At 32.4% G+C, this 72,089-nt stretch overlaps 2 protein-coding genes and 1 non-coding gene across 3 annotated transcripts; 2 read left to right on the forward strand and 1 right to left on the reverse strand.

Moving 5' to 3' along the window:
• Nucleotides 1-17,607: 17,607 nt before the first annotated feature.
• Nucleotides 17,608-17,714, reverse strand: LOC120170258. The gene has a single exon (XR_005520752.1). It is a non-coding gene; the product is annotated as a small nucleolar RNA R71 (small nucleolar RNA).
• Nucleotides 17,715-51,835: 34,121 nt separating this feature from the next.
• LOC120170224 (tyrosine-protein phosphatase DSP5-like) lies at nucleotides 51,836-54,489 on the forward strand. The gene is made up of 5 exons (XM_039178200.1): nucleotides 51,836-52,047; nucleotides 52,572-52,665; nucleotides 53,307-53,364; nucleotides 53,480-53,523; nucleotides 53,890-54,489. The coding sequence occupies exons 1-5, from the start codon at nucleotides 51,896-51,898 to the stop codon at nucleotides 54,145-54,147; spliced, it is 606 nt and encodes a 201-aa protein (XP_039034131.1). The 5' UTR covers nucleotides 51,836-51,895; the 3' UTR covers nucleotides 54,148-54,489.
• Nucleotides 54,490-58,269: 3,780 nt separating this feature from the next.
• LOC120170202 lies at nucleotides 58,270-59,251 on the forward strand. The gene is made up of 3 exons (XM_039178183.1): nucleotides 58,270-58,425; nucleotides 58,544-58,655; nucleotides 59,013-59,251. Exons 1-3 carry the CDS (start codon nucleotides 58,270-58,272, stop codon nucleotides 59,249-59,251), a joined length of 507 nt encoding a protein of 168 aa, XP_039034114.1.
• Nucleotides 59,252-72,089: the final 12,838 nt, after the last annotated feature.

The raw sequence follows: 72,089 nt of genomic DNA on the forward strand, positions 1-72,089 counted from the left end.
TTTTCAACTTTTTAGAAGTAATTTCAATCAATCGAAGGTAAGTAATTCGAATTGAGAATGTAAGTTTTAATTTAAATTTTAATTTTTGCAATTAAGACAACCGATAAATTAAATGGTACCGAAATGGCAGTTCAAGGGTGCTAATCCTTACTTGACTGTAACCGACTCCCGAATCCGACATATTTCTGGTAAAACGCATATCAGGTAAGATAGTGTCCGATCAACCTAAATATTTTTTAAATGATCAGTGGCGACTCTAACCAACTTATTTAAGTCGAACTAAATTTCGGGCCCACCCGAAAGACGGCCGCGACATATATATTTATAATATATAAATATAATATACTATATTTTCAGAAAAAGTATATATATATATATGTATACTCTATCGGCTGGATTAAGACGAACTTAGATGGGGCTGTTAGAATCAAGGATAACATGGCGGCTGCAGGTGTAGTTTTGCGCAATGCAGCAGGGAACTGGATCTTCGGCTTCACTCGTAGCATTGGTCGATGTTCTATTATTATTGCAGAACTTTGGGCTATGCATGACATTTAATGCATGCTTGGAGTTTAGGATGTCGTTATGTCAAAATTGAAACGGATAATCTTGAGGTTTCTTTGATCTACAACAGCTCCTCGGATGCTTTAGCTGGTACTGCATTGGTTTCTTTAATTCGTGAACTCTGTGATCGAGACTGGGTCACTAAGTTTAGACATATCTACTGGGAGGAGAATACACAGTTGCGGATTGGCTGCAAGCACTAAGTCGAGGTGCTCCAATTGGAACTTCTATCTTTAAGGAACCTCCAAGGGAGTTGTCTCCTATACTGCTGAAGGAGATTAAAAATTCTGCTTAATTTTTAATCTCTGCTCTACCAAAATAATAATAATGGGTCAGAATGTAAAGAGGTAAACACGGCAGGCTAAAAATGAAAACAACAGAAATAATAAATAAATAAAATATAAGAAATAAATGAGTAAATTAAAATAACAATAAATTAAGAGTGGCTTGAAAGTACGTAAAACAAGAAATATAAGGCTAAATACAAACTGCATAAAACTAAATGGCCAAAATTTAAATAATATAAACTAGCGATACTAAAATTAAAATATACCATCTAGCATGACACGAGACTAAAACGAATATTATCATAATAAGGCGCTAGAAATTAACATAAATGAAAGACATAAACAAATAGGGAACAAGGACTAAAATAAAGCTAAACACAAATTCAAGGCCAAAATCAAGAACATTAATATAATCATTGATTACATCACAAGTACAACAAAACAAAAAACCTTTAAAAAGTAATTATTCCATAGTTCAAAATGAACGGATCCTTCTCCGGGTCGGGTCACTGCACAGGTTGGAAGAGAGGAAAACAACATCGTTTCTTAAGTCTTATATAAGTCATATTTTAGGTTTTCTTAACCTTATTTTCATTTTATCAGCCACCTAAATAAAATAAAAAGAGAGAGTTTTTCCCTAGGGTTTCAATTAACTCCTCCCTAGTTTCGTCGTCGCTCTTCATGTTGTTCATCGGTGACCTCCCTCATTCCCTGACAACCACATAAAGAATGAAGTCGAAAACCTCGTTTTGCCTCAAATCTCCTTGAAAACTCGGGTAACTTTTGATACTCCAAAAAAGAAACTAAGTCTAAAATCAAGATCAAACTTTTAGATGAAGCCCTTTTTTTATTTTTTACTTTATGATTTCTCTTTTTTTTTTTTGTGTGTGCTCTCTCTAATCTCCATCTTTATACTGCTTTTTTATTATTATTTTCTCATCTTTCCTTTTTCGTAACCAAAAAGCTCTTTATTTTGTGGGGAGAAGTCTCCTTTTATAGAGGTTGAATTATTCTCTTCTACCATGGTCAAACAGTAGATAAGTTTTGGTGACGACAGTGCAACGCCCACATAGGAGGTACGAACATCATGTACAATGTATTTAATGCCCATATGTTTTAGGGATTTTCCTATGATTTTTCTGATGTTTAGGTTAAATCAACTGAAATAGTGGTGGCTTGATTGCGAATGGCTTCTTGACGATAGCTGATAACCTCAGAGGAGGAGACTACGGTGGCAATGATTGGAGTTGAAAAGTTAGCGATGACTAACCTTAAAATTAAGGTTAGGGTTAGCTATCATGTGACAAGGTTATAAGCTTTAGGGTTTAGTTTGGGCATAGAATTTGGGTTTCTAATGTATTGGGTTAGGGCTTGGATTGGTTTGGACCCAATATTTTGTTAATGGGTCGATTTTGTAACATGGACTGGACATTGAAATATTTATTAGAGTTTTATTTTGGGTTAATTTAAAAATATATTTGGGCCTAAAAAAATGAATGAAAATTGTTAATTACAACTACCCCTCTTCGCTCATTAGTATGAAACAAAAATGAATCAAAAACGAAAAGAAAGACCAATTTCATCTAGTAAGGTTAGATTTGATTTTGGACAAATCCGTTTAGCTTATATTGCATAAAAGCTTGGATCTTAAAATTGGTCTGCTTCACTGCTTTCTTTGAAAGTTAGATCGAGTTTGGTTTGTTATATCGCTTTCCTATGAGGGCAGATAAAGAAAAAGGATTTGCTTCACTATTCTTTAGGAAATCATATCTAAGAATTTTAATTCATTTCGTCGTTCTTTAGTGAAAGAGGAATCAATGTTGATTTGCTTCACTGTTCTTCAAGAAGATCAAATATGAAAAAAAGGATATGTTTCACTACTCTTTAGGAAGATCAGATATGGAAGTTTTGATTCACTCTATAACTTTTAAAGGAAAGTTAAATTGGGGTTGATTAGCTTCGCTGCTCTTTAGGACGATCAAATCTTAAAAAATGATATACTTTATTACTCTTCAAGAAGACTAGATCAAGGAGCTTTGATTTACTCTAAAACTTTCCAGGGAAAGTTGAATCGGGTTCGATTTGCTTCATCACTCCAAAACTCTTCATTATGCTTCAAATATTGTAACAATAAAGTGTAAACATACATAATTGCATATCAAGTAATAGTGGAGACAAATTAATGTGTTGAGTGTCGAATCCCATAAAGATTAGTGATTACTAGTGGATTTGCTATACAACAAAACACAAAAGTGTGTATAGTTGTTGTAGGAAACAATGATTTGACAATGTGATTAAAAATAGAGTAAAATTGATAGGATTGCAGCCATCATAAATGAATCATTAAATTGATGGAACTAAAGATGATCAATACTAAACAATGACATGCAATTTTAACGATGCTACAGCAACTAGATTAGTGCGTCAAGCATTACCCAAGAATGTTGTTCTTTTCTCAAAGTGTTCAACAAAAGCATACATATTAGATCTATATCTCAATATATCAACCTAATTATGCTTAATGGAAATGTTACGACAATCAGGTAGCACAAATCTCTCTATGCTATACAATGCTCTCATAAAAACTAATGTTATTCAAATTGTAAGTCATATCTCAACATGTTACTAATAGTTTTTATCTCTAAAACTGAATCCAAAATTAAGCTCTAGTAACCCCAATCAAGTAACCAAAACAAAGATAAAACAAACATACATTCCATAAAAATATATAACAAAATATCAACCAAGTTTAACATCATCCATAATGATATTCAACTTAGGCAATCAAGTTTTTCCCCATTATCGGATTCAAATTCATAAGCTAAGAAGAAACTTAATCAATCATCGAGCATCGCTCTCACGACAGTACTACTCTAGGTCTGATTGATGCTCTCCCCAACGGAAACTAGGCTACCATGGTTGTCGGTGGTAGAAGCAATGTAAAATGAGGCTTGAAAATTAAAAGGAGAAGAAGAATGCGCGAAAAGTGAAAGATGGCTCATTTTAAAAGCTCTAAGAGTCAAGGCTTCATACAATAGAAAAATTCATATTTTCTGCATTTGTTAGCCTTAATATTATCCAAAATGGACAATCGGTTGTCATAGAAGATTTCTTCTAACTATTAGACGAGTCATCAATTGCTACAATAACTATTCAGCAATCATATTTCACATATGCTTACAGCTTCATATGCAACATCAACGATTTTCAAAACATTAGAGTAGCAATATCACAGTAAAATATCAAAATGAACCCAATACTTATCAACTCGCTCCCAACATGAAAATCATGTAAAATATGCTAAAAATAATCTAAATATGATCCTAAAAATACCAAAGTGCAAGCTTAACTTGAGTAAAAAGGCTCTAAATGATAACTCTTTTGGAAAGTTATCACACCCCCAAGCCTAAGTGTTTGCTTGTCCTCAAGCAACTACAATGCAAAGAATGCAATTATGCTAAACAATTCTGCCAACTTAACTTAGGTTTTTTACTCATTTTTTCAGTTTTCAAAAATTTTAATTACTACTATGAAAGTTATAACATTAACTAATCTTCAATTAAGGAATGTATTTTTAATTTACCAAATTTAGAAATGTGTAAATAAGATGTACCCAATCCATACTTATCTAAATTAGAAAAACTTGATCCTACTCATTTTTTAAAACTTTTAGTGTTGTAGCAACATTTTCCTTACTTTACTCCTTTGTTGGAGCCACTATTAGGCACCTCCAGCATTTTTCCTATATAGTCCTAGAGTTAGTGTTGGGCACCTCTAGCATTCTTTTTCTATTTCACTGCTAGAGTCAGCATTAGACACCTCTAGCAGATTGGAATTTATTCAACATATTTTTTTAACTAGAGACAATTTCAATCACCTCTAGTAATTAAATAGAGTTTATTGTTTACTACAGTTCCTACTAATGCTATAAGATTTATGGGGTTCAAAAGTTTCTAATATTTTTAAGTATTAAAAACATACAACTATGGTGTTAAAGTTTTTTCTATAAATCTTAATTACAGTAAAAATCTAACACATTCTTCTTCTATTTCATTGCTTGAGTTTTGCTCATCATTAGAACTTCATCAAAAAGAGTTTAATTTTTTCATCAACTATGACAACATCCTATCCTAAATGCAATGACAACATATGAAAAAAATAAACTTAACATATGCAATATGAACATAACAAATGCACAAATGCACAACATAACTAGACAACACAATTGAACAACACCACTCAAAGTTGAGGTATGCATTTTCCTTAATGCATGAAAAAACAATAAAAAAACTAAACTAAAAATATGAAGGAATATCAAATACTCCCCTACTGATTTTTTCTTGGGCTAGTAGAAGTTCGGTGGGTCTTCTTTGTTGTGGGTTTCTCCTTTTCTTTCAAATTTCTCTTCTTGCTGGTAGGAAATGTTGTGGGCGTATCGACGATACTGATGGGGGCTATAGTTAGTGGTGTCACTGCATCAGCTAGTTCCTGGAGATTGGCATCGGGTAATTGCTCAATATTGTCTTCTAACACACCTTTAGTGTCTCCTACTGGCATAACAAGGTCGGATTCCTCATGTAACTTTTCCTTGGCTTCCTTAAAATGCTCTCAATTGTTTCCTTGATGATGTTTACGGTAATAACATCCTCATTCTCCTCTATGGAAAATGTAATTGCATCACTAATAGGTGTATCATCATTTAAATCAAAAGATGGACTTGCCACCACCTTGTTGAATAACACAGGGAAAACTTCAAGAACTCATGCATGAAATATACAGATTCTTTATTCAATCAAAGAAGTTTCTTCCCTCATTTTCTCTACATCACCTTATAAAGCAACCTTTACAATGCTTAACTACTTAAAATCATTGTGTTACATTGTTAAGAATAACAAACTTTTAACCATCTAGCTTCTAGATCATTTCTAGAATCATGTCATGCACGAGCATGCATGGAACTATCTCATGCACGAGCATGCATGGAATTATCTCATGCATGAGCATGCAAGGAACTACTGCACGAGTATGCAGTAACTCTCAACATTCTCCTTGCTTCTTCCCTTCTTTACCAATTAAACAAACATTGAGCTTATCACGAAAGCTAGCAAAGGTTGTCTTTGACAAAGGCTTAGTCAAGCCATCTGCAACTTGATGAGCTGCTAGAACATAACTCACACAAAGTTGGTTTACAGTAATTTTTTATCGAACAAACTGCATATCTAAGTTCACATGATTGGACTGCAAATGATACACTATATTAGCACTTAATGTAATTGTACTTGTGTTATCACACCATATCATTGGCTGCTTATACCGTGGCACCTTTAGGTCAGCAAGTAAGGCATCAACCCATGCTACTTCTGCTGCAGCATCTGCAAGACTTCTATACTCAGCTTCCATGGTTGATAATGAGACCACCTTTTGTTTTTTTGAACTCCATGACACAAGACTTTCTCCAATAAAAACATAATGACCATACATTGACATCCTATCATCAGCACAACCACCCTAATCAACATCTGAGAAGGCTGACACTTTCAATTTGCCTGGTACAAACCCAAGACCATAGTTCAATGTCCCTGCTAGATAACGCAGAATTCGTTTAGCAACAAACAGGTGTTTCTCTCTAGGAGCATGCATATATTGGGCCACCTTGTTCACACTAAAGGTAATATCAGACCTTGTGTGACACACATAAAGTATCCCCCCACTAAACTGAAAAATTCTCGAATATCAGCAAGCAAGTGCCCTTCATCCTTGTTCATCTTGGTGGAAGCTACCATAGGAGTAGCAGTGAATGAAGCCTTGACCATTCTTGCCTTCTCAAGTAGTTACAAGATATACTCCTTCTGACTAAAACCAACAGTTGATCACATCGTTTGACTTCATTGCTTAAGAATTAGAGTAGCTCACCTAGGTCTTTTAAGGAAAATGATTCTTCAATAGCATAACCACCTTATCAATTTCACTCGATGGTTGTCCTGTGACTATTATATCATCAACGTAGACCAAAACATAGGTTGACATTCCATCTTCTGTTAAAACAAACAGAGAAACATCAGCTCTAGATTCCTTGAAACCAAGATGAAGCATACTATCTTTCAACTTAGCATACCAATTTTGTGGTGCCTGTCGCAGTCCATAGATAGATTTTTGCAGTTTACAAACCATTCTACCACCTTTAGGAGAGTATTGCTCAAAAGTAGGTGGTTGTTGCATGAAGACATCTTAATTCAAATCACCATAAAGAAATGCATTGTTGACATCCACCTGCCTCAATGAAAACTATAAAGAAACAATAAGAGCAAGTATAATATTTAATATGGAGAACCGAACAACAAGGCTGAAAGTCTCCTTGAAATCTTGCCCAGGTACCTGAGAATATCCCTTAGCCACCAGACGCGCCTTGTACCATTGCACTGACCCATCATAATTACGCTTTATTTTAAAAAGCCACTTACAACCAACAGTGGTTTGCCCCTCAGGCAGCTTCACAAGAGACCATGTGCCATAACTCTGAAGAGCAACAAGCTCAGAATGCACAGTTGCCTTCCATTCCTTGGACTTCATGGCTTCATTAATAAACACAGGAAGAGAATCATCCAAGGAGCTAACAAAAACCTTGAGTTTAAAGATCCCACACTTGTTTCTTGTTAGCAAGGGATGTTGATTTGCAGAGGGTACATTTTGCTCAGGAGTAGACTGCATGTGAACACTAGGAAAGTATTCAAGTACTTCAGTAAGCAAATGTGGAGGCTCAAGATCAATAGACTCGGTTGTATTATCTTACATAGTTGAATTAGCATCACCACCTTGAATACTGGAACTTGCACAACCTTGACTAGCAGAATCTTCATGAGCATGTGAAGACGTGTTAGAATGTATCAAAGAACTAGCCATAACCCTTGTGTTCACACGTTTAGAAACAACCTGTAAGGGTGCTGATCACCACTCATAAGTGTTATATACACATACAGATTATTGTTTTTCTATAAAAGGAAATACATCCTCATCAAATTTAACGTGTCGTAAATTATACACCCAACCATCCTGACCAAGGCATTGAAGCCCTCGATGCTATGAACTATAACCCAAGAACACACAAGACGCAAAATGAAGCATGAATTTATGCTACTGAAAGTGCCTCAAATGAGGAAAACAACGACAAACAAATACTCGTAGTGTCTTGTAGTCTGGTTTGGATCCAAACAACTTTTCAAATGGGGAAATATTACCTAACACCCTTGTAGGTAAATGATTTATTAAATGTGTTGTTGTAGCCACAACATAGGACCAAAATCGAAATGGAAGAGCCACATGAGCTAGTAACATAAGAGCTAGCTCAATCAAATGATGGTGTTTACGTTCTATAAAGCTATTTTGTTCAGAAGTGTGAGGGCATGATTCGATGAGAGATGCCTGCATGATTCAGCTCATAAGGTAACTGCCTATACTCACTTCCCCAATCACTCTGAACTGATTTAGTGGACAAGGAAAACTGAGTTGCAACCATGGTTTGAAATAAATGAAATGCATCAAGAGCATGAGATTTATTCTTTAGCATATATACCCAGGTATGGCGTGTACATGTATCTACAAATGACACACAGTACCGATAACAACAAGAAGGAATATGTGCAGTACCACAAAGATTAATAAACACAAGTTAAAAGGTAACATCATACACAGTAGTAGAGGAATCAAAAGGCATCTTGTGACTCTTTCCCATGTAAAAAGAAACACTAATTGTATTAAGATTGTTTGAAATGTTAACATTGATCGAATTACACATACCCTTCAAGGTATGAAAGGCATGATGTCCCAATATCCTATGCCAAAGATCAAACACACTAGAACCAACAATATTATGAACTTAAACATTATTACATGGAAAAACTATACGCTCCATAGCAAACGTATAAAGGCCTTCACGTTACTGTCCTTGAAGCACCACTGCACCAGTCATTTCATCTCAAACAAAGCACTCATCAGCATGAAACTCTAAGACTACTTTATTGTCCCTAGCAAGCTTGGACACCGAAAGTAAATGCTTTGTTATTTTTGGTACATGCAAGAGATAACTCAATATTAACGTTTGAGAATAAACATGTAAAATAGATTTACCAATCAAGTTTACCCCTAGTAACACACCATTACCCACTAGAAGATTACCTGGTCCGGTAAACTCAGTAGAATGTATCATCTTGGAGGCATAATCAACAACCCAATGCTCACCTGAAGCCATATATGCTTGAGGTTGACTAGAAACAGACAAACCAGTCTTTGCATTACAGCAAGAACAGTCTGATGAGTCAAGTATGGCACAATTAGTAGTACCAGATTCATCCCTGGACCATGATGAACCATAAGACACATTGACACCATGAAAATCACAATCAAACCTATACCAACACCGATCAATAGAATGTTCATTATTACCATAGAGCTGACACTAGAGATGAGCACGACCTCGACCATGTCCTCCAGACCGACCCCCTCGAATTGACTCAGTCGAGCCAGCCACTGATCTCCCTTGAACGACATCTTTTTCCAGTAATAGCTTGATTTTGGGGGTCATCTTCAAGCAACATCATCCTTCGAATAGTAATAGGTGTACCCCTATTTTCATATACTTGCTAAGAAACATTTGACAACCACTTATGCTTTGCGGCATAGTGGAGTGATTGGAGATGGGAAAATCAAATAGCCAATAAATTTTTTGCGAACAAGAATAGTTTTCATCATGAATAATTTTACAAACATTATATGTCTACCAAACAAATAGAATGTAACAACAATATGCTATCATCAGTAACATTGCTAGCATGCATTTTGGGCATCAATATAGTACGCAAAAAATGAAACCAAACCCATGTTGGCAGTTTGAGTTGTTTGTGCAAGATAGTGAAGGCTCCTGTTGAGGATTTATTCCACCATATTCCTAGAAAGCACAAGTCCACGAGGATAGTTTGCATCGTGGTTGGAGTGATTCTGGCGTACATAAACCAATGAACATAAACTCCTCAATGTTGATATGGGCATTAATATATTGTGGTAGTCAATGTACTATTTTCTCGCGTACATAAACCAAGGGTTGATTTTCTTCACTCAAATGACTATAAAATTCTCATACCAGCTCTGGAACAAATTCACTAGGGTGTGTGTAAAAATCTTTCCATTTATGTGTATCCATTGTTGTGGTGATGAACTCAAACTCTTTTGGTTTGGCAACAATAAGATAGAACCCTACTCATAGGAAAATTCACGGATGTTAAAATTGTTGTTATAGTGATCCTCGTCATCATCTTCAAAAAAATTAATAGGGTTATCTCATTATGTCACCGGAGAAGAAATCGTCTCTACTATCGGTGGAGTAGGGTTATAGTGTGGGTGCTTGATAACAGTTATCTTCTTAAGACCCATGCAGGAGATTACTAAAAAGAAATATGGTAAAAAAGAGCATAAGAAAAGAAGAAAATAGAAACTTTGGTAAAGCTTTGGGGAGGATGAATGACCACTTTGGAGGAGAATAAGATGAAATAGAAAAAAATGGTAGGCGAGGAAATAAAAATAGGGTTTACATAAGTAAAGGATAAAAATTTTACCTTAGGATGAACAGTTAAGATTGCTACCGTAGTGGGTGGATGACAGTTAGTAATTACCTTGTTATCATTTAATGTAGTAGCTTTACGAAGAGCATCGTAGACAACATCAGTTGTAGAAAACTATGACAAATGTTGTCAGTAATGGATAATTAATCATTATATGGATGTTGTGCAAGAATTAATAACTAAATATATCGGTGATGCAAGGATCGATATGGAGACATTACCTGTAAAATTCTTAAAATAAAATGAAATAATTGAAGAAAATACAAAAGAAGAAAAATAATGAACTAAGATAATGTCAAAAGTGACTTGTTAAAAGGAATTAGAAGACTAGTTGAGGGGGATTTCTCTTAACGAAATAAAGGTAATGTTGCGAGGTTTTTCACCATAATAATGTTTCAAATATTGTCCATTAACCTTGAATATGCTTACATCTATTAAATTTTTTTTCTTTATTGCTCTGTGAGGGAATACTTCAACAACTTCGAATGGTCCAGACTATCAAGATTTCAACTTCCCTGGGAATAACTTTGAGAAAGGATTGAACAACAATACTTGTTGTCCAGCATGGAATTGTCATGTCATTATGTGCTTGTCATGTTATCTCTTGCTTTTGTCCATGTAAATCTTTGCACTCTCATAAGTATTGTTATGAAGCTCTTCTAACTAATTCAAGTCAAGTAATCTATTTTCTCCCTCCGCATCAAGGTCAAAGTTTAGTATCTTAAGTGCCTATATGCCTTGTGCTCTAATTCAACTAGTAAATGACATGCTTTCACATAGACTAATCGGAATGGTGACATATCCAATGGGGTTTTATAGGTTGTGTGATATTCTAATAAAGCTTCATCTAAATGCAAATACCAATATTTCTTTAAAGGATTCATAACCTTTTCCAAAATGTGCTTGATTTCATGGTTAGATACCTCATCTTGTCCATTAGATTGAGGATGATATGTTGTAGTAATGCAATATTTCACCCCATACCAGAGCAAAGCATTTTTAACTTGCTTATACTTGAAGTGGGAACCCTTATCACTAATAAAAGCTCTCGGTGTTCAAAAGCAAATGAAAATGTTTTTGTGAAGAAACTTCAAAACCTATTTAGCATCACTCGAAGGTAATGCTAGAGTTTCAACCCACTTGGAAATGTAGTCTACAGTAACAAGAATATAGAGATTCTCAAATGATGGCAGATAAGGTCCCATAAAAACTAATCCCCAAACATCAAACAATTTTATATCCAATATTATTTGCATTGACATTTCATTGCAGTAAGAAATACTAGTAGTTCGTTGATAATTGTCAAAATTCTTGACAAATTCATTATCGTCCTTAAAAAAACTTATCCAATAGCAATCGCATTGAAGGACGTTTGCAGCAGTGTGTATTAATCAAAAGTTACCATCGTAGGACGCATCATGATAGTGATGTGGTATGATTTGTGTCTCACATTCTGGAATGCATCATCTTAAAATTTGATCATTACATTGCTTGAACAAGTATGGTTCATCCCAATAATAGAACGTCACCTTCCTAAAAAAATTCTTCATTTCTCAGTAGCTAAGGTCTGGTGGTAGTAATCCATTCACCAAATAATTCACAATATCAACAAACCTAGGTAATTCTTCGACAGAGAAAAAGTCTGTCATCTGGGAAATGGTCATAAATCACAACTTTGCTTCAATCTTCACTTCCTGATTCTATTCGAGATGAAAGATCGTAAACTTGGTTCTCTGTTCCTTTCTTGTTTTTTATCTCCACGTAGAACTCTTGTAGTAGTAACACCCACTGCATCAGTCTTGGTTTTGTATCCTTCATAAACAAGTGATTTAATGTTAAATGATCTGTATACGCAATCAACTTTGTTCCCACAAGATAGGATCAAAATTTATCAAATACATAGACAACAACAAGCAACTCCCTCTCGGTTATTATGTAATTAATATGTGCATCATTCAAAGTTCTACTCACATAGTGGATAGCATGGAAGATCTTATCCTTCCATTATCCCAGCATTGCACCAATAGCCTGATCACTTGCGCCACACATTAAATCAAAAGGGAAATTCCAATTAGGTGCGATAACAATGAGAGCATTGACCAATTCCAGCTTAATAGTTTCAAAGGCAAAAAATGCTTCATCATCAAAGACAAGTTTCTTGTTTTGCTCTAGCAATGAGCAAAGAGGTCTGGCAATCTTCAAAAGTCTTTAATGAATCATAGATAAAAGCTGGTGTATCGTAAGAAACTTCTTATAGCTTGGACATTAATTGGAGGTAGTAATTTCTTTATGACTTCCACTTTGTCTTTATCCACCTCAATGCATCGATATGATATGTGATGTCTCAGCATTATTCTTTTAGTCACCATAAAATTGAATTCTTCTCAATTTAGCACAAGATTGATGTCTTTGCATCAATTCAACATTGTAGCTAGATTGTCGAGACTTTGGTCGAAGCATTGAGAAAAGACTAAAACTTCATACATGAATATTTCAAGGAAGTATTCGACCATGTCAGAAATATGGCCATCATGCAACTTTAAAACGATGTTGGAGCATTGCAGAGACCAAAAGGCTTCATTCAAAATGAAAATGTACCATAAGGAAAAGTGAATGTAGTCTTATCTTGGTCTTCAATTACAATTACTATCTGGATGTATCCACTATATCCATCGAGGAAACAATATAATGTTTTCCGAGCACGTCTATCTAGCATATGATCAATAAATGTCAATGGAAAATGATCTTTCCTTTTTGTTTTGCTTATATTTCTATACTCTATTAAAATGTGCCTTCCAGTCATGGTGTGAATAGGAATTAACTTATCCTTTTCGTTGCAGGCAAAAATGATTCCACCCTTATTTGGTATGCACTACACAAGACTCACCCAATTGCTATCAAATATAGAATAAATGATTCCAACATCTAACCACTTGATGACTTGTTTACTAAAAACCTCCTTTATAATAGGGTTCAATATCCTCTGTTGCTCAAGTTTGGATCTTCCAACAATATTTTGTTCGTACAAAATGCAAGCCTAATTCCCTTTATGTCAGCAATGCTCCAGCCAATTACCCTTTTGTGATGCTTTATAACATTGAGAATTTTTTTCTTCTTTTAATGCGTTGAGCTTTGTTGCAACAATAACTGGAAATGTCTTGTTGTCCACAAGAAAGACATTCTTAAAATGCTCAGGTAGGGACTTTAGCTCAAGATTGGGGTTTCTTCGATTGAAGGAAGAAGAACCTTGATTGGCCTATAGGAAATTTTTAATGATTCAAAGTGTTGCACATACTTCCATTAGACTTGAGTAGTCTCACCCTCTTCTATTCCGCAACATAATGAACAACATTTTCAATGCTATGAAATTCATCCATATAATCTTGCATAATTGCATCAATGATTTCAATAGAATGGAATTTAGCATTGTCATTATATGTACTGAGATTTCAAACATTAAATGTAATATGCTCATCATTAAAACACATAGTAAGTTCTTCCTTTTTAACATTTATTAATTCTCTACCTATATCAAGGAATGGTCAACCAAGTATAATTGGCACATCTTGGTCAGCTTCGTAGTCCAAAATGATGAAATATATGGGGAAAATGAATTTATCCACTTGGATTAGAATATTGCCAACAATGCCATCAGGATATACTATAGAGCATTCGACAAGTTAAAGTGTCAGAGTGGTAGGCCTTGCTTCCCCACTTCTAAATTTCCTGAAAATGTAAAAAGGTATTAGGTTAATGTTGACACCTAAATCACATAATGCTTTACCTACAAATTGGTGATCAATGATGTAAGGGATAGTAAAACTCCCTATATCCTTTAATTTTGGTGGTAATATACTTGTATCCATGGCACTACACCCTGCAGTGAGTGTGATCGTTTCAAATCCTCCAATTCTTTGTTCAAAAATATCAACTTCATGAACTTGACATAATTCAAATTTGGTTCCAATTCTTCGATCAAAAGAATATTGAATGTTAATTGCTTTAGAAAATCAATGAATTTCTTGAGTAGGTGGTCCTTCTTGGTATTTTTAAATCGTTGAAGGAATGATGGATTTTGTTGCAAAGGCAATTAGGACAATATTGCTTGTGGCAATGTTTTTGACATTGTTGATGTAATATTTTGAAATTATTGCTCTCTCTAGCATTCAAGAACTTATGAACAAACACCAACACTCAGAAGTACTTTAATTTAATCCCTAAAATTTTAGATTTGATAACTATCCCCTTAAGAAATTTCGGCCTTGAAATTTTACAAGAAGGAAAAAGATGTGGGAACTGCTTTTCCGTGGACTATTGATTCTCTCATATGGTCTCTGTAAGATTACGGTTACTCCAAAGTACCTTAACCATAGGTATACATCCACTTCTCAAAACTCGATCCTCAGAGGCAAGAATCTGAATGGTCTCTTCCACATAACTCAGATCAGATCTTATCTCGATATCCTCAACAAAAATAATATGATATGAATAAGATCAGTAATGACTCAACATAGAGACATGAAAAAACATCATGAATACGCTCAAGTATTGGCGGTAACTCAAGATGATAAGCAACTAGACCAACTCAAAGGAGAATCTAGTAAGGTCTAATAAATCTTGGGCCCAACTTGCCTTTACGTCCAAATAAAAGTACCTTCTTCCAAGGAGATAACTTCATAAAGACTCAGTCACCCACGTTAAACTCAATATCCCATCTCTTTAGATATCCATAAGATTTTTGTCTATCCAACACAGTCTTAAGCCTGTCTCGAATAAACCTACTTGTATCCTCAATCTCCTGAATAAGATCAGCTCCCACAATCCTCCACTCAAATAATCAGTCCAATTTAACAGAGTTCAACACCTATACCATACAAGGCTTCGTACGGTGCCATATGAATATTAGACTGATAAATGCTATTGATGGTAAACTCAACCAACGGTAAATGATCCTCTCAATTGCCTTTGAAATCTATAATGCACCCTCTGAGTCCTCCAGAATTTGAACAACCTGTTTTGACTAACCATTTGGTTGTTGATAACTCTCCAAAAGAGTTATTATTTAGTTACTTTTCACTTAAGTTGAGCTTGAACTTTAGTATCATTAGAATAATTTTAGGTTTATTTTATCATATTTTGCATCATTTGTGCATTGGGAGTGAAATTATATATTTTGGGCTATTTTATGATATTTTGTTGTGAGTTGGTACGATGATGGCGTGACATTATTGATGTTGTAGACGTTGTTGTGAGATGATGTTGTGTTGGATTGTTGAGTTGAATCTGCAGCAACTGGTAACTCAACATGCAGGCATAGAATTTTTTGGAATCAAACAATTTTCCATTCCAGTTGTAAAATGGCTGGAAAATAAAGGAAAAATCATATTTTTCCTATTGGAAAATGCTTTGACCTTTTGGGCTTATAAAGTGGCTAGCCTTTATAATTTTCACATCTTCTCTTCTTCTCCATTAATTTCTCTAGCCTCCTTCTATATCTTATCCTCTATGGCAGCATCCATGGTAGCTTAAAATCACATTTGGGGAGTGTAGCAGCAGTCGTGGAGCATCCATATAGCAACGGTGATCGATTGGGTTTCAAGCTTTATTTTGGTTTCTTTGTTCAAAATAGGGAATATACTTTACTTATTTGGATAATTTATTTTTATTATGTTATTTGGATTTGGATAATTTAGAAATGACCATCCAACTCAGTTGGTAGAGCACAAGGTTCTTAACCTTGAGGTCGTGGGATCGTATCCCACTGAGGGCATTTCATAATTCGGAGGTCTCTTACGGAAGTTGCTCTCAACCTGGTGTTGGGGGTAGCCTACTATCTTACCTCCCCCTTACCCCATACATATGGGAAAAGGGACAGCCATTTTTTATTTGGATTTGGACATAAAGTATTTGATGAAATGCTTCTATATGGTTTTTACTTAAACACTACTTTTATGTGCTATATCTTTATTGGGTGTTTTTAGAAATATAAATTATTGAGATTGCAGGCTACTTTATTTATAGCATCGGTGTTTGTGAAAGTGAACTTAAACATATGGAGATGCATATTGCCGATTTTTTTTGTTATGTTAATTGCTTGATCAATGGTTTTGGTACGAAGCATTTGGTTAAGTGTTTAATTCTTGAAAGGGGGTTAAAGTGTTAATCATTGCAAGATACATAAATATTTTGTCACAGAAATATCATACTACAACTACCAAATGACAACAATATTTATTGGTCCATTGGTCTGTTTTCTATACTAAATGCTACCGTACTGCCTGCCTTTAATCATTATGTTTTCATCATTTTTCTATCATTTTTATTACCTTCTCATTTCAAAAACAATACACCTCTTTTATATTTGGAACAACAATTCTTGTTTAATACATTAGCTCTCTATGGGTTCGACATCCAAAGCTAAATAGCTTCCACTTTATTACCCTGATTCGATAGTGTATGCTTGCACTTTACTGTAGCATTATTATCAGCATCAATTTTTTGCCATCGTTTCCAGGGAGCAATGGTATTATGTTAGAGTTTTTTTCTTTGTTTTTTCTAACTTTGTTTATTCTCTGTTTGTAGGTACCTTTCTAGCATATCATTGCTGTGTTATAACCCGATGTAACATCCAAGAGTTAGAACTGTTTTATCTAGAAATCGAGTAAATTATCCATCGAAGAAGGTAACAACATCAATAAACAAACATGGTTCATTGTGTTGTCCCACCTTTACAAAATGTACCGATGTCATAACATTATTACAATATTGATGACCGCAACAAGCCCATTAGAGAACATGTTTTATTGACACTGGATGAACTAAATCCTGACATTATACGACCTACTATCCATGTTTCCCATTTTGAGTTAAAACCTGTAATTTTCCAAATGTTGCAATCAATAGGTCAGTATAGTGGGATGCACACCGAAGATCCAAGAGCACACTTGTAAGCATTCATTAAGTTGTGTGATTCTTTTATTCAAAAGAAAGTGTCAGATGAGGCCTTGAAGTTGAAGTTGTTTCCTTATTCGTTGTGTGACAAAACTAAAGCTTGGCTCAACTCGTTACCACATCGTGTTATAGCATCGTGGAATGAGCTTGCTCAAAAGTTCTTACTGCGAGTCAATCCTCCCAACATGAATGCAATGCTAAGGAATGATATTACCTCCTTCATGTAGTTAGAGGACAAGAATTTATGTGAAGCTTGGGATCATTTTAAGAACTTGTTGCAAAAGTGTCCAATGCATAGATTTCCCCATTGAACGTAAATAAAAATATTTTACAATGGGTTGAACATGTATACTCGCATGGTGGTTCATGCTTATGAAAATGGAGCATTGCTGGATAAAACATACAAAGAAGCCTATGATATTCTGGAAAGAATATCTAAAAATGATTATCAATACCCTAACATGAGGAACATGACCGATATGGTGAAAAAATTACAAGAACCAGGGGATATATATGAGGTAAAAGTCGTATTTCATCTCACTTTTGTTTATTGTGATGATGCGATAAACTATGAGGAGTGCCCACAAAACTTCGAGTCTATGTTGAATTATAATAGGAGTGACAACGTCAATGCATATGTGAACACCTACAACGTTAATTTCCAAAATTATCCAAATCTATCTTGGAGGAGACAAAATGTAGTCAATCCCAATGCATTGCAGGCAGACTTTGGAAATCCACAACAACACTACTAGTCGCAGCAGTAGTATACTTAGCAACAACCAAAGTTGCAACACCAATAATCATATCATCAAGTAATTCAACCACAACGATGCAACAACCAGTAAAACTATCAAGGGAAAACTTTCAACCAAGCTTCGACATTGTCATCACTTGAGTCTTTAATGAATGAGTATATGGCAAGTCATACAGCATTGCTGAGAGATTTGGAGAATCAAGTTGGACAGTTGGTAAATGTGTTGAACACCAAACAACAAAGATCGTTGCCAAGTGACACTGAAGTCACTAAAGCAAGTGGAAAATTTAATGCAATGAGAATTATGAAGCCATCAGAACAACGAGTGGACTCCAACTTGGGAAAAATAATGAGAATAAAAATAAAGAGAATGAGGAATGGCCTAAACCACAAACTAAATGCAAATAATCAGAAAAAGTGATTAAGTTATCAACATTTGATGTTGCAACAAAGAATGTTGGCCAGTGCAGCAATTCTAAGCCATTGCCACCAGCAATGCTAACAACACTACCACCTGCGATGCCATCACAATTGTCGCTGAAACCTAAAGGAAGGCCACCACCTCCATTTGTAATATCCCAAAATTTTGAAAAGTGACCAAATGTAAATTTTGAAAGTTAAGTGGCCAATGTATAAAAATAGAAAAAGTTCAAGGACTAAAGTGTAATTTTAAAAAATTTATGTAATCCAATTCTGTAAATGAATAGTTTACCATCGAGAATGGCGTTTCTGTGGGAATCAAGTTTTTACGGATTTTGTATTAAAAGCTATAAAGCGATAAAGTTTGAGAAAATTTCACATAATCGGATCGAATCGGATTTTTAGGAAATTTTGAAGGATGAAGAAACAAGGTTAAAAATGTCATTTCCATGACTTAAATATGTATGTTTTAATATCAACCATTGTATTTGAGATAGTTTTCCATATTCAATTTGGATCGTTGGATGAAAAATGGTTAGATTGTAATTTTGGAAAAATTTAAAGGGCAAAGTTGGTAACTACTAACTTATTAGTTTATTTTTTACCATTGGATGAATAAATTGACATGTGGCAAGTTGTGGAGCAATGGATTTCAAGGGAAAAATGATCATTCTGCATTAAATAATTTTATAATTAATTTTGATTTTTATTTATAATTTTCAAGAATTTGTTCATCTTTTTTCCATTGGTGTTCTGAGCTTCATCTAAGGTAAGAGAAACTTTCTTTTTGATTTTCAAGCTAATCTTTTAGGAATTTAGATGGAAACATGAAATAGAAAATTGTTCTCCATGAAATTCTCTACCATTTGGTACCATTAGTTCATGTTTCCATTCTTATAACATTGAATTATTGAATTTGATGGCTGAAGGGGATGTTAGTTTATGATTAACTAGGGCTTGATTATTGTATAGTTAATATTGGGGAACCATTTTCATGCTTGTATGGTGATTGAAACAACTTGGAAATTCATATAAAAATTTTCAACCAAGTTAGGGTTTTATGGAGATTGGTTGTTTGAATTGAAATTAATATGAATTTGATAGTAGATAAATGGAAATGATGTTTAGAAGTTAAATTCATGCTTGAATCAAGTTGGAAAATAAGCCTAAAGTGACCTTTCATATTTGCCCATGGTGTATAAATTAGGGGAAAATATGTAAAAATTTCTTTAAGGTTAGAATTGATGAATGAATCAAGCTTTATAAAGTTCTTTGAATCAATTTAGAAGCTTATGAAGTCTTAGGGACCAAAATGTAAAAAGAAATAAGTTCTGGTTTAAAATGAAAATTAACATGAAGCTGAAGAGTAATGTATAAATATGTGATTATAATATTGGAATTTAATTGTTGGATGCTTGAAATTGAAGATTTAAATGGCAAGGACTTTTTGAATAAATTGGAAATTTTGAGATAAATTCTCAAAAAAATCATTTTAAGGGTTAAATGATGGAATATGAGATGGTTAGAGGAATTATAAGATGACATGAGTATTTGGAGGATTGAAGTTATAATTTTCAATATTTTGGTTAGTTTGGATGTTTTAAAATGGATTTAGAATCGAATAAATATCGATAGGATTTTTATGAATTTATTACTAAGTTGTGCCTAGGTTAATAAGATACTAATTTATGCTTTGAAATTTGTATATGATGGATAAATAATGCTTGTGTAGATCGTGATAACAATCAAGTTCAAAGATATTCAAAATCAAAGGAAAAATTTCAAGAGTAAATGAATATCGATAGTAGGATTTCTAGTGAGGCATTATCAGGTGAGTGCATTCTTACTATACCTTTATATATATAATGTGAGGAAGAGTTGTGATGAGTCAACCTCAAATGTTTTGAAATAAATAGGTTTTGAATCATTTTATGATTATTTTCATAATGCCTATTAAATAATTTTTGAATGATTTGGCTTAGGATGAGCCAATCTTGAAAGTTTAATAATGAAAATATTTTTTGATTTATATTATGTTATTTTCTTAATATTTTATTGAGTGATTTGAATGATTTTGGGTATGAACTGCCCAACACATACTTATATGATAATTTGATACATTCGTGTTTATGAAATTTTGACATTTCAATGGTATATGGATTTAAATATAAGGCCCATTGTATGTGCATTAAGAGTTGATGGTACAATTGGCATGCCAAGAGTTTGAGTGTTTATTGATCGATCTTACACGGTACATTCGTGTGCATTCTACGTGACACATTATGTGCAATTCTATGTGGCACTATTTGTGCATTGAAGAAATTCATGATGTTGATCATTATGATATTCATGATTTATACAGTGATACTATGTTTTACAGTACCTATATATTATATGTGGCACTTTAAGTGCATATTCTCTACGTGGCAGTTTCGACTGCATATTTGTGCTCACTCACATATGACTCACGTATCATGCATTCTCATTCATCATACAATGGGGTGTGAATTGAAATGAAAGTGAAACGTACATGTTTGATAGATTTTATTGAAAGTAAAATTTTATATGAAGTTTTTATATTATGTTATATGTATTATATTTTCTTATACATGTTTTTTTATTATTCTTACCTTTATTATTGCTAGTATTATATTGTCTCAATAATTAGCGTATGATGATTTTCATGTGCATGTAGAAGAAAGCATAAGGAGAAAGAAGCCAGGTTCAACATCATCTTTTTGAAGAATCAAATCTGCTCCATATCTAGTATGACATCTTTTGAATATTAACAGAATTGGTTGGCATGTATATTACATGTGTAGATACTCGTTTTGTCCGGACCATTGTCATAAATCTGCACCCAACAGTAAAACAGAAGCGAAAGCAGTGAAATCAAACCAAAGTCAAGAAAATACCTAACCCTAAAAATCAGGGGATGATTTCACCTAAACCCTTCATTATTTTACCTAATCCAAAGAAAATTAAGAGGCAAGAGTCAAGGGATTTTGTGGAAAGAAAAGAAATAAATTGGGGGGATTTTCTGGTTTTGGGGAGAAGAAAAAAAAGAAAGGTGAGGCCATTTTCTTTTAGTAGAGAGCATTTTTCATCGGAAAAAAAAACAGATTGTAAACGGAGACTGGGAGGTTTTTCTTCTACCATAATAAAAAAAGAGAGATGTATTTGGCTCCCAATAATCAATAAATGGTCAGTGTAAGCAAAGGGTTTTGCTCCTTTCGATTTGGTGAATTAACATAAAGTAGTATAAATTTCTTGAGGTATTCAATTTCATTTTTTGATTTTCAATGTGTGGTGAGTGTGTGGGTGTATTGTTTCGAAATATAAAAAATAAGATACTCCTTTCATTTTTTTCAGTAAAGTAATACCAATACAAGTTTTTTAAGGTTTTTTATTTTATTTCTTAGCAACCATTTTTATCATTTCTTTCCCTTGATTTGAAATACAAAACATAGAGAGGTAGGTGATTGAGTTTTTTTTTACCTTAGTGGTTTGAGTTCCTCGATTGGAGTTGGCTAGTCATAGCGCGTCTGGTTATCGATTTAGGGTATAGGTTTGGTTTATATGGGGTTCTCAAAGAAAATGGTTCAAGAGGTGGTTTCATTGGGATTTATTCACTTTTAGGAAATAGATGTATTTAGGATCTAGTCAGCTCTTTGTCGAAGTTGGAAAATATGATGGCCATGGCTTTGGCCCCTGGTTTTGTTAAACGAAAGAGAGAGTGAGGAGCTTAGAGAGGAGCGGCGAAGGAAGATAGCATAAAACATGGATTTTTTCTTTATTAAACCCTAATTTAGTTTATAAATCACCCACTAAACATAGTTTATAAATCATCCACTAAACTGCCAAAAGCTTAGGTGACCCATGTTTTGGAGTCAAGTGGGGTTAGGTTCACGCACAAATGGACCAGATTATGCTAGTGGAGGTTCACTTGTTTTTAGGGTGGAGGTTCACTTGTTTTTAGGGTGAATGTGTTATTTTCTGTAAGGGCTCCGCCCAATTTCATTGCATCTTAGTCCTCAAATCAAAGCTTTTTATGTTTCTGATTATCTTTAAAGTTTACAAGCATTTTATTTTAGTCCCTAGTCTTAGTCAGTTTAAGTCTTTATTTGATTATGCATTGAATATGTCATCTTTGAAGCTTTTTATTTTAATCCTATATAAGTTTGAGGGATTTATTCTTGATTCCAGTGCTTGTAAATTGATTGAGTTATATTTTAGTCCCTTGCATTATTGTTGTGATATGACTTATTCCCTTTTGGTTTGCATGAAATTTAATATTTTCATGAAGTCCAAATGCATATAATGTTTTGCATATAATTGGCTCCATGCTTACCAAATATTATTTATGCTCATTGAGTTAATATATATTTATATGTATTTCCTATAAATGCTTGTTGTACAAATGGTGGCTTTTATGTCTTATATTCATGTGTGTGTTATATAACCTATATATATATATGTGTGTGTTGGCATATAAATGGTTATTTCGTATCTCATGAACCCATGCGTAATGAATAGCTATATATATGTATGCACCATGCGAGTATCCCATAGTAAATAATAGTCGTTTTATCAAATAGGATTCCGTCTTTTAATTTCATCAATTAATTTAATGTATAAGTCATATGAATTTTATTGTTAAAACATTGATATAATTGCATGTATTTTTCGTTCGATATGTATGATATTCTCATGAGCATAACTCGACTCATCTTAAATAATTGGATTAAGGGTAATACTCTTTTATTTTAAAATCGTTTTTGAAGGGATTGTCTTAACTTATTAGAGAGCCGCTTTTGATGATTTTGAATTAAAAGTGTATCCCATTAGTGCCGCTTTTGATGATTTTGAATTAAAAGTGTATCCCATTAGTGACACCTAAAAATTGATTCGTCACTTTAGAATTTAGGAATGGAAGAAAAACAAATGTTTGGCTATTTAAATTTTTCGGGAAAAGGTTGTTATAACTCATCTAAGATCTGATCTTGATATTGTTAAATAATTGAATATTCTTTATCTTTCTAAAAGGCTGGGTAATTTTAATTTAATCTATTTTGGTGCTTTGGAATATTGTAAAATTCGTATGTTGTTGTTTTGTTGGGGATCATAAATCAAATTAAAATTTAATTTGTAAAGTTCATTGCAAAGACATTAATTAATCAGCTAGGTACCGATTTAGGGCGATGTAGGGGGTGTTAATCCTTCCCCACGCGTAACCGACGCCTGAACTCATTTTTTGGTAACGCGGACCTCCATTTGTTGTTTTAATTAAAATTATTTTTTAAATAACAAAAACATTTTTGGGTGCCCAATCACACCCTAATCAAGGGTTGGTGGCGACTTTTCGAACCATTTTTTTTTATCATAAAGGAAATCCTAAATTTTTCGAAATGAAAGGTTTTAAATCACATTAATTTTTAATTAATCAATTAAGAGGTAAATTAAAAATATGTGTGGTTTTGAAAATCTCACTTTCACTTCTTTAAGGAAAAAATAGTTATGACAGCTTGTCGACTCCGTTGGGGACTTTTATTTAGAAAGTCAGGATGATAGTCGATTAATTAATTGTCTTTGCAAAAGAAAGTTATAAGTTCATTCTAATTTGGTTTTTGATCCCTTTTTTGTCTTAAATTTTTGTTTGCATTTTAATTTGTGATTTGATTAACTAATAAATATTTGTACTAACATGTGATTCACATGTTTTAGTTTCCTAACCTTCACTTTAGTCTATTGTTTTTTCTTGGATCGAGGCAAAGGATTATGAGTTTCCCCCACTATCACTATAACCTTTCAATATTTAGAGCCTTCTAACTGTGCTCTATCCCATTAGGTAGGGGTGAACGCTACGCTTACGTGAGAAAAATTATTTTTCTCCGCATGGGCTTTAGCAAGTAACCTCTGGGGTACATATGCCTCATGTTTACGAGTGAAATATTGAGTTTCCTCGCATGGACATGGGGAAATACATCCTCTTGAATTGAACTCGATTCGTTTTAAGCCTATAATGGGTGAGGATCGAGGGTCTGGCAAGCCCAAGGGGGCACCAGCAAAGGACAATTCGAGGACCCTGTTAGTAATACCAAACCTATGTCCGTCTTATACTGAATCTTTGTACGCGGTTCTTCAAAAGTCTTAAGGGGGGAAACTCATTCTAACCTTTTCCTTGAATTTATTTATTTTTACAAGAAGTATAAGAACTAGAAAAGTATGCTGTTAGGTTTTATATTTCTGTATGAAGCATGTAAACTAAGAAAAATGTGGTTAGAATTTAGTTGATGAAAGCATGAGGGCAAAATGTTGGGTAGATTACATGTTGGTAAGGTTTATGATGTATATATTTTCGATTTTTATATATTTTGTTGTTTTTTATTTTATTCTTCGATTATTCATTGTATATACTAACATCGTGTTGTTTTTGTTTTTGTTTTAATTTATTATTATTGCATTGCATGGTCAATTGTAAAGAAAGGCATTGGTTCACGAAGTGGTCCTCAAAGTAGAAGGTTGTTATAAAATGGACAAGAGTTTTTATAACAAGGAATAAAGAATGCAGAAATGAGGTCATGGTCAGAAGAAACTCATAGAAAGAAGGGTTATAGTTTGACAAAAGACTATATATCAGTACTATCAGAGGTCGCTCCAGTCAGTCTGAAGCAAAACGATCTGCAAGAGCTACATGAAATCTAGGAGAGTTAGAAATCTGATACGAAGTATGCTTTCTGGAAAAAGTATGGTGACATAGCCCTTTTATTGTATGTGAAAGTAAATGAACCCTTGATCAAAGCTCTCATCCAATTTTGGAATCTAGCATATAATTGTTTCACTTTCAACAAGGAGGACATGACTCCCACGTTAGAAGAGTACACCTCCCTGTTTCATTTCGAAATTATATACTTGGATAGAATCTACTCGAAGGCCACAAGAGTACAACTCTTCAAAAGCAAGCTCGCAAAGATTACTGGAATGGGGGAGAAGTGGGTTGCTAACCAAATTCAAAAGAAATAAGAGTCCAATTGTTTCCCTTGTTTGTGCCTTAATGAACTTATTGTCAAACATAGCGATATCGAAAAGAGCATGGAGATGTTCGCTTTGGGAATTTACGATTTAGTGATTTTCCCAAAAAATCTTTATCATATAGAATCGGCCGTAGTTGATTTATTTGAGCATTTGGAAATGAAAGTCAATCTTGTTCCTACAGTCTTGGCAGAGACATTCAGGTCGCTTAACAGTTGCAAAAGAGCATAGAGTAGTCGTTTCACTGGGTGTGTCTAGTTGCTTACGGTATGGATACGTAGGCACTTCTAGAAGATTGATCAAGAGTACAGTCATCGGTTCTCAACTGCCTACTCACCCTTAAAAGATTTCCTCACCAAAGAATGGCCTGAGCATCTCACAAGAAAAGATTGGGTTTCACTTTTCAGGAATCTACAAGTTCATGATATAGTGTGGCGCGTCCCCTGGTTAGCTTTTGTCGATGTATTGTACAAATGTGGGGATTTCGATTGGGTAACTCTATTAGGGTTATGGGGTGGAGTAGGTTATGATTCACTAATGGTGTTAAGGCAATTTGGTGCACATCAATTTGTCCCAGCTACATCCAGCTTGAGTACATCCGAATTTGTGTACTACAGAGATCACTACAAGAAAACCGCTCGTTTAATGTCATATGCATGGAGGTCAACCTTCTGAATCGATTTGGTAGCAGTCGAGGTCATGTTGGCACTAGATTATATGGCATGGAGAGCTATAAGGAAGAATGATGGCATTCCCTTAGTGGATCGTGATCAAGTTATTCCTTTGGAAGCACAGTTCAGATACTTTTCGTCTAAGTTGGAAATATTGAAGAATGAATATGAAGCCGAAATTGCCAAAAAATGAGGCAGAATATAAACTCTTAGGCAAGAGAATTTCATGTTAGACCTCGATAAGGGGTTTTATAGTAAACAATTTGAGATGATGCGAAAGAGAAAAGATGATGTTGAGACCAATTTCGCTAGCCTACAGAACGATTACCGAAAGATAAATCGGGTCTGGGAAATTGTCGGACTAGGAAAGACTTCAGAGCAGTGGAAGTTGGAGCTCAAGGCTGAAAAGGATCGTCGAGTTAAGGACGTCAGGCTGAAAGAGAACGTCGGATTAGAGAATTAGAAGTAGAGAATAAGAAAAAAGATCAAGAACTCGATATAGAGAAGAAGTCCTGGGCTAGTGCACTGAGTAGCAAAATAAAAGAAGCTAAAGAATTGAGATAAATGCACACTTTGAGCAAAAAGCGATAAAAGGAGCTCACTTTTGAATAACAAAGGTTTCAAGCTAATATTGAAGAACTCAAAGTTGAAAATCAAAGCAGATTAAGCGAAATAAAGTAGGGAAAACGAAGAATAGAATAATTAGAAATCGAGAAAGATAATATGTTCAAAGGGTTCATAATGGAGATGAATAGCATGCAAAGTGAACTTGAGATTAGAAGACAAGGAATAGACGAGCTCGAAGCTGAAAAGAGGCGAAGCAAGGAGGAATTGGAATTAGAAAGATAACATCGAGAGCATGTGCTCCAAGGCAAGCAGGATGAAGTGTTCCTTTGGATACAAAGATGCAGAATAAAGAACGAGCGAATAGAGGTCCTCAATCAAGAGATGCAGGAGATGAAAGCAAGGTATGAGGAAGAGTTAGCTAGGGCTAAGGAAAAGAATGAAGAGTATAGTACCTACATTATGCAGCTCAAAAACTCCTTATTTATAGAAAATAGTCAACGTTGGCCGACAGATCTAAGGGTTAGCCTCTAAGAGAATGTTGCTTTATGAAAAAAAGGTTCATGATTTAGCGGGTGCCTTGTGAAGCTGCCAATTACAAATCACTGGTCTTGAGCGTACTATCCGAAGCACCAGGAAGTAATGGCAGAACTCGAGTGATCACTTTAAAAACTGGAAAACAAATGTGAATCACATAATTAGTGAAACCATGAATCAATTAAGTTGTGTTGCAAGGCAGTTGGGAGAGATGGATATCCAAGCGAGAGTCATCCAGAGCTATACAAATCCAGTATCAGATTTGAGAAAAAGGGTTAATTGGCTTGTCAATGAGATAATGGAGTTGAGCACTAGAGCTCGGCCTTTTCTGTAATGGATTTTTCTTGTAATGATAATTGATTTTGTCCTAAATGAAAGTTATTCTAAGACTGATCACGTCTTATGAATCAATGCCTTTCTGCATATATTTTCATTTTATTTACAATTTAACTATTGTGTTCTGTATTTTATTCGTACTTTTATGACTTTGTATTCATCATTTTATTCCCAAATAGTTTGCATTCATATTCAAAACATCAAAATTAACAATAAAGGGTACACTATAGAATACTGAAAACTTACAAGCATCCATATAACACCAGGAAGAAAGTCATGGATGAAAAAATTGCTCAAATTGAGAAAGCTCAACTGAAGTTGCAAGAGAATATAAAGAAAATGCAAGAAGACCTGGTGAATGCCCAGAATGAGATGTTTGCTAATTTTGTAAGCTTGTTGGGGGGAAAGAATCCGGAACATGGAAAGAGTCTTGTGCCAAGAACTGAGGAACCACTTTATCCTCCATTGTTCACCCCGGCACAATCTCAGAATATTCAAGAGACACCTATTCATACTGGGAAAGTATACATCAATCCTATCGGTGCTTCTGTGAATTTGTATCCTGGATCTAGTTCACATCCTGAAGAACATTTATATCACCAGGTTCCAAACCTTGATGAAGAAGCAAAAAAAGACCAAAACAAGCAATTACAGGAATAATATGAACAGTTAGCAAGCGAAGTCTGGGCTATGAAAGAATACACTAGCATGTATGGACTTAACGCTAAAGAATTAAGTTTAGTTCCTGATTTGGTCCTACCTCCAAAGTTCAAGACTCCTGACTTTGAGAAATTTGACGGTACCAGATTTCCCTCCGCTCATATTATGATGTTTTGTAGGAAAATGACTGGTTACATAGGGGATGATCAGCTATTGATCCATTGCTTCCAAGAAAGCTTAACAGGTTCAGCACTACGATGGTATAATCAACTGAGCAGAGCTGATATAAGGTCATGGAAAAATCTGACTAAATCCTTTCTCGACCAGTATAAACATGTGAAATATGTTAGGACTAACAGAATAATGTTGCAAGACATGGAAAAAAGTCTAATGAGAATTTTAGACAATACGCTCAGAGGTGGAGGGAGGTAGCAGTACAAGTTCATCCACCATTGGAAGAGGAAGAAACAAATATGCTTTTCATTAATACCTTAAAGGCTCTTTTTGTCTCGCACCTTATTGGTAATCCTTCTGAAGTTTTGTTGATATGGGAGAAATGATCGAAATGGCGATTAAAAACGGAAAGCTCGAGGGAGGAGAGTCCAACAAGAGAGCGTCAATGAGGAAAAAAGAAAATGAATTCAGCAACATGAGGCAGTATGATTCCAATAACATCACAGTGTCCCGACCTTAGGGAACGGTAGCACCACCCCAAAATGACAATAGACAAGATTCAAGGGACCCGAGGAGAGAGAGGCCTCAATTCGATCCAATTCCTATGACTTATAAGGAGTTGTTTCATGTATTATACGATAGGCATGTAGTTTCACCTTATCATGTGGCACCTATACAACCTCCGTATCCCAAATGGTACGAAGCTAGTGTTAAGTGCGAATACCATACAGGGAATCTCGGACATTCTATTGAAAATTGAATTACATTCAAAAAGGTCATTCAATCTTTGAGAACAAGGAATATCATCAATTTTGGTGATAGCGAACAAGCAAATATAGCCCAGAATCCATTGCCAAACAACACAGGAGCAGGAATTAACGTAGTCAAAGAAGAGAAAGGAATAAGGATTATAAGGAAGGTTAGTGAGGTGGTATCACCCATGTCTTGGGTATAGTGCCAAATGGTTAAAGTATGATTGATGAAGCCCAGTCTTCCATGTGAACAATTTAACAGTGGAGATGTATGCCATTACCATAGTTGTGCATGACACAGTATAAAACGGTGTCCTGATTTCTTAAAGCTGGTGCAAAAGATGATGGATAGTAAAGAAATCGAATTCTTTAAAGAAATCAAGTTGATCTAATAGAGAGTTTCAATGAAAATAGACTAAGGGAGTTGAGGAACACCTGTTATTGTTGACTTCACACAAGCACTCAGAAATTTTATATTTTAGATTAATGTACCTGCACTATCTCTGCTAAATGAAGTCTATGAAGTTTCAACAAATGAAAGATTTTAGAGAACTGAAATAGAAGTGTTCTAGAAGGTCTAGTGATTGATTATGCTAGTTGCATCATTTTGTATACATCTGATTAAAATACCAAGCTAAAGAAGAGGGGCATGTCGTAAGGTTCACAAGGACCAAAGAAGAAATGACATTTCGATGACTGAAATCGTAGAAACTTTAAGGAGCTAACCTGAAACCAACTCATCAATTTTTGACACTTGTCAAAGAGGTATAACTTTGAAAGATTAAAAGAGTTGTTTATTCTTTTGATATTTAGTGAACTCATGTTCTATGATTTGCTCCAATTGTGAGCCTAAAAAAAGGACATTTTTCTTAAACGAACTTTCCACATTTTGAAAATAAAAAGAAAGAAAAGATTTTCAAATAGGACAGTCTCTCTGGAGAGTTCTAGCCTAAAATTGACAAAGGTCCCTCATACCTAGAAGTTTAGAATTAGAAAGTGGGGCAAATAATTGGAATGTTAGGGAGCGAGAAAAGCATATTTTTGCAAAGAAATGCAATGGTATACCATGGTGTGGGAGAAATGAAGATGAGTAGATCAAGAAGTGAACCAAGATTGCATGAGCACCTTTACACTTCTATTAATCAAGAAAAGCATGCATTACACATACATGAATTTGCATCTTTTCATCAAACATCCATCATCTTATGTAATGAAAACTTTAATTTTTCCCTCTCACGAGAGTACCATTAAAAATTTCTATTGAAATTCTGTCTTTTTCAATGACCTCAGCAAGAGGGAGCAATCATCTTCAGATTCAACATTTCTAAACATATTTTGTCTCACTTTAGACAGTCTCATTTAAAGCAGAAAATTTATTTCACTTGAGATTGTTTTTCTTTAAAACCCATATTTGTCTCGCTTGAGACAATTTTTACTCAAAAGAAGACATTTCATTTCACTTAAAATTGTTTTTAAAACAAGATTTATCTCGCTTGAGATTCTTTCACTCGAAACAGAAAATTTCATCTCGCTTGAGATAGTTTCATTTGAAATAGAAGATTTTATCTCGCTTGAGATAGTTTCACTCGAAACAAAAGATTTTATCTCGCTTGAGATTGTTTCACTCGAAACAGAAGATTTTATCTTGCTAGAGATTGTTTCACTTAAAACAAAAGATTTATCTCGCTTGAGATAGTTTCACTCGAAACAGAAGATTTCATATCGCTTGGGATAGTTTCACTTGAAACAGAAGATTTTATCTCGCTTTAGATAGTTTCACTCGAAACAGAAGATTTTATCTCTCTTGAGATTGTTTCACTCGAAAAAGAATATTTTTTCTCGCTTGATATTGTTTCCCTCGAAACAGAAGATTTTATCTCACTTGAGATATTTTCACTCGAAACCAAAGATTTATCTCACTTGAGATTATTTTTCTTAAAACAAACTACTCTGAGGGATTGACATTTCAAATGGAGAGTTTATAGTGAGAAGAACTCATCCGATAGATGAAGAATAAGTTCATAATGAGAAGATCTTGTTCAATCTATCACTTGATTCATGGCATTTCGAATCAGTGATACCTCGCTTGAGGGATTGACATTTCCGATAGAGAGTTCATAATGAGAAGAACTCATCCAATAAGAGAGAATAAGTTCATAATTAGAAGAACTTGTTCAATCTTTGTCTGATTCCATCATAGAAGAAGGAAGAAGAAGTTAATAATGAGAAGAATTTGTTCAACTTTTGCTTAAATCCATCACAGAAGGAGATGGATCTTCATTTCCAATGGAAGAGTTAATAATGAGAAGAACTCATCCAAAGAAGAAGAAGTTCATAATGAGAAAAACTTATTCAACCTTTGCTCAAATCCATCACAGAAAGAGGTGGATCAACATTTCAATAGAAAGGTTCATAATGAGAAGAACTCATTCGAACAGAAGAGTGGAAAGTTCATAATGAGAAGAACTTGGAACTCAAAATCTCACTTGATGGACTTAACAGATGAAAATTGGCACCTTACGTCTTTCCTCTATTCCTGTTTCATAGCAACGAGCAAAGAGGGGCAGTTGTAATCACCAATTTTCACCTAATAAAAATTAAAAGTCAAAAAAAGCCTTACCCTACTCCTGCCCAAGCATTGCTGCTGCCACCACCAATCGAGTAGGCCATGCCCTGTGCTCACCATTCCCCTACCATACTTTCCCTGCAGAAAAGAGAGCAAGAAGAGCACTCAATGGAAGGGTTTTTCATTTTTTATCCTAATTTGTAATGGATATATAACCCAAAAAAAATCAATGAATTGTAACTTTCTTCTTCGACAATCAAAAAACACACAAAAAAATTCAACAAATTCCAAGCAGATTCAAAAACCAAAAGAAAAATATATAGGTATTTGTTTGGGTCTCCATTTTTTCACGTTTTTGGTTTTCACATGCATGAACATGTAAAGAAAAAATTAAAAGAGAGTGGAGAGAGAGAGTGACCAGTTACCTTGTTTTGGGCGTCGGTCAGCGGTCGTTGGTCACCAGAGTTGGTGAGTAGCCACCGATTTACGGTGGTTGGATGGAGGAGTGTAGCCCATGATGGGCGTTTGGGTCTCGGCCGAAGTGAGATAGATAAGAAGGGGAAGTCTTTAGTGCATTCGAGTTTCGTTTGGGCTTCCCTCGGTTGTCAGTCAGAGTAAAAAGAGAGGCTACCATTGTTTAGTAGCTGGTGTCGGTAAGTGACTTTGTGGATTGGTAGGAGATGGCCTTCTCGGCCGTGGATAAAGAAAAGAAAATGAAAGAGGGGGAGGGATTTTTTTTCACATGCTGCAGGAAGGAATAAAATGAGGGGTTTTGTTTTTAAACTTTTGGGTAAATCATGCAATAGGTCCTCAAATTCCAATACATGTTTTGCTTTGGCTCCAAAATTTAAGGGTTATTCACGCTTCAACTCCCAGACTTCTACCATGTATTTGCATCTTAGTCACCATATTTTTGTGTTTTTATTTGTTGTGATTTTAACCCCCTGTTTTGTTTTATTTTAATTTGGTCACTATTTTGTTATGTTATTTATTTCAAGTTAACTATTAACTTTCATTTTATTGCATATTAACACTAACATTTTATTTTTATTGCTCTTTTATTTTTGTATTTAATTTTATTTACATTTAAATTTATGCCTTTTATTTTTATTTATTTAATTTTAGTCCTTATATTTTATTTACTTTATTTTTTTATCTTTTATTTTTGTCCCTTATTTTTTAGCAATTTAATTTCAGTCCTTTAATTATTGCACTTTAGTTTCTATTTATTTTATTTTAATTATATATATATATATATATTCCATATTTTTATCATATTGAATGCCTTATTTTACTATCTTGCATTATGGTCTTTATGTTATTTATGATTTCATTTATGATTGTGTTTCATTTAAGTACTTATATTTGTGATACTTATTTTTGGTCTTTGCTTTTTATTGTATATATATTTTTGCTTGCTTTTTATTGCATATATATTTTTGCTATTAAAGTCCAAACATTTATCATCTAGCATGATTAATAAAATTTATCAAAATATTTGTTCACTTTGTCTAATATATTTAAGCTCTGAAATATGATTATTCATGCCTACTTTAGTTATATTCATAGTAGATAGATTGTAATATTACATTTAATTTGTTAATTCTTAATTTTCCTTCTTTTCTATGTCAATTTGTTCGTGCATATAGATCTATATGAGGCTTTCATATATATATATATATATATATATATGAAAGCCTCATAAGCGTAACTCAACCTAAATTGGTAACTACTTCTATAGTTTATCATTTATAATTTGGCTTAATATAAAATAATTGCCCAAATTATACCCTTTGTCCCATTTAGGTGCCTAAACTTTTTTTCGGTCAATTTAGGTGTCTAACGTTGCAAAATTTATCATTTTAAGTGTTAGGTCCATAACAACTGTTAAAGAATTATGTTCTCTGACACATGTCCCATTTATAGAATTTTGAAATTTTTATTTTTAAAAAAATATTTTAAAAAATAAAAAGTATTTTTCCCAATTAACCTGCGTCATCTTCCTCCCCCCACCCCTACCACTGCATCAACCCCTGCCAGATTCCCAAATAGTATGTTAACCTTGCGTTAAATAGTCAACAGTGAGGGTGACCAAACGATCGACTGCAATGGTCGATCAAACGATCAAACGATCAAACGATCGACTGTCACGGTTTGCCAAATGAATTTAGTGAATTTTTAAAGATTTGAATGTTTGAGATTTAGGGATCTAGGTATTTGAATGTTTGGGATCTTAAGGATTTAAGTTTAGAAATTTTATGGATTAGAGCAACGACCGATCACTAGGTGGGTAGCGATAATTAAAGTGGTTGTTCATCGACGACGGCGATTACTGATGTTTGGGTTTAGAATTAAGGTTTTTAATGTTTTTGGGATTTTTTGAGTTTTAAAAAAATTGGATTTTTTTAAAAACAACTTATAATTTTGAACTTTTTTATTTTAAATAAAAGTTTCAAAATTCTATAAATATGATATGTGTTAGATAATAGAATTTTTTAATTGTCGTTACATGCCAGACACTTAAAATAGTGACTTTTGTAACGTTAGACACTTAGATTGACTGAAAAATAGTTTAGACATCTAAATAAAAAAATTAATTTAAGCATTTTTTATATTAAGCCTTGTTTTTTACATGATTTCTCTAATTTACCCTTCCAAAAAAATTAGTGGTGGAACTAAGTTGGGATAAATGGATATTAAAAAAAAAAGGAATAAATGGGACCATGGCCCCAATACTTGGGAAAATTACCATTAACCCTTTGAAATTTTCAAAAATTTTATTCATCCCTTTAAATATTTAAAAAGGTACTTTATTTTTTAAAAATTATTAAAAGTTTACACCAATATATATTTATAAATTCATTTTTCAAAATATAATTTTTCTGTATACAATTTAAATTCTCATAAAAAATAAAAAATATAAATATGAATTTCTTTTAAAATATGAATTTCTTTTAAAATATGAATTTCTGTTATAAGTAAAAGTTTTAAAACCAATAAAAACATTGATAATATATACTTAATATATACACTCAAACTGTTTTTTATTGGTTTTTATTTTAAATTGTTTTTATTTAAATCATGGATTTTTTATTTATATAAATTTTAAATAAAAATAAAATAAGAAAGACTAAAATTGAAAGAAACTAAAATTTGATATTCCTTTTAAAATTTTAAATTGACTAGAACTGAAATTTAATATTTTAAATATTTTTAGTCTCTTACTTTATTTTATAAACAATTTATTTTTAGTCTCATATTTCTACAATTTTTTATTTTAATTTTCTAGAACATCTCGAAAGTCGTTACTTGAATAGTATTAATGATAAAATTAGAAGCCTCCACGCTCCTTTTTTTTTCGTTCTTTATGGGACTGGCCACGTTTTTTTTTAATGAACTAGAAAATTCCTTTTTTTGGACCGTCTCCTGTAGCAATATGGATCAATATACTATATTGAAAACTGGGAAATTCTATGATACACGTCGCATATCAAAATACACTAATAATACGATATACCAAAATATACTATTAATTAAATTATCTTCATTATATAAATATTAAAAGGGTAAACAACATGTTTCGTATCTAAATAATCACTTTTGTTTTGTTATATTATTAAACTTTATTTTTTTCAAAATCATATCTAATGTTTAGTTTAAATTTCATTTTAGTATACCGCCGTTAAAAACTTAATGATGCTGATATGACTTGAACTTAAGACACTTATGAGAAACTAGACAATCAACCATTGAGTTGAGTTAGTCATTTAAGTTAATTTCACTATATTTCGTATTTAACTTATATAACTGTAAAATAAATATTTTTCGATGATTATAAGATTCAAATATGAGACACTTTAAATTAATGACTAAAAGCTTAGTCATTCAATTATAGTGTGAATTTTTTATTATACTGAACTTAATACTTACTTATATCATTATTTAATTAAAAAGAATAATTTTTCACTTTAGTATAAATAAAAATAATTAAATAATTTATATAAATTTTTAATGAAATTTATATTAAATCATTCTAAAATATATTTAAAATATTTATTTAATTTTTAAAATTATATTATTTATTTGAAATAATACTATTTAACTTTTTAAAATATTTATTTAATATTTTTATTATATTAAATTTAATGCTTACTTATATCATTATTAAATTAAAAGATTTTGTAGACTATTTAATTTCAAATAAATATTATAATATTATAAATAAAATTAAATAATATGATTTGAAAAATTAAATAAATTAATCTTTTAATTTAATAATAATATAAGTATTATGTTCAGTATAATAAAAAAATCACATTATAATTGAATGGCTAAGCTTTCACTAATTAATTTAAAGTATATTCTATTCGACTCTTTTATCATTAGAAAAGATTTAGTTTTTTTGTGATACCATTATATAACTTAAATGTAAAATGTGGTCAAATTAACTAAAATTACTAGTTTAACTCAATGGTTGAGTGCCTTACTTCAAATGTTTCCTAGGGTTCAATTCATGTTGGGATCAGGAATGATTTCTTTCATTTTATCCCTTATAGGTGGTATGTGTCACTACTTAATTGGTTGAATAAAATTATTTAAAAAATTCTGACCAAAAAAAACAAAGGTAATGTGGAAATTAAAAAAAAATGATATGCCATGTCATATCAAGCGGTGAATTATTTTAAGTACTAAAATAAAATAAAGTGATAATTTAGATATTAAATATGTAATTTATCCTTTTAATATTTATATAATATGGATAATTTAATTAGTGGAGTATTTCGATGTGTTACATTAATAATATATTTCGTTATGTGACGTGGATTGTAGACTCATCAATTGAAAACCTCACCTAAGTGGTTGGTTATTTTGAGTCAAAATAATTAGTGTTTGTGGCTTTTATTAATTTATTTTAGGTTTAACTTTGATTCTAATTGTAAATAGTTAAATGTGTATCATATATTATTTATGATTATATATATTAAAAAAACGCACTTGATTTTATAAAAACAATGTAAACATCACTAGTTTTGTACCACTCATAATAGGTGAAAAATATTTTATGTAAAAGTATATTTATAAAAATTATTTCAAAGAAATATCAGCTGTTTAATAATAAATTTTATAGAGAAATATTTGAGTAGTTATAAATGTATATTGTTTTTTTTTAATTCTGTTAGAAGAATGATCACTCCCTAAAAGTGAGTCTACAATAAATGCTACAAATTGAAATGCACCATTAATAATATATATTGATATGTATTATTAATATAAAAAAGATAAAATTCATGAATGATCGTTAAGTTTTGTTAAAATGATTTTATTTGTCATTAGATTTTTAAAAATTATAAAATATATATTAATTTTAGACTTTATTAAAAAATATATATTGATTGTTAAATATTGTTAAGGGGTGATGTAGCATACTAAATCAATTAAAAATATATTATTTGACATCTCAATTATAACTCAATTATAACTAAAATTTTATTTTGATATATTTTTAAATATTTTAAGTAATAATTCAAAAAAATTATAAAATTTACATTTTTCAAAAAAATATAAAAACAATTTACTTTTAAAATTTAAAAATATTTATTTAATTAAAAAATATTATTTTATGAAATTTTTAATTCATCAAATTATTTTATATTTAATTAATTAATTGTTATTTTATTTTATAATTAAAATTTTATAATTTTTTAGATCCAAAATTTTTTTCATTAATTTAACATGTCAAGTCACCTCTTTAATAGCAGTTAATGATGATTTGTTCATTTTGTAACAATATCATTTTGTCTTATTAGTTTAATGTTCATTTTGTACTTTTTTTAAAAAATTAGTGTCTAAAAATATCATTTTTAATATAGTTTAATGATGATTTAAGAATTTTATCTTATAAAATTAATGATGATATCAATATATGACATTCATTCTGTACTTTTCTCATTTTCTAGAGTTAAATTAGAAAAATAATATAACCCGAAATATAGTTTTAAAAAATAGAATATTTATTATTATTATTAAAACCATTGGTAGTTAATGAAAATATTATATAGTTGTCGATATCACTGACCTAATATCATTTTATTTTTTTTGCATCACAAGAATTAAATAATAGGAAAAAAATTACAAATAGTAAAATGAAAAATTATAGAAGTTTATCTCAAAAAAGGAATGTTATGTGTCATAATGCATATTAACTTCTTTAACCTATCAAGTGGTCTAAGAGATTAAAGAGAATTATTCTTCTTTGAGGTCCTTAATTCGAGCAATTGTACTTCAATGTGTGTGTATGTTGTCAACAGTAAAGAAATATTATGAAAAGATAACACATTTATTATCACCCAAAACTATCCAATATATATATACATATGGGGCATGATCCAATTACATAGCGTAATTTTTTTTTAGTTTTACACCTTTTTAGGATTGTTGGATGAGGGAAAATCAAAGGTTGAGATTAATAGTAGGAAATGTAAAGATATTCATTGGAAAAAAACAAGGAATCAATCTCAGCATTTGATTTTCCTTTATCCAACGATCCTAAAAAGATGTAGAAATAAATGTTTATATATATATATGGGGCAGGATCCAATTACATAATGTAAAACTTTTTAGTTTTACACCTTTTTAGTATCGTTGGATGAGGGGAAGTCAAAGGTTGAGATTAACTGTAGGAAATGTGAATATTGTAACACCCTCATACCGATACGGGTGACCCAATTTGATCCAAGGTGTCATATTAGGGTCACCGGAGCGACTTATACTGAAACATCTGAAAAAATTTAAAATTTTTGTTAATCCATTTAAAACTATAAAATAATATATAGATAAAATACAAGTTCAGAAAATCATTTATATATTAAAAATAGAATTCAACAATATCCAGTTGTAAAACAAATTTCAAACTTAAATATAAAACGGAATACAACCTACATGCCCCCTAATTACATGCATTGTACTCCACAAGCAACGCCGGTGGAACTCCTTTATTGATGTCGATAAAAGCACATGATCAAACTCTTTAACCTGAAATGGTAAGTAACAGAGTGAGCTTTGGAAAGTTCATCAATACAGAACTACCAGATGAATGCAATAGGCCATCGGTTATAAGTGAAGCATAAATTTTCTTAACGATATAGACATCATCAGGTTCTAGCGATGAGCTCAATTTTCATCAAATATTTCTTCAAATAACAGTCAGGAAACCAAAAATCTGAAGGAAATATTTAGAGAGAGATTCAGAAGATTGAGATGAGGAGTCTAGTGTGTTCTAACAAAAATCAGAGAAAGTGTACATATCTTTTAAAACAATAACAATTTAAAAGATATTTTTAAGACCACAGTAATACCCTCCAACCAACACCGATATTCAGTTCCCCAAAACTGAATCCATAAGGACTTACCCTAGGCCCATTGCACGTAGAAACCAACCTAAGGGAGTATATTGGGGTCTGAGAGCCTACTAAATGGAGTATATTAGGGCCTAAGATCCTACTCAAGAGAGTACCTTGGGGCCTTAGAGCCTACCAAAGTAAATGCCTTGGGGCCTTAGAGCCTACCAAAGTAAATGCCTTGGGGCCTTAGAGCCTACCCAAGGTCACCTTAGGTCTGTAAGGAATTACCAACTTGATCAGAGTTGAACCTTCATACTCCAGAATCCTACCCAGACAGTATCCCAATAATGGTTCATACCGTAAACAGTAAATTCTATGATCCATAAATTAGACATAATTATAGTTTTCAGTGGAAACATGTAGCCAAAAAGCATATATAATGTAGCCATAGTTCATAAATAATAAATCAATAAATTAGTAATTCAGAATTTCGAACAGCTAAAACACTAGTAGCTTCAGTAAATCAAATTCCAGGACAGATAAAAAAATCATATAGTACGTATGGAATATACTAGAGGATCCAGTTATTTTCCAGAGGTACTTGATAATTATCAAGTGAGGAAAACACGAAACTTCTATAAACTGATTAAACTTTGGAAATAAGATCTCTTATTAAAAAGTTCAATAGCTAACAGATTAATCAGTCATTAGGAAAATGATTTATTAGGATCGTATAATATTCAAATATATCCAAATAATATTAAGGATTTGTTACATCGGAATTTCTTAAGATTTAGAATTTCTTGTGGCGATTCCATTAATCAGACTCATAAGGGCATTTTAGTCATTTAATTCTTGAGAAATTTGATAAATAAATTTTATAAGGGTATACACCGATTTACAGAATTCCATATTTCAAGCATCTTAATAGGTTTCCAATTCCAATCGCATTGTACAATTCCAATTCCAGATCCGTAGATCGACACCTTGGGAGTCCGATGAATGTGTTATTTTACGACGGTGAGCAACAAAAGAATGAAGAAACAAACTCTCTCGAGCAGATAAAGCATCTCCTCTTCCACCCTTCATGACGGTGATGGCGGGGGAGGTCCAATCAGTTGGGTTAGGTTCACATGGCACCGAGGAGCATGTTGGCAAGGATAGTGAGTTGAGGCAGTCACCGGATCGGTCAAAATTAACAAAAATTCACCGTGGAAGCTAGGGATTCCGTAAATCGGTTTAACATCGATTCATGGAAAACAGTGATGAATCTCGGTGACATACAAGAGGGGTTTCGGTCGGCGCAGGGTGGCGGTCTCGGTGGTGACAGCGGCGAACTCCAAGGGGGTCGAACGATGAGGAATCGTGGTGGAAAGGTAAACGGTAATGGGGGTTTAATTTGGGGATTCAGAGTTTCCAAACTAGAATAGGGGATGGTCTTTGGGTATTTTAACCCGAGCCATATACAATAAAATATATTTTTCTTATTTAATCATCAATAATGCCCTAGCCTAGATGACTAAGGCATGGGTGGCCATAACCCTAAGGTTATGGGTTTTAACCTCTCAACTACCATTTGTCCAATTTTTTATGGTTAGAATGGATGGGTAAAATTGGTGTTAGGTCCCTAAAATGATTTGGAGTTTGAAGAATTGCCCAAAAATTCAAAAATTTAGCAATTTGGTCCCCAATTTTCTTTTAAATGACTTTAAATTTTTTAATACTTATTCATTTAATCTTTTAATTAAATTTTGGGTGTTACAAAGATATTCACTGGAAAAAAAGGAGTTAATCTCAGCCTTTGATTTCCCCTCATCCAACGATCCTATAAAGGTGTAAAACTAAAAGTTTTACACTAAGTGTAAGTGGATCCTAACCATATATATATATATACACACACACACATATATATTAACTTATTGTATAGAGTAAGAAATGTATAAAAACTAAACGACCTGTTAAATGAAGATTTTATGTCTAGGTACTAAGCTAGGTTTGAAATTTATTATAATTTCACCCTAACTCATATATATTTTTTTATGGAAGCCATTAATTTTATTAAAATTGAAAATATTCAAATTACAATGAAGGTTTACAACCACAACTGTAAACTAAACACATAATAAGAATATTTTCCTAAACACAAGAAAACTAGCCACTTAAGATCACACAAGGACCGTACAAGGAAAAGGTTAAAAAACATAACCAAATAAACTCAAACAAGAGATAAATACAAATATATCTAACTGTATCGGTAAACGAATCACAAAAGGAAATAAGACTATTGAAAGACCACCGACATACCACAAATCAGAATTAAGTGATGTGAAAATACTATCCACCAAATCGCATATCCAAATTCAATCCGATGGTCCAAAGCAGGGAAGATTCATGATAACAAATAAGCATCATCTTGATCAGTCGTGGCGATGTCAAATCCAACCCTAAAAAATTAACGAAAACAATGGCCAAGCAATTGAAAACTGCCATAGAGACAGAGAAAAACGTGTCAAAAAGGCAAAATTATTTAGAATAAAAAAAGAAAAAATAAAGATACATTATAATAAAGCAAAGAAAAAAATAATGAATCTCGGCGGTCATCAACCAGTACCAAGAATGGCGTCGTCGTTGATCACAAAGATGAAGAAAAGAGACCAACGATGGCTATGAAAAAAAAGAGAAAAGAGAGAGAAAAAGAGTCACCCTAAATCATATTTAAATGTATTAAACAAATCTAAAGAAATTTAAGTTAAGCTAAAGAAGTGTGACACTTTCATATGCTTGGATTGTTTAGTATTAGTTTGAATAAAAATAGTTATTTATTATTGTAAAGTGTGGGACAACTATTGTTTACTTTACTCCTTAGCATTTAACCACACGGAAACTGTATAAATAGTTATTCTAAGCTCGATTAGAGTGTTGGATCGAGTATTAACTTAATTAATCTCGAGTAATATATGATATGTCTCGTTTCATTTACATCCCTAATCTCATCCTATGGGTCCGTGATTTGATTCCCATCACCTCCAAATGTACTAGTTTATTTTCTTTACTTTTATTTGAACAAATTAAGTGTTGTTATATATCATCAATTAATTCATTCGAATAAAATTAATAAAAGATGACACTTTATTATTGATTAGGAGAAAAAATGACGTAAAAATAAAAAAGAAATATCTACGTCAGTATCACCGTTAAATATTTAATGACAAAAAATATAATATTATTAATAGCATTTATTATAAAAGAAATTAGTTCAATGACCAAAATATAAAAGAAGAAATAAATTGGTAATTACTTCTATAGTTTGTATTTTACCTTTTTGGCTTAAAATAAAAAGGTGCCCAAATTATACCATTTTTTTTTATTTAGGTACATAAATTTTTTTTCGGTCAATATAGGTGTCTAACATTACAAGCGTTACCATTTTAAATGTCTGGTCCGTAATGGCCTTAAAACATTTTGTTATCTAACACATGTCACATTTATAGAATTTTGAAATTTTTATTTTTTTAAAAAATATTTTTTATTAAAAAAAGAAAAAGTAAATTTCCCCTATCAACCCGCGTCATTGTCCTCTTCCTACCTCCATCCTTGAGTGAAACGTTATTAGTTTCCTAAATAGCATGTTAGCCTTGCGTCAAACGGTCAAGGAAGAATGGATTGTCAAACGCTTACTGTCATGACCGACCAAAAGATCAAACAACCAACTACATCGAGCAAATGGATTTAGTGAATTTTTAGGGATTTGAATATTTGAGATTTTAGGGATCTAGCGATTTGAATGTTTGGGATTTTAGGGATTTTAATGTTTGGGACTTTAAGGATTTAAATTTAGGAATTTTAGGGCTTGGGAAAGACTAATCGTTGGGTGAATGACGACAGTTAAAATGTTTGTTCATTGACAATGGCTGTGGAGACTGATGTATGGGGTTTAGAATTAAGCTTTAATGTTTTGGAGTTTTTTTTAGATTTAAGAAATTTTTGGGTTTTCTTAACAAAACTTTTAATTTTTAAGTTTGTTTATTTTAAATAAAAATTTCAAAATTATATAAATGTGACACTTGTTAGATAATAGAATTTTGTAACGGCCGTTACGGACCAAACACTTTAAATGGTAACGATTGTTACGTTAGGTACCTAAATTGACCCAAAACAATTAGACACATAAATGGAAAAAAGGTATAGTATAAGTATTTTTTTGCAATTTCACCTTAAATCATAAAAAAAAATAAAAATCTCCAATTTAACACTCTTTCCTCGATATTACCTGAACTATCACCCTTTCTGACAGATTAGGGTGGAGGCAGTTTCACTGAGGTGTAAGAAATACATGTTTCAGGGGGCACACTTTCCAGTTGAGATGACGCCATGTAGGAAGACGTGTTATAGGGGCGTACCTTCATGAGATTTTTGTGCTACATGGGAAGGTACGTTGAAGGGGACGCACCTTTCATCCATCCCAAACTTCTCGCCTGTTACTCTATCCTAAACCCTCTCCCCTTATATAAACTCCTCCCCATCTTCAAATAAATCTCACCAAAAAATTTATTTTTGTATTTTCTTTGTCTAATCTTTCTTATTTGAAATTTATTTGAGTAGGTTTATCAAAAACTTTTAAAGGTATAAATTTTATTTGGCTTTTTAATATTTATTTATTATTTTATTAATTATTTGTAATTGTTAATTTCTTTTTATTTTCTACAGTTATAAAATAAAAGGTGAGATTCTGCGATTGGATCATTTTACTGATATGGTAAAAAATAAATTATCTTATTTTAATTTTTTAAATATTTTATTAATTACAATTTTTTGAAAAATTATTTCAATTTTTAATTTGTAGAATTTTTAATTTCAATAGATTCTGCGATTGGATCATTTTCTTTTTAATTTGAGGTCGTGGGATCGAGTCCTATGGAGGGTATTTCATAATTCGGAGGTCTCTTACGGAAGTTGCTCTCAACCTGGTGTTGGGGGTAGCCTACTATCTTACCTCCCCCTTATCCCATACATATGGGAAAAAAGGGACAACCATTTTTTTTAATTAATTAGGGAAATATTAAATTATGTTATTTTAATTTTTAATATTTTATTAATTTAAAGTTATTGAATATTATTTTAAATTTTAATTCGTCGAATGTTTAATAATTATGAAAATGATCGTATATTAGAAGTGTTTATTCGTAACACTAAGATTAACACACCGCGGCATATCTAGAGGTATTTATCTGAGGTTGGATTTGGATACATAACCAAAATTGTTGGAGGTTGTAAACTTGAACCTATCCTTATCTCTGCACTAATAGAGAGGTGGAGACTAGAGACACACACATTTCATCTTCCATGTGGAGAGTGCACCATTACCCTGGAGGATGTTTCAATGCATTTGGGGCTTTCCAATAGATGGAATTGTTATTTGTGGTGTGGTGGATGATGATTGGCATTCTTTGTGCATGAAGTATCTTGGAACTTCCCCGATGGACTTCAATGGTGGCTGAATACAGTTATCATGGCTGAAATCAACTTTTCAAGAGTTGAATGAAAATTCTTTCGATGATGAGGCTAAACCATTTTCCCGGGCATACATATTATGAATCATAGGAGAGATCTTGATGCCCGACAAATCTCGTAACCAAGTTCGTTGTACGTGATTGCGTCAACTGATTGATTTTGAAGTAATCAACACATTGAGTTGGGGCTCTGAAGTTTTGGCATTTCTGTTTAGAGAAATGTGTTGGGCAACGAATTATAGTAAAACTTCTATTGGTGGTTGTTTCCTTCTTCTCCAATCTTGGGCATGGTATCACATGCCTTTTTATGTCTGATCATGATGAACCATTTATCTTCCCATTATTATTAAGGTAATTTCAATACTGAATTTGTATATAAAAAATTTTTTGACTGAATAATGAAATATTTTTATATTAAATAGGTGGTCAACAGTAAGAAAAAAATCCTTGTGGTATCATTGATGAATTAGACGATATCATATTACTCATTGATCAAAAAACCGATTTAAAGGTTCACCTTTAATTTTTAATATTTTTATTTAATTTTCTTTATATAATTAGAATATTATTTTGATAAGGAATATATATTTCTATTTTAATCCCAATGGTTACCTTAATCTACCGATGAAATAAAGGCTTGCATCCCACCTCACTTGAGTGGGCTATTGGATGTATGGGGGTGATTGTGCCTCTTATATGTTATGCTATTGTTAATTATCTTTGCTTGTTTGGTTTCAAACAATATATTCTTGGATCACCTATAAATCTTGATAGTATGCATAACATTGATAGACGAGGCAAAAAAGAGGTTAATTGGGTGATTAAGTACAAAGACTGGATAGTGATGTGAGAGAATCGGTATCAACGCATGCCCCTTGACAATATAGATTTGAAACTGGTTTTTCAGTTATGGTCGACTATATTGAGTGGTTCAACAGAAATGGGAAGTCGTTCATGCTTTTCGAGGAAGCAAAATGGGAGACAATTCATCATCGTCGAGAAAAAGTCCACCGTCACAATATCATCGTCCCCCCGACTCGTGGACAAAAAGTAACATCCACCATTACCACCAATTATGCTTATCCTCAGCAACACCACTGAAACAATCATAACATCCACCATTACCACCAATTATGAGCACCCCAGGTTACATCCCAAGTTTGCCGGTTCAGATATCACTGTCGTTGGTTCAGATGCCACCGTTGTAAGGATACATACCGAGGCCACATGGTTATATTTTGAGCCTATAGGGTTTTATTACACACCCTGGAGGATATTATACAACTATGCTTATTAACCCAACATTTGATTTGTATGCTTCTTATCTTGAGGGTGGTTCTCCTCCACAAATACCTCCATCTCCTTTTGGATCACATACATCGATGTCAGTTTTTTTTTACAATTTTCGCAGTTCTCTTTGAGCATTGGGATAGTTAATTATACACCTTCAGGCTCGTTATTTTATAAAGGCCCTTCATCTTCATTCATTCCTAATCAAGAAAATGTAGGTGATGTCGGTGCAGATGATGATATTGAAGATAAGGAGAGTGAATAGGAAGAATAAATTATACGGAAAAAAAACCCTCATCAAAATAGATGACCTCCGCCCTAAGAAAAACATTCAAGAAGAAGACATCGTTAGATGCATAGTAATTATAATCATTTTATGTAATGTTTTTAATATTTCTTTATGTTTTATGTAATGTTTTTAATATTTGTCCTTGTTTAATGTAATGTTAACTATTTTTAATTTTGTTTTTATATTATGTTTTTAATTCCTGAAGGCCTATAAATATGTGTGTGGTGAATGTTATTTTATGTTTTTTATATACCTATTTTTTGTTTTTATATTTTGAAGTATAACTTAACTAAGAAATTGAGTTAAAATGTGACTTTAAAAAAATTTGTAGGAACTTGAAGTCTGTTACAAGCAACAACTTGGGGATTGATTGATTTTTTTATTAAAACAAGTTACGAAAATTAGTAGATTTAAGTTTGCAAGCATTACAAACATTAAAAGCATTAAAAGCATTACAAACATTAACTCCAACACTACACGACATTACATTACATTAGAAGCATTAACTCTTCAACAACACATCTTAATCTTCATAATTAGTTGACTCGTCAGATGTTAAGTTCTTCAATCCTTAATTCTTTCTCTTGTTTCCTTCTATATATAAATAGTTTAAGTTCTTGAAGTTTAGTTTATATATTATTAGATGTGTCTCCCAATTTGAAAATATTTGAAGTGGAAAGAGTTGCGTCTTGCTTCAGAAAATATTCTTTACATATCAAATCTTGAATCTTCAAAACAACGTTCATGCAATACCTTTGAAATGACAAAAAATGTTAATCACATAAGATATATGAAAGAAATAATAGAAGTTTGGGTTAATCAAGGATCTTACAAATGGCATTTAATGTTACATACAGAACATGTATTAAATAGTTCAATCGAACCAACAGCTCTGCATCAATCACGACAATTTTTGGATGAATTGTTGGTTGATTGCTCTAGAGTTTTCGATGAGTTATTGGTCGATTGCACCATATTAAATATTTGATAGAAGATGAATGGTAACAAAGTTGTTTGTTTGAATGAACCAAAGCAGAAAGGCTCCTATTTATAGTTGAGCTAAAATTAAAATTAAAATTAAAATTGACATTAAAATTCGAACTTAAATTGCATTGCTTATAATCCTACGATTAACAAAATCAATTATCATATTGCTTTCATTTTTCGTAAAACAATAAAAACAACCCTTAACATTTGCACAACATGTACATATTCGTCTCTCATCCTTAACGATGGCTACAACTGAGAGAATTTTGGATATCGTTGTCAAAGTGATTTTTCGATAATTTTCCAATTGTCTTGGTTCTGCATATCATGCATTATAGGGAGATTCACTAACATTTTATATCCTTCTCGAAACTTCTAGTCTAAATGCAACAATCGTATTCCCAATGCATATGTTGCCTCTATTTTACCCATCACAGATACTTCTTTCAAAATCTTACAGCCAAAAGCGAATATTTAAGAAATCCTCAATATTATTCCCAACAACGCATCGTAAAATCTCAGGCAATATTTCATTTGGGAGATCAGCTAAGAAGATATTGGATGATATATTGATATTTGGTTTGGTCTAAAAATGAATGCAAGAGAAGTTTGGAGGTAAGGACCACAAACACAATTATATATATATAAACTCTTATGGCCAACTTATGTCATTTGAAAATATTATTGTATCATTTCTGTTTTGATGTGATAAGTAACTGAAAAGAAAATGACTCGGAAGTCTCATTTCACAAGAAGTGCTTTCACCTTTTTCAAAGAATCTCTATCATGTCGTAGTGACTCTTCCCATCAAACGTATAAGGGGTTGACATGAATAGTTCCCCGACTGGGAACATCATATATGCATATAATTCACTAAAAAATATAGAGAAAAACTGACAAAAGGGAAGATGCATCCCATAAGAAGCATTTTCACCTTTGTTTCGAGAATCTCTGTTATGTCATAATATCTCATCCCATTAGACAGATGAAGGGTTGATGTAAATAGTTCCTCAATTGGTAACGTCATTTTTGCATATAATTGCCATAAAAATCTGAAAAAAAGGGAAAATGCGTCCTACAAGAAGCGCTTTCACCTTTTTCATAGAATCTATGCCATGTCATACTGTCTCATCCCATTAAACAGATGAGGATTTGATGTGAATAGTTCCCCGACTGGTAACATCATATCTGCATATAATTGACAGAAATATATAGATAAAATCTGAAAAAAGGGAAGGTGTGTCCCATAAAAAGTCTTTAACCTTTTTCACAGAATTTATACCTTGTCATACTATCTCATCCCATCAAACAGATGAAGGGTTGACGTGAATAGTTCTCCGATTATCATGTCATATTGTCCCATGTCATACCGTTACTTTAACCATTACTTGTGGAATTGTATTTTCTAATATTTCAATGTATGTGATTTCTTTTCTTTTACAAGATGTGGCTTTTTTTATTTATTTTTTGGGTTTACGGTTTAGCTCATGTTATTAAGATGTGGTATTTAAAAAACCCTAAATCACTTTAACCAAAAAAATCTAAACCACTTTAACCTTAAAATCCTAAACCACTTTAACCTTAAAATCCTAGACCACTTTAACCTTAAAATCCTAAACCACTTTAACCTTAAAATCCTAGACCACTTTAACCTTAAAATCCTAAACCACTTTAACCTAAAAACCCTAAATTATTTTAACCTAAAAAACCTAAAACATTATAACATAAAAACCCTAAACCCTAAACCTATGCCCCAATAAGAAAAAGTGTTTATCTCTTTTATCATCACTTAATCATTGACCATTACTTATGTAATTGTATTTTCTAACATTTCAATGTATATTATTTTTTTCTCTATTCTTTTACAAGATGTGACTTCTATTTTAATTAGTTTAGGATTTAGTTCATGTGAATAAGATTTTAATAAAAAAAAACCTAAACCACTTCAACCTAAAAAATCCTAAACTACTTCAACCTAAAAAAACATAAAAACCCTAAACTACTTTAATTTAAAACCCCTAAACCACATTAACCTAAAAACATAAAACCCTAAACCCTAAACCACTTCATCACTTAACATAAAAAACCCTAACCTAAACCATAAAAAAACCTTAAACCGATTAATGAACTAGTCAAAAAGTGCAAGCCTCGCAACACACCTTCAAAGGTGTCTCCACTGAAATGCGCCTTCCATCATGTGCCACATCGACAAAAATCCATGGAAAGCGCGCTCCCTGAAACGCGTCTTTCCTCCACCTTAGCAAGGCTCATTTCACACAACAGGCCTCCTCCTCAATCTGTTAGAAAGGGTTTTAGTTCGGACAATATTGGAGAAAGGGTGTTAAATAGGAGATTTTTGATTTCTTATATGATTTATGGGTAAAATTGCCCATTTTTTATATTAAACTTCATTTTTTTACATTTTCCTCTAGGTTAACCCTTCAAAAAAAATGAGTGGTGGAACTGTTTTTACAGTAGTGGCGGAACTAAGTTGGAATAAATTGATATTTTAAAAAAAGTTGGGATAAATGGTAACGTGGCCCAATAATTGGGAAAATGATCATTAACTCCTTAAAAATTTTAAAAGTTTTTATTCAGCCCTTTAAATTTTTAAAAGAGTACTTTATTTTTTTAAAAATTATAATAAAATATACCAATATATATTTATAAATTAATTTTTCAATATATAAATTCTATGTATACAATTTAAATTCTCATAAAAATATATAAATATTAATTTCTTTTAAGATATTAATTTCTCTGATAAGTAAAAGTTTTAAAGGTAATAAAAACAATGATAATATATACTTAGTATATACACACACACAAAAAAATTCTTGGTTTTATTTTAATATTATCTTTAATTTTTAATCATGATTTTTTTATTTTCTGATAAGTAAAAGTTTTAAAGGTAATAAAAACAATGATAATATATACTTAGTATATACACACACACAAAAAAATTCTTGGTTTTATTTTAATATTATCTTTAATTTTTAAATCATGGATTTTTTTTATTTTTTATATAATATTTTTAAATACATTGAAAGAAACTAAAATTTGATATTCCTTCTAAAATTTTAAATCGACGAAAACGGAAATTTTCTTAACAATAACACATAATATTTTAAATATTTTTAGTCTCATACTTTATTTTATAAATAATTTATTTAACATTAAGAGTTTTTTCACAAATTAAACGTCAATATCTACTATTATACTTTTATATTTTAATAATTTTTTTAATAAAAAAACACGTTATAAGTTTATATTTATTTTAGAAAATCATATATAAATATATATGATTTAATGTATAAGTTATTATTTAAATTAATTTCAACAATTAATATCTCCAAATAAAATATTTAATTTCAGTACGGTTAAAAACTATCAATATCTTTAAAAACTACCCATTTAAAAAACACTCCTTCCGGGAACTACGGTTATCTTTTAAAAAAAAAAAACAAAAAACTATCCTTACCCTTTCCCAAAAATTAAATTTCATTATCATAAATTTAGTGTAAACTATAAGTTTAGTATCTAAACTATTATTTTATTCTGTTTTGATATTTAAATTTTTTTTTCAAAATAATATTTAATGTTTAGTTTATATTTCCTTTTCATAATAAAAAAATGTTACGTTATTATTTAAAAATATAAAAAATATCACATCATTAATTCTATTAATTTTTTTAATAGTATCAAATTAAAACTTAAACTAAACGTTATACATAATTTTAAAAAATAAATTGAAAGTATTAAAATCAAGTAAAAATAATAATTTAGATACTAAATATAAATTTTACCCAAAATTTTACTAAACTGATTTTTAAAAATAATTTTTAGTTTAACTAATAGAATCCAAATCTGACCATTCCACGGCTCCACCTGCAAATCCGATCACTTTCGTCATCTAAAAAGCAGCCGTCATTTCCATTTTTACCCTCATATTCACCTTTCGGTCAACTTGTTAAATATAAAAGGATTAATACAAAAAACAAGGGCCTAAACCATACTTAAACTAACTTTTCATTTCTAAAGAATTATTTCATTAAAAATTGATGTTTAATATTTTTATTATATTTTTAGATATTTATCGTTAAAAAATTTATTAAGTGACACATATCACTTTATATTTTTTGAAAAATTAAAATAGTATTTTTTTAAAATAATCTAAACGTGACATATATCACTTAATAATTTTTTAACGATAAACATTTAAAAGTGTAACGAAAAAAATATTAAACACTTATTTTTAATAAAAAATTATTCTAGTACCAAAAATCAATTTTTAAATATAATTTAATTACTTATTTTTATGTTAAGCCAATATAAAAACATTAAAAAGAACAAGATAAAATCCCCAAACCGACAAGCTAGACGGTGTCGTTTCAGGCTCTAAAAAAACCTCCTATTTATAACTAACCTCCATCCTCCACCATCGGCTGATCTTCGTTGTTAAGGTTTCTTTTCATCCCTGCATTTTCTTATCGTTGGATTCTTGAATATATAAATACATCAATTTTACTTGGTTTTTTCCCTAAAGGACTCGGAAGAAAAACAGAATTTAGAGAGAGAGAAAAGAGAGATAGGAGAGATGGGGTTCATTGTCGAAGGAGAGGACAGTGGCGACGTCGCTTTGGAGCCGCCTCCCAATTTTTCGATGGTGGAAGAAGGCATTTACAGATCTAGTTTCCCACAACCCTCTCATTTCGCATTCTTAGAAACCCTAAACCTTCGATCCGTCATGTATGCTCTTCTTTCTTTGTATAATGAATGAATTGAATTTCTTAATACCTTCTTTCCCCATTATTTTCTCCTTTTTGCTTGTTTATGTTTCCTGGAAAATTATAACTTTTTTCTTCAATTTAAAACAAATTTTCTTTTTGCCTGCATGGCTGCCAAGAAAAGGAATATTGGGTATAAAAGGCAGGTTATTTTTATTTTTCTGAATTATAATCAAATTGAATTTTGACTGTGTATGCCATTTTTGTGAGTTGGGGATTTACCTTTTTTTATTCCCTTTCATATGAGCAGATTATTTCTTAATGCATTCTTTCCCTGTTATTCTCACCTTTTTGCATGTTTATGTTTCCTGGGAAATTAAAACTTTTTTCTTTAATTTAAAACGAATTTTCTTTTTGCCTGCTTGGTTGCCAAGAAAAGGAAAATTGGGTATAAAAGGCAGGTTGGAAGGATTATATTATTAATTTTTGGCATAGCGTGTTATTTTTGTGAGTTGGGAATTTACCCTTTTTTTTTTAGATGAGCAGATATTTGTGTCCAGAGCCCTATCCAGAGGAAAATTTGGAGTTTCTTCGATCCCATAATATCCGGCTTTTCCAGTTCGGGATTGAGGGGAAAACGGTACATTTTGTTTTTTGCTTACGCTCACTTCTCCGCTTTTTGAAAAGCTTTTCAACAATGCTTGTATTATAAGGGATTTAAATTGCGGTTGTGTTTTCGGATTGCGGCAATAACATGTGCTATTGTGTTCATTTCTGATATCGCAATAACGGTTTTGGATGACACCTTTATCTTAATATCGTTCGCTATTCTGATAGCGACTGCTATTTAAATCCATGATGTATATAACTTTTGAATTAAGTTGTTTGCATCTTTCAATAGATAAAGTTGAATCCATTGCCAGTCTAATACTGCTTCTTTTCCAAAAGAAACTTGTATAATTATCAAAATTTCATGAGATTTTCGGATCAGTTATTGGTCAAGATTTTCGAGTTCAGAGTTGCTCCCCGCAACATATTTAAATCTGGTCAAAATTTATATTTCGTTTAGTTCTTGGACTTTTACTAGGTAATATATCAATTCAGCACCTCCTGGTCAAAAAGAATTTCGTGTAAAATGGATAAATCATAAATGAATCAAGAAAGTCAACTATATGTTATCTAAAAATTGAATACCTTCAAGTGTACATGATTTTTTTTCATAGTTAGCTGTATTTTTTGACTCCTAAAAGCGAATTTCATTTCGGGATGCCATCATTTCAGGAGCCTTCTCTTGCTACACTCAGGGATGCCATCAGAGGAGCTCTCAAGATCTTAATTGGTACTGAATTCATAAACTACGGATTAAGGGCTCACTCTCTTAGTTTTGTAATTTTTTTTACCAGCACGTTTTTAAGCATATGGATATCTAACACGTTTATATAATTTGTTTACAGATGTGAGAAATCATCCTATTTTGATCCATTGCAAACGCGGGAAGGTAATAGTCCAAATTCATCAATTACTTGTACTCCCTTTAGATTATAGCTTTACTTGTGGAACTGAATTTATAAAGGAGTGGTTATTTTTTTATAATATGGTACATTTGTGTGGTAACGCATGGGTTTCCTTTAAAGGTCTGATAATATATATTACTATATATATGTATATATTGATATATGAAGCTTTTGCCATTATTGATATAAGAGTTTTATTTGGACATAGGAACTCATTGGGCATATAGTTTTAAGTGTACTACTTTATTGGGGTTTTTTTTTCTGTGACATCTTAGAGATTGATTTTATTTTTGAATAAAACTGTAGGCCTGTCTTTCTTTTCCTTGATAAAAATAAAATAAATAATGCAGCATCGAACGGGTAGCCTAGTCGGTTGCTTGAGGAAATTGCAGAATTGGTGCTTGGCATCGGTATTTGAGGAGTATCAACGTTTCGCCGGCATCAAATCCAGGAGTGCTGATTTGAGATTTATAGAGACATTTGACATCATATACCTAAGGCAGTGTCTTCACAGCATCATTTATCAGTATCAAGGATATGGTTCAAAAAAGAGGCGGTTGCTTTACGGAGAAGAGAGTGTACAGAAACCTCAAATTACTTCGATTTAAAGAGAGGATTCATCGGCACATCGACAGAAAGGAATTCACATTGGTTTAAGGAAGCATTTTCTTTTCTTTTCTTTTCTTTTCTTTCTTGTCTAAAGTTACCACTTGAAATTAGATTTTGCAATTTGCTCCCCGGAAACCCAACTGTGAAAAAAGTAGTACTGTTTTCTTAGAGTACTTTTTTCCAATTGGGACATTAGGTTCAATCTTATTATACATACATACGAGGAGAAGCATTTGTGCAAATAGGTTGTGTGCATATGGTTATTTCTAGCATAGGATGAAGTTTGCATTTACTGAAATTTTATACCCAAGAAGATCAATGAAGAAATTGCTCTTTCTCTCATTGTCAGTCCCCATCATATGATGTACTTTGCATGAATGATTAGATTTCAATCGGTAGCTATTAATTATATTTGTCTTCTTTTCCCCTTTTCTTTTGTTGATAACGTTTCCAGAATGTTGACAATTTGATTGTAACACAACTGCAAATTAATATTATAAATAAATGAAGCTCTAGTTTGAAAATTTTGGATTGGAGCTATGAGTGGGGCTGAGCAAAATCAATTATTCGAGGAAAAACTAGATTTGACTTAATTATAAGAAAAAAAATTCAATTTTGTTTAAGATAGTTATTTTTGAATAGATATTATTTTGTGTTTAGCCCAAATCAATAATAAAAAATATTGAGTCAAGTTTTTGATATATATATATATATATATATATAAGATATATATATATATATATATATATCATTTAAATTTGAATCAAATAGTACTATAATATTTAAATATTTACAATCAAATTTAAACATAAATTTGAACAACTTAAATTAACTCGACTTAAAATTTTTCAAAAAAAATTTAATTTTATAAAATTGGACTCGTTAACTTGAATAACTTATTTTTTATTAGATTAGATTCAACTCGATCGAATGCATAAGATTATGCTTAGATTGAATTAAGAGTTTAATAATATAGTTTATCAGTACATTAATAGCTTAATTGATAAATTGTATACGATGCATTATAAGCTTAGTTGATAAATGTACGCACTATTAAATAAAGAGAAGTTAATAAATGGATCCTTCTTTCCATGCAGGATGGAGTCATTCCCTTATAATTTACGTCACATAATTTTTTTTATCCATATCATTCCTTCACTACATTCCCGAATTCATCCCCGTATCTATTCTCAACTCTTTCCAAATCAGTTTTAATGTAGAGTAAAATACACAAGTAGTCCTCCGACTATAAGATATTACTTTGTTGAGTCCCTCGATTATTAAAAGTTATAAAATGATCCCCCGACTATATGACTTTGCTTTGTTGAGTCACCTATTATTAAAAGTTACAAAATGATCTCCCGACTATTTATATGTTCAAAACTCGTAATTTTCTATTAAAAATTGATAGTTTGGGTTGGACGTTAATCTGTTAATTGGGATATGATAGTTGTTTGAAATTTTGAGATCAAATTTTATCATATCACAGTCAGTAGGTTAATATCTAGCTCAGGTTGCCGTCAATATTTTAACAGAAAAGGGAGAGTTTGGAAAATATGAATAGTCAAGGGACCATTTTGTAACTTTTAATAGTAAGGGACTCAACAAAGTAATGCAATATAGTCAAAAGACCATTTTGTAACTTTTAATAATCGGATACTCAACAAAGCAATAACTTATAATAGTGAAACCATTTATATATTTGACCCTTTTATATATATCAATTTTCAACACTAATAAACTTATTCAAAATAAATAATCAAACTCTAAATCCTTAAAATTATGATATGCTTATTTTTTTAAATTTCTTGAAGTTAATTTTTTTTCTTTTCCATCCTGTTTATGTCTTTTATATTATCACAGATTGTTAGCCCATGACCGAGATCACCACATCATAAGCAGTCCAAGATTACTTGATTGGGGTTTGGGTCTTTCAACATCCATCTAGACTGGCTCATTTAATGGGGGATGAACTAGGCACGATTATGGCAAGTAAATCACTTGGTTAATGCACAATCATCTTGATTCTTTCCATAATCCTTGTAATATTCTATCTAAGGCATGTTTTTAATAGCTTGATCTAATTTCCTTAGATAGAGAGATCCTATAGATTTGATTCCCTTGGATTAGGGGATTATAGAGATTTATTTGATCTGGTCAATCGATGTACTTAGATCTTAACCAGCCATTGAGGGGAGCCTCCACTATAAATAGAGGCCATTACTCCTCATTTGTACTCAATTCTTCATTTTGAGAAATCACAGAATATTATCTCAAAGTTCTCTTGTCTTGTTCTTGTGCTTCCTAGTTGTCTTTCAAAGTTCTTTGCTTCCGTTGGAATCTAAATATCTTTGCTTTGGTTGTTTTCAGGCTTACTTAGCTGTGATCATGGAGAAAGCTACTAAGTCCACATGTACGAGGCTTTCGAAGTTTCAAGGGCGTGACAAGTGGTATCCGAGCTAGTTTTGCAAGAGATGGCACTACAAAACCAAGACGAGGGTCCTTGTAGCCACCAAACTGATGGAGAATTATTCTATTACGGCAAAGCGTGGGAGCTCGAAGAATGTTGTTGCTTCATTTGAGCGAAGGGTTGGAAAGCTTGAAAACCTGTACAACGAAGTCAATGAGACTTAGGATTCGATTGAATTTCACCTAGTCAAGCTGGAGTCCATGGAGGAAGGACTCAGTCAGGAGACTCAAGGACTCCTTGACGATACAACCAAGAGGGTTGATGAGTGGACCAAGGGTCTTAAGAGCATGTTCTTGGACATGAAGGCGAAACTAATGTGAGAGGTGAATGAGCTCAAAAGCGAGTTGCTTCTTTAAAAAGTTGTAGTGTTGAATGGGGTGACTTGGGAGCCACTAGCACTTAGACCAAAGATCAATGTCCCTAAGTCAAAGGAGTTAAAGGGGACTCGAACCGCCCAAGATGTGGAGAATTTCATTTGGAGCATGGAGTAATTCTTCTGAGGCATGGGTATCGAGGATGATACGTCCAAGGTAAATGTTGCTTCAAATTACTTGATTGATGTCGCCCTCTTGTGGTGGCGACATAAGTGTTCCAAGGAAAAAATAAGCCAATTTCGATCGAGACATGGTGGGAGTTCGTAGTTGAACTCAAGGGGCAATTATATCTAAAGAATTCCCAACTCGAGGAACGAGCAAAGTTGAAACAATTGAAGCATGGTTGTTTCCTCTTGGAGTACGTCAAGAACTTTACTGAGATCAAGATATAGATTCCAGACTTAGGATAGGCGTAAGGTTATTTTTCTTTTATGGATTGACTACAACGTTGCGCCAACATGGAGATTCAGTGAAGGGGAGCCATTGCCCAATTTGAAGTGAAGATGACCGACTCCTTCAAACAAAATCCAAAACCCAAAGGTAATGGTGGGGGAGAAGGACAAGGGGGATCCAACAAGTCATCAAGGGCTAATGGGAAGCCGAGTGATCGACCCAAGAGGCTTTCCAATCCATGAGAAAAGAATTGAGCCTTATCTTGTTTCAATTGTAGGGGAAGACACACGAAGAAGGATTGTCCCTATCTCAAGAAAGTTACTACCATCAAGGAGAATGATTTGCAGGAGAAGAAAACCTTGAAGCCTGGCTCCATTTTGAGTTCCATAGAAGTCAAGAAGGGTCATACCAAGAAGGTGTTTACATTTGTGGACATCATTGTGGCGGGTCATAAGATGAGTGCACTAGTTGACACTGGTGCCTCCGAGTTGTTCCTACCCGAACAAGCTGCCAAGAGACTTGGCCTTCATATGGAGAAGGTAAGTGGCTTCATCAAGATCATTAATTCTAAGGAGGCTCCAATTGTAGGGGTTGCAAGAGGAGTTGAGCTCAACATTGGGGATTAGATTGATAAGAAAACTTTGAAGGCAACCCACTTGATGATTTTGACTACTTTGGGGCTTAGTTTTCTTAATCAGATTAATGAGTTCCTTGTTCCTTTTGCCAATTTCCTATGCATACTTGATCCGAGGCATTAATGTATTGTTCTGGTGAATCGAGAGGTTGGAGTTGGGGCCAATATCTTGTCTGTAATCTAATTTTCAAAAGGGGTGTGCAAGGAGAAACCCATCTTTGTAGTTACATTGGTGGGTGATGTGCCCACAATGATTGAGGAGGTCCCTAGAGTGGTAGGAAAATTATTGACGGAGTTTAAGAATGTGATGCCAAAGGAGTTATCGAAGTGTTTTTCATTGAAGAGAGAGGTGGACCACATGGTTGAGCTTGTGCCAAATGTAAAACCACCTGCTAAAACCCCTTTGGTATATCTTAATAACTCCGCTCGAGTTAGAGGAGCATTGTAGACAGTTGAAAGAACTCCTAGATGCTAGATATATCTAATCGTCCAAAGCACCATTTGCTGCACCAGTTTTATTCCAGAAGAAGCACGATGGCTCTCTTAGAATGTGCATCAATTATCGGGCTTTGAACAAGGTCATTGTGAAGAAAAAGTACCCGATCCCGTTGATGGTTGACTTGTTCGATCAACTTGGTAGTGCAAGATGGTTCACTAAGTTTTTATTTACAGTCTGAATATTACCAAGTCAGGATAGCCGAGGGTGATGAATCGAATACTACTTGTGTGACACATTACAGTTTGAATGAGTTTCTTGTAATGCCATTTGGCCTCACAAAACCCCCACTACCTTCTGCATATTGATGAACAAGGTACTATAACCATTTCTTGATCAGTTCATTGTAGTTTATCTTAACGACATTATGGTGTATAGTAAGACTCATAAGGAGCAAGTTGAACACTTGAGGAAGGTGTTCCAAGTCTTATGGGAGAACGAGTTCTATGTCAATAAGGAAAAGTGCTCATTTATATAGAAGGGGATCTTGTTCTTAGGCCATGTCATTGAAGGAGGTAAGCTATGGATAGATAGGGACAAGATTCAAGAAATTGATGAGTGGAAGCCTCCTACCAAGGTGACAGAGCTGAGAGCTTTCCTGAGATTAGCCAACTATTATCGAAGGTTTGTGAAGGGCTATTCCAATATCTCCACATCTTTGATCGAGTTGTTCAAGAAGGAAAAGGTGTGGGAATGGAATAAGGAGTGTCAAAAAGATTTCGAGAGGATCAAATAAGCCACAATGAGTGAACCAGTGTTGGTGTCACCATATTACACTAAGCCCTTTGAAGTTTACACCAATGCATCCGATGCTACCATTAGTGGGGTCCTTATGTAAGAAGGACATCTAATTACATATAAGAGCCGAAAACTCAATGAGATCAAGAAAAGGTACTTGATTCATGAGAAGGAGATGATCATAATGGTGCACTGCTTGTGCATTTGGCGACACCATTTTCTTAGTTCCAGGTTGTGGCTTTTACCGACAATATTGCAAATAGTTATTTTTTCACCCAAAAGAAGCTTTCTCTCAAGCAAGCTTGTTGGCAAGTGTTTATTGTCGAGTTCAATTTTTCCATGTAGTACATGCTAGGAAAGGTGAACTGAGTTGTAGAGGGCTTAAGCAGGAGGTATGCCATCGAGATTGTGGAAGGTCCTTTGTTCGATATGATCAATGAAGGGTTGCCCTATGACCCTGTGGAAAAAAATATAATAAGTGGAGCTAAAGAGGGACGAACTAGAGAGTTCTAGCTCAAGGATGAGTTTCTTTATATTAGAGGGCATCATATTTTTGTGCCTCTGAATGGAAAGCTACGCAATGAACTAATGAAGAAATGTCGTGATTCCAAGTAGACGGGACATCCGAGAGTTTATCGAACCATCACACTACTTGCAGAGAAGTATTATTGGACGCACATGGCTGAAGATGTACAAGCTTATGTGAAGAATCGTCTTATGTGCCAATATGACAAGATTGAGACCAAGAAACCAGCGGTATTATTTCAGCCTTTGCCCATTCTCGAGCGACCATGAGAGAGTGTTTCCGTGGATTTCATAGTTGGTTTGTCCAAGACTAACAGACTTTCAAGTACAATGGTTGTGGTTGACAAATTTTTGAAGTATGCGATATTCATTCTAGTGTCTAAGGTATGTCCAACCGAGGAGGTGACTCGACTTGTCCTTAAGCACATGTGAAGTATTGGGGAGTGCTGAAAACCATCATTAGTGATCGGGATACACGGTTCATTGGGAGATTTTGGATTGAGTTTTTCAAGTTGATGGGATCAAGCTTAAACTTTTCCACATATGTTTATCCACAAACCGACGAACAAACTTAGTAAGTGAATGCTCTATTGGAGATCTATCTGAGGCATTATGTTAGTGCCACACAGTGTGAGTAGCCAAAGTTGTTGGATGTGGTTCAATTTTCATACAACTTACAACGGAGCGAGGAGAAAAACCATAGTACATTCGAGATCGTGAGCGAGCAACAACCATTGACACCCAACACGGTTGTTCCCAAGTATGAAGGGTCGAATCCAACAACACACAAGTTTGCCAAATAATGGCAAGAGCATCATAACTTTTCCGAAGCTTATTTACACAAGGCGGGGAAGTGGACCAAGAAATCAACTGATTGAAAGCGTAGGGACGTGAACTTTGAAGTTGGTGATCTAGTCCTTGACAAGTTGGTTAATGTTTTGCATAGCCCAAATGTGCCAAAGGGATTATGTGAAGATATGAGGGCCCGTTCCGAGTTGTACAGTTGGTTGGCATAATGGCCTACATATTGGAGTTGTCTCCGACCATCCGGACTCATCCTATGCTCCACATTGGTCTACTCAAGCAGTACCATCAAGATGAGGAGTATCCCGGCCGAGGCAAGTCACACTAAGTGCTAGTCAGAGTGAAGGTCTCATATGACAAAGAGGTTGAAGAAATCCAGGCAATAAGAGTTATTCGATGACCAGGACATCGCCCAAGGTATGAGTAATTTGTTTTGTGGAAGAGACTTTCCGGGGGTGATGGGAGTTGGGAGTATGCCGAGGGACTTTGGTAATTCGAATCCATGATAGAATAATACCATTCTAGACGAGTGACGAGGACATCGCCAAAACTAGTAGGGGAGAATGTTACAGACCGCGAGCCCATGGCCAAGATCACCACACCACAAGCAGCCCAAGATTACATGATTGGGGTTTGGGCTTTTCCACATCCATCTAGAGATGCCCATTCCATAGAGATGAAGATCTTGGCATGATTATGGAAAGTAGATCACTTGATTAATGCACAATCATCTTGTTTCTTTCCATAATCCTTATAATCTTCTATCTAAGGCATGTTTTCAATATCTTGATCTAGTTTTCTTGGATAGTGAGATCATGTAGATTTGATTCCCTTGGATTAGGGGACTATAGAGATTGTATTCATTCTGGTTCATCGATGTACTTAGATCCTAGCCGTTCATTAAGGAGATCCTCCACTATAAATAGAGGCCTCTCCTGCTTATTTGTACTCACTTCTTCATTTTGAAAAATCACAGAGCATTCTCTAAAAGTTCTCTTGTCTTGTTCTTGTGTTTGCTAGTTTTCTTTCAAATTTCTTTACTTCCGTTGGAATCTAAGAATCTTTTCTTGGGTTGTTTTCAGGCTTACTTAGCTACGATCACAGAGAAATCGACTAAATTCGCACGTTCGAGATTTTCAAAGTTCCAAGGGTGTGACAATATCATTAAATTCATCACACTAACAAAGTTCTATAAGAGTAAGGAGTTTAAGCTAGTAAGAAGAATTTAATCGAAGCCAAAAAAGAATAGAAAATGAATTTGGTGGTGATTAGAACTTACAAAAAGAAAAGGACCACGAATTTAGTCATACAAAGATAGTTAACCCTCAATCTTCGCTAAAAAAATATACCATGTTTGTATCTCGTCGAATGATTTTTAAAGTTGACAAGCCAAGCTCGATTGAGCAATACCGCAATTTAATGCACAAAAGAGTATGGACTGTCATATGAAGCATTTATAAGTAAATTAAAGGCATATGAACTATCCGTTTATAGTTGGAGCTTCTTGAACTCATTAGTTTATGTAAGCTTCTAGCCTTCAAGTACTGTCCGAAGCTTAGCGAGGATAATAAAGGTCGATCCTAGTCGCTTATTAAACTCCATAAGAAAATTACCGTTGTGGTCCCGAAAAATACCCCAATTGAAGCTCTACCCATTATACTGACCGCACCATCATATAATTTTAGTTTACTCCATTAACAAAAGGTTTAATGCAAAAATAAGTATCCAAATAATATCTAAAGTTAACTTTAAATGCATAAAAAAATTTCTCTCAAAATAACTGTCTAACGTTTCTAACGTTATAACTTTATGTGCCTATATCGTATCGACCATTAAATTCAACTATTATTTGACATGATCTGGGTTTATAAATTTTTTAAAAAAATATTTTTAAAAAAATTTAAAAAATTAATTTTAAGAAAGACCAATTTTTTTAAATCTAAAAAAAAAACCCCAAATCTCGGTCACCATCTTTGAACAACCATCCACTTGTTGTCACTAATCCACTGACAGGTCATCACTCTTGTCATTGTCCCAAACCCACTTGTTGTCGTTGTTTAGTCTCTATATCTTCAAGCTTCATACTTGTCGCTTCTCTTGAGTGAAGTATCCTAGATTTACCTCTCTTTTTTTTACTAATTTTCTCAAATCAAGGATTTGCTACTGAAAAATAAACTTGGGAGAATTAGAAATGGTTGAAATCACCGAGTTTGAGAGTGTTTGGAGTTATGATTTATTGCATTGTAAAGCTTAAATTTTTTGGCTTTTTTTAAAAAAATAATTTAAAATTTTTTTTTGAAATTTTTTTTTTAAAAATTTATAAACGTGACACGTGTTATATAACGATTGAATTTAATGGTCGTTAAGGTGTAGGCAACTAAAGTTGTAACGTTGGAAATGTTAGACGCCTATTTTGAATGAAAAATTCTTTAAACATCTAAAGTTAGCTTTACATATAATTAAGGCACTTATTTTTACAATAAACCTTAAAAATAAACTTTAATCCTTTAAAGGTTAGATAGTAAAATCCATAAAAAAAATAATCTTTTAAGGGTTATAAAATTTTTTGGGTTTTCATTACAATTAGCCTTTCAGCTGAAACTAATACATGATGTTCACATGGAAGACGAAAGAATTCATGAGGAAAAAACTTGATTTAAAATTTTTGGTCTATGTGTACATATGACATAGCAAAAAGTAATTAAGGTAAAGTACACAAATGGTCCATTGATTTAGGGCATTGCTTTATTGAGTCTCATAACAATTAAAAGTTATAAAATGATCCTCCAACTATAGGATATTGTTTTGTTGAGTCCCCCAATTATTAAAAGTTACAAAATGGTTACTCGACTATTCATATGTTTCAAACTCGTCCCTTTCCATTAAAAATTTGACGATCGTCTGAGCTAGACATTAACATGTTGATTGGGATATGATAAAACCATATTTTAATGATGTCTACTGGCACCGTTGTTGCTATTAAGCACTTTCTCGATGACATAACATTTAAAGCACTAACTCAACGACATAATGTAAATGGAGAGTCGATCCATAAAATAAAACAGAAACGATTCTAGGATTAAATTTTATCATATCTCGGTCAACATGTTAACATACTACTTAGACAATCATCAAATTTTTAACAAAAAATGATGGATTTAGAACATATGAATAGTTCGATGACTATTTTAAGCTTAAATGTATCATTTCCCCCTAAACTATACCATTTGTACCGAGTTTTCTCTCAAAGTATTTTTGGGGACTTTTTACTCCTTAAAGTTTAAATCGTTACCTCATTTGCGTCAAACCCTTAACTCCGTTAAAAAATAAGCGGGTAAATTACAGATTTAATTACTTAACTATTTATGTTGTTCTGTTTGAGTTACCCAACTATTTTTTCTTCAAAATCATCACTAAACTTAAGTTTTTGTTACATTTTGGTCACCCAATTCGATTCAATTTATTTTTAAAATTTTTAATCGTTGAGAATTCATTTATATTATATTTTTTTACTCGACACATAAATTTAATTTACAATAATAATTAATATTATAAGATAAATAATAAACAACATATTAAATTGTATGTAATTAAAACTCTATTAAAATGAACATTAATTTTTTAATTAACATATCATAAATGAGAATTGCACAACGTATGACAAAACACGGATCATCCTAATCTCATGCACCCCAAGCTATTTGCTTGCCGATCTCACATACATCATCAACAACAATATAAAAAAAGTTATGAGTATAAAATATAAAAATCATTTTTTAAATTATGAGATTTGATTTTGGAATTAAAAATATATTAATTATTTTTGAAAATTTTAAATTAACATATTTTTAAGTGTTTTTATGAAACCAAACGAAATTAAACTTATCGTTTTGAAGGTCCTATTAGGAAAACCTATAAAATCCCTAACCCCCAATTTTTCCTCTTATTTCTTTCCTATCATTCCTTCCTTAGATTTCACAAACCTTCACGCCGCTTGCACTATTTACATTGCCATCGATTGACATCTTTTTTAAAAACATTATTCTCTAGAGGTGTTTTCATTTTTACTGGTTTAGTTGTTTCTTTTTTCAAATATTTTTCCTTTTTTATTTTAATTATTTGAAAATCTAGATCTTGCTATGAGAAATCACTTGCAAAAGCCCCGATTCCAGCTTTTTTTCAAGGTTGAATTTCTTTAGAATTTGGATGAAATTTTAATAGCTATTTTCTACTTAAATTTTGGTTTGGTTTCAACTTTTTTTGTTGTTTTCAATTTTATTATTTATTATTTATATTATAAATTATTTACCTTACATATACCTTAATATATTATTTATTATTCATTGTATAATATTATTTATGATTACAAATATATCTGGAGTAAAAAATATATTATAAATGAATTCTTATACATTAAAATTTTTTAAAAAATAAATCGAATAGAATTGGATGACCAAAACGTAACAAAAACTTAAGTATAGTGATGATTTTGAAGAAACAATATTTGAGGAACTCAAACAGAACTACATAAATAGTTAAGTGACTAAATATGCAATTTACTCGTGAGTTTTAAATGGAGTTAACGGTTTGGGGTAAATGAGGTAATGATTTAAACTTTAGGGGGCAAAATGTCCTAAAAATAATTTAAGGGGCAACTCGGTATAAAATGTATAGTTTAGGGGTAATGATGCATTTAAGCCACCATTTTACAACTTTTAATAGTTAGAGAACTCAACAAAGTACTATATTATAGTTGGGGGATCATTTTATAACTTTTCATAGTCAAGAGACTTAATAAAGCAACACTCTATAGTTGGGAGACCATTTATGCAATTTACCCAAGTAATTAATATGTTTTAATTTTAGGGTAAAGTACACAAATGGTCCCTCGAATACATAGTACTACTTTGTTGAGTCCCTTGTCTATTAAAAGTTACAAAATGGTCTCCCAACTATAGGGAGTTGCTTTGTTGAGTCCACTGACTATTAAAAGTTACAAAATGGTTCCCCGACTATAATGAGTTGCTTTGTTTAGTCCCAATTAAATTAAAAATTATAAAATGGTCATCCGACTATTTATTATGTTCCAAACTCTTCCTTTTCCATTAAAAAATTAGTTGAATGTTAACATATTGACTGAGAAATGATAATTGTTTGAGATTATGAGATCATATTTTATCATATCTCAGTCAACATATTAGTGTCTAGCTCAGATCACCATTAATTTTTTAACGGAAAATGACGAGTTTAGAACATAATGAATAGTCGAGTGATCATTTTGTAATTTTTAATAGTTGAGGGACTCAACAAAGCAACTCCCTATGTTGGGGGACCATTAATTTTTTAACGGAAAATGACGAGTTTAAAACATAATGAATAGTCGAGTGATCATTTTGTAACTTTTAATAGTTGAGGGACTCAACAAAAATAGTATCTTATAGTCAGGGAACCAATTGTGTACTTTACCCTTAATTTTATTGGTTTGACACATATCCTACATGGCGTAAAGAATTCCTTAAATATTTCTCATTAAACAAATGATTTTTGTATACGTGTTACAACCTATTCTCTTAAAAATATTTTTGAAAAATATTAAAATATAATATAGAAATTTATTTGAAACTATAAATAATTTTAATAAATATAAAAATTGTAAAAATTAAAAGATATAATATCAATCTGTTTTATATGCAATTAAATAATTTTAATAATTTAATCTCATATTATATGATAATAGTCAAATTATAATTTTTGTTTTTATATTAGTCAATTTGGAGACTTATGCATATACTTTAACTTGATCTAACTTAACATTTTTATATTATCATTGTTGGTTGTTAGTTTGTACCGTTAACACTGTGAAAAAGTAAAATATTTGTCCATCAATTTTTTTTTCACTTTTTAATAGAATGTCCGACCCCATTAATTAGGAATTTATGACTTAGATCCCCAAATGTTAATGAATATTAATGCAATAAGAATGTAATGTTGAATTCTTGAATGTAAAAAATGCATAATCAGATGTTGATTTAAAGATTACCCTGTAGAAGAATCTATCAAGTGACTTCAATGATTAAAGAGAATATTATTTTTTAGAGGTGGCAATCGGGTAATTTGGGTCGGGTCATTTTGGGTCTAGAATACTTCGGTTTTAGATTCGATTTGGGTCAGATCGGATCTATTTCGGGTTTAGTTCGGATATATAAAAATTCAGTTCGGGTCGGGTATCTGGTTGGATCAAAATCGGATCGATTAATTTTTGGGACAAGTTAATATTAGATCTGTTAGCTTCAGGTCGGGTCAATATCTGGTCGATTGGTTTTGGTTCGGGTCAAGCATTAGATTTTTGGGTCAATTCAGATCGGTTTCAATTTGGGTCAACCTTTAAATTTTCAAGTCAACTGTTGTTGCTCTTTATCGTCATAACTTTCAATGTTGCTCTTTATTACTTATAATTCAAGAAATTTATGTGAATATATAGTCACATCCCAAATTCGGAGCTAGAAGTTTTAGTTTTAATCAATCAAATCAATAAATCTTTAAAATCAAGAATTTTATGTGAATAAATATTGTCACAGTCCAAATTCAGAGCTAGAAGTTATTTCATAAAATATAAAGACGACCTTTTAACTGTGCAAATATTATATTGAACCATTAAACTACCACTAGAATGGATGATTAACTAGTATTATAATATAAAATTAGAATAAAACATACATCATTTTACTATTTATCAATGCTAAAAATAGATAATAATAATAATAATAATAAAGAAATAAATTATTCATTCACTTAGACTCAATTATCAAATTAAAATAAGGTCAAAGTTCGGATCGGATATGGGTAAACTGAATTCGGGTTGCTTTCGGTCCAACTAAAAATTGGAATGATTTTGATTTGATTCAAGTTATTTCGAGTTTCCGATCAGTTGGATCATCCTGTTCGGATCTATATCAGATCTCATATAGGATAAATTGGTTCGAGTATGAGTCAAGTTTTTCAGGTCTAATGTTTTCTTTAAAGCTTCTGGGTTTAAACAATTGCGTTTACGGATGTGTGTTGTTAATAACTAAGATAGATCCTAAACATATATTATTTTATAAAAGAAATAAAAATAATAACCCCATAGAACATCAATTATGAGTACAAGTTTTACTTGGAACTACAAGTTATATAAGAAGTAATCCTTTGACTTAAAGTTTTTTTTTTATCAAAAGATCAGTCAAATGTTGCACTCGAACCATCTATGGACTACATGATTTTTCTCAACTATGAAAGGTTTCCATTTTGGCAACCAATCTTAAATCAACACATTTTCTTCATGTGACATGAAAATGGTACACCAAAAGTAAGAAGAGAAACATAAGAACAACTTAGTACAAGAAGATAAGGAAAACGTAAAGAAAGTAAAAAAAATATGTAAAGCTATAAAATAAATCCTACCCATACGTACTTACTATCCATCATGTTTTCTTGTGTCAAAGGAAAAAATATATCATGTTTAACTTATAACATAAATATAAAGGCAAGTAAATATAAACAAAAGATTATAAGCATTTCTATGGTGTACTTATATAGACAACCACTAAAAGATAGAGGTTTGACATGGTTTTAATTGGGGTGAACTCTAATTGAGGTTATAAGCGTTTCTCGTTATCGTCTGCTAAGGTTAGAAGGCCCAAATCCTCATCTTTTATAGGCTCAAATGGATTAATACAATTTGAAAGAATATATGTCTCTATTGTCTACACAAATATTAAATCTCATAAAGACATAAAATATATGCACCTCGAAAGTAAATCACTAGTATGCATGGAGAATCAACTCACGAAAGCATGTCATTTACCAGCTAAAAAGGATGACATTTGGGTAGATAGCTCATTTATGTAAATGTAAATGCATAAAAGATGTCGATACAAGAAATGATCCCATAAAACAATGTTCATAATTTTTTATTAAAAAAGTTTTTTTTTTATTTCTAACCGTCAATCATGATTCAATACTTTTTTTATATAAGAAAACAAATTTTCAAAAGCGTTAAAAACACGATACAAACTTACAAAGACAATTATTTAAAAATGATGACGCATTAGAAATTATGAAAAGTTGAAAAAATATTTATAAAAGAATTTTATTTACAAAAAGGAAGTGTCATAAATTAAATACTAAATTCGAGTTTAGAAAAAAAATTAATTTTTGTAAAAATATGTGTGTTTTGAAACACGGAGTCCCAGTGATCATTTTGGTTTAGGTATAATTGAACACTTATAAAATTGTCATTTTAAAATAAATTTAGATATTATTGTTGAAGTACGAACCAAATGACCTCAGTAGTTAAGGGATTTGTTGATATCCCTTTAGGTCTTGGGTTCGAGCACCACGTATGTTAGCAGAGGTATGAGTGTCCACTATCAAGTGGTTGAGAATCTTTGAACATTTATTACCTTGCATTCACCCCAAATTTATTAAAAAAATCTCTTTAAAAAAGATAATTTTAGAGGTCTATATTTAAAACTAGAGTCCACATTGGATTTATAATATAATTACACATGGAGAAGATTAGAACATTCACACGATGCCCAAAAACCAGCATCTTGTTAAAAATCATATGTTGCCTCAATTTTTTAAAATTTACGAATATAATTTTAATTTTTATCATTTGAAATCAAAATATGAATATAATTTTAAATCGATGTAGTAGATGTTATTAGGAAGCAAAAAAAGGTATTTACAATAATTTTTGGAAAAAATAGTTCACTCAATTCCAGAAAAGGAAGTTTCTCTAATATGAATAATTGAAAAGGTCAATTCAATTACTTTGGACACTTCTCATTTAATTATCTAATAATCGTAACAAAATAATATGTAAAAAAGATAAAAATCCTTTTAGTGAAATACACGTTTGAAATATTTATAAATTTAATAGTTAGACGAAAATAAAAATATAATATAAAAATAATTAGAAAAAAGAAATAATAATAATAACGGTAAAAAACTAAAATAAATAAATAAATTGGGGACTAAATTGCAAAAAAAAAGAAATTAAAAGGGCTAAAAGTGTAATTAATATATGTAAAATGAATAACCCAAAATAAATACAAGGGAAAAAGAATTATGACAATAGTTTACCTAAAATTTGAAAAAGTGTGCATCGTGCCTATAGATTCGAGTCGGGAATAGGTTGGATCTCTAAACTGAAACTATTTTAGATAAAATAGAATTCAACAAAACTATATCATTTTGGAGATATTCTTTTTCTTTCATCTCTCACTAAAAATACCTAGGAATTAGCAGGTTCAATACCCCCTATCATCACCTTTTACTACCATCCACTGCCACTATTGGTAGCTGAAAAGCCTAAAAACTCTTAGTCTCATCTTTCCAACATCTCGAGCACAAATCCATGGTCCTTTCCACAAAATAATTCAAAACTAATAGATTTGATGTTGAACCTTCTTACTTATTATTTATGATTTGCTTAAATCTATCGTCGGATCGAGTTAGATTTTGATTATGTGGTTCCCTTTATCTCGACGATCCTCTCTACTATTCAGATCTAAAACAATGATGCTATAATCACTAGAAAACCTTTAAAGTTAAATGTATGATTTTTTCTTCAGATAGTTGTACTTTTTTCTCACTCTTTTGTCTGACCTTCCCGCTATTTTGTAAATTTTTTGGTTTAAATAAAGGGGTTTGGTTGACTGGTGAAAAGGGTTGTCGGATTTTAGGGATAGAGAAGAGTTTGATATTGGTTGGAGATAAGGTTTGTGGCACCCTAATCTTGAATTTAGAGTATCCAGTGTTGGTAATGTTCAATCTCACATAGAGTTGGAAACCCTTTTGAGAATGATTATTTAATGTTTGCATTCTCCACTCCCTTGTTGAGTGATAGAGTACAAGGGGGACTCTCGCACACCGTTGTCGCATTCCGTCCGGCTCGGGTCGGCTCAACTTTAGAGAAAATTTGTGTGGAATTTCTCTCTGAAAGAACAAATGAAAATGTGAAAGATTTCATCTGAGGACTATTTAACCAATTTATTAATTAGCTATCTGAAGTTAAATAAATTTAACAGTTATTTTCCTAAATTAAATCAGAACGTTAAGATGTATCTAGACTGATTTCCAGCTTTGCTCAAAGGAGAGGCAAGATGTTAATATCAAGAGTTACATGATTTAATTTCATGAGTTATAACAACAGAATATTGATGCAATGAACCTGAACTATTTTTGAGTTAGATTCATCAAGACATTTCAATAGTTATAGTAGGGTTAATTCCAGAATTAAAATCAAATACTAATATGATTTTTTGTTGGATGGTTATACCCCTATTTCTAGACTATAAATAGAGAGCTGAATTCATCTTCTCAACACACTCCACAGCTCACTATTCACTCTCTTAGTGTTTCTAAAGTTGTTCTCTCTATACATTCGAATCAGAAGTGCAATATCGCTAGCAGTCCACTCCGATTTTGGGTGTATGAAATTTGGAGCGACCGTGTTAACCTCGGGAGATGATCCGCCTATTAGAGAGATTACACACATCGAGGTGAATTCATTTATAAGGCAGTGATTTTTACCATGAATCGATTTACGATTTCAACTTTTGAATTATTATTTATTTTTCTAGTCAATGCTAACGGTATGATTTTACAGTCCATATTTCCAATAATTTAGAAATAAATTTATATATACTGCAAATATGACATCACCTTTGAGTAACTTGATTCCCGATCTTTCCAAGCTTGATGCACTTGATGGAAAGAATTATAAAAGATAGTCCCAACGAATCTTGATATCCTTCGAGCAACTTAAACTTGATTACGTGCTGCTCAAGACACACCTATCATGCCACCAACCCTAGCTGCCAAAAATGATATTGATACAGTTCTAAACGATGTCGCCTTAGCCCCTATTGTTGCTACCATCGCTAACAACGAAAAAAATGAGAAGGACAATAAAACGGTGCGAGGATACCTACTCATCCACATGTGAAACAAATTGTTTGATATGTTCATTAGAGAAACAAGTGCCACGAAAATTTAGGACACTCTGGAGAAGAAGTATGGTGTTGACGAAGCGGCATCAAGAAGTACATTATCGGGGAATGGCTTAAATTCCAGATGACGGACGACAAGCTGATAACGGATCAAGTCCATGACTACGAGAACTTGGTCGCCAACATCATCGTTGAAGGAATGAAAATGTGTGAGGTGCTTCAAGCCAATGTCCTCATCGAAAAGTTACCCATGTCCTGGTCCGACTACCTTAACTCACTCAAGTATAAGAAGAGAGATATTTCACTTGAGGATTTGGTGGGCCATATGAATATTGAGGAAGCCAATCGGTTAAAATATTGAGGAGTTGCTAATTCCTTTAGTAATTTATCTTTTAAAGCTAACTTGGTTGAGTCCAGATTCAAAAAGACCATGAAACGAGGGAATCAAGACAAAAGGACAAAACCTCAGAAGACTGCCAACTTCAAGAAATCTGGAAACGCCAAAGC

This window comes from Hibiscus syriacus, unplaced genomic scaffold (assembly GCF_006381635.1).
Source record: "Hibiscus syriacus cultivar Baekdansim isolate YM2019G1 unplaced genomic scaffold, ASM638163v2 tig00111774_pilon, whole genome shotgun sequence".
In the NCBI taxonomy this organism is placed as follows: Eukaryota; Viridiplantae; Streptophyta; class Magnoliopsida; order Malvales; family Malvaceae; genus Hibiscus; species Hibiscus syriacus.

Coding starts and splice junctions, on each gene's coding strand:
- LOC120170202 (XM_039178183.1), top strand. CDS start 58,270: ATGATTGAGGAGGTCCCTAGAGTGGTAGGAAAATTATTGACGGAGTTT. Junction 58,426..58,543: donor CACCTGCTAAAACCCCTTTG/GTATATCTTAAT, acceptor GTTTTATTCCAG/AAGAAGCACGATGGCTCTCT. Junction 58,656..59,012: donor TGACTTGTTCGATCAACTTG/GTAGTGCAAGAT, acceptor TCTTGTTCTTAG/GCCATGTCATTGAAGGAGGT.
- LOC120170224 (XM_039178200.1), top strand. CDS start 51,896: ATGGGGTTCATTGTCGAAGGAGAGGACAGTGGCGACGTCGCTTTGGAG. Junction 53,365..53,479: donor AGCTCTCAAGATCTTAATTG/GTACTGAATTCA, acceptor ATTTGTTTACAG/ATGTGAGAAATCATCCTATT. Junction 53,524..53,889: donor TCCATTGCAAACGCGGGAAG/GTAATAGTCCAA, acceptor TAAATAATGCAG/CATCGAACGGGTAGCCTAGT.